Genomic DNA, 72089 nt, shown 5'->3' with positions numbered 1-72089 from the left:
GCCCATCACCTGTATCATCCATGCAATAGACAGGGAGATATACAGAAGCCGCTCCTCACTCCACCCCAACACCTAATTGTGTCTCTACTCATTCTTTTGCTTTTAAGATAGAAAGCCCAAGTTCAGAGGCAAAAGCATTAGAAGCTATTAATTTCTTAGCTCTAATAAATTGACCAGACCAGAACTTAATTGAGGAAGGCACTCAGGAAAAAGACATAGGACAGGCGATATAAAGGAGAAGAGGGAACGGGTTGAAACGTGGGCAGCTGGGAAGGCCAGGAGAGGGCCCAGGATAGGAAGAAGGTGGTTGAGGTCTCCAGAGGTCACCTTTGCTTACTTCCTGGTATGGTTCAGAAGAGTCCTACTGGCTGCCAACTTTAACTTTTGCTGTGGATTGACCCCTATACCACTCCAGAAAGCACATAGAATAGGGAGGTCAGTGGTATTTAACGTGTTGTGAAATATTTCTTTATGCTTCTGGCACCCCTGCCCACCCCAGCCTACTTTGAGGTTTCCCATTTCTCTCCTTGATGGGACTGGCTAGGTCAGGCCTGGTTTTGCTTTATGAATGACTCAGGTCTGAGCCACTGATCAAGAGGAGGTGACCCTAGTGACAGGTGCAGCCCTTTTGAGTCAGAAGAATGGAATTGCACTGTAAGGGACCATTAGCATTCAAATATGTTTTGCTAAGAGTTATTTCCCCATTATTTTGCTTGTAGAAAAACCACACTGTTCATCTTTTGCCCTCAGTGAGCTCTGCTCCACCAGTGATTTCAGTCTTTTAAGTTTCCTGAAAGGCCCTGCCAGATGTGACCAATAGTTCATCATCATCTGATATCTGGTATATGGCTTCAAACAATAGGAGATGATGATCAGTGTATGCACATGACATTCATATAAGTAATCTGTCTCCAGATTTTGGCAAGAAACATTAAACTTAAAAAAAGGACCATTGCTTTTGAATTGGAAACAAAGTACTCAGCAGCTAAAAACATGGGAATGCAGCCCACTTTCAATAGTAGAAGGCATTGTGTGTGGGCTCCCTTGGTGTCAAGCCTTGAAAGAAAGGAATTAACAGGAAGAAACAGATGTGGATCGTCATTATTAATATTTCCATATGCTGCTTTCCTTCTGAGGTGCTTAATGCCTCCTACAATGATTATCTCACTTATCCTTGGGGGCTTTTGATTACCTTAGGAAAGCCTGGGAGGGCAGAGTGAGCCAACATACAAGCACATGCTCTCTAAGAATTCACAAAATGCTTTTACATCTAGCATCTTGTATGAGCCTCACAGCAGATCTGTGAGGTTACAGAGTTTATCATGCCTAGTTTGTGAAAGAGTAGTGTTTGAAAGCCTGGACTTCTAGATCCAATGGCATCCAAGAGGTTTCGAGGGCAGTGCTGCTGTTGTTGTGGGTAGCACATCCTGTTCTTGAACTGCCAAGGATGTAGGGGGATAACTCTATGCTTCAGAAGTGGGGCATCAGGGGCTCCTTCTTTACCTGCCTCATTCATTCCTTATTGCTTACAGTTGGACTCCTTATTGAAAGTTTGCAACCCTAAATGCATTCTCTGTCTTCTTCCCTCCAACCTCAAGTAGTATTTTAGCCTCCAAGTTCCCATAAGTCTTTATACCTAGATTGACAAGTGTTTCTCAAGTTTTTAAACTTATGCCCCTTTTTGATAAACATCTTGCATTCTTCCTGCCATTCTTCCCCTCTTACCTGCTCATTGCAAAGACACTGGTATAGCCATTCACACCAAGTTGAGAGTCCAGATAACTCTTAGTCTGGAAAACCATCATCTTATCTCTACCAGCAGCCAAATTTTACTGATCTTTATTTTCTGTCCTAAGAAACCAATATGCTTACTTTTTTCTTTTGCTACATATAAGGTGATATAATATTGATATGATATTTCAAACTACAGTAGTCCCCCCTTATCCGTGGTTTTGCATTCCATGGTTAAAGTTACCCATGGTCAACCACAGTTTAAAAACAGATGAAACAGAGCCTCCTGAGAGGAGGCTAGGACACAGACACGCACAGAGGGGAGACCACGTGAGGCCACAGGGAGAAGACTGCAAGCCAAGGACAGAGGCCACAGAAGAAACTGAACCTACTGACACCTTGATCTTGGACTTCCAACCTCTAGAACTGTGAGGAAATAAATTTCTGTTGTTTAAGCCAAAAACAAAAAACAAAAAACAAAAAAACAGATGATCCTCCTTTTGATATATTGTATCATCATCAGGTCAATAGTAACTGAACAGTACATCAAAATGCCTATGTCATTCACCACACTTTCTCTCATCTCCTAGACATTTTATCGTCTCACATCACTGCAAGAAGAGTGAGTGTAGTACAATAAGATGTTTTGAGAGAGAGAGACTGCATTCATATAACTTTTATTACAACATATTGTTAAAATTGTTCTATTTGATTATTATTGTTAATCTCTTACTGTGCCTAATTTATTAATTAAATTCTATCATAGGTATGTATATATAGGAAAAACCATAGTGTATATAGGCTTTGGTACTATCCACAGTTTCAGGCATCCACTGGGGGTCTTCGAATGTATCCTCTGTGGATAAGGAGGGACTACTATACTTCTCTCCCACTCTGATTCTGAAACAGCCCCTTGAGAATCACTACTCTATTTTTACTTATCAAATTTTATTATATTTATGGTTGTTTTCATGGCTGTCTACTAGACTATGACCTCCTTGAGGATGGGGATGCAATCTGGTTGTTCTTTGTATCCATAAGTGCCAAGCAGAGTGACAGGTATGTAATAGGCGCACATTAAATATTTGTTGAACAAATGAATGAACACTGCCAGAAGACTTGTTTAATGCTACTGTGTCATTTTCCCCTATGTCTTATTCCATTTTTAGCAAAAGAACAAATTGAAAGCATTCAAGATTCTTTCACATCTGACTCTGAATAGTGTCAATGAAAACAAGGGTTCCCTTTCTATTTCCCTCATTCTATCTATTATGCCATTGAATTTTTACTTCTCAGGTTCTATATGCTTCTCCTTAATTATTATATGCCTTCTTCTTTCATCTTGAATGTTTAAACTGACAGTAATTGTCCAGAATTAAAAGCATGACCTCTAAAAATCTAAGCCTACTAAAAAAGGAGTGGTTTCACACTGTAATCTGTCATAATGATCCTCAAGAGGGATGATTCTGTAATTTAGTAGAGGCTGCCATGTCAAAATGAAGGTTCAGATTAGCTCCACTGGTCAGCTTACCATCCCACACCTGAACTTGAAAATACCTTCGTATTATTAGTTGCTTACATTTCTCTTATAGCCATGAGACCCATGTGTCACAAATTATCTGGAGTGAAGAACCACACTTTTGTTTTGATTTGTTCTACAAAATATGATAAAAATAAATTACTAGAAAAAGATAATAAAAAAAGTCATGCAAAATAAAAGCCCCATTTGGGGTGCCTGGGTGGCTCAGTCGGTTGAGTGTCTTCCTTCGGCTCAGGTCATGATCCTGGGGTCCTGGGATCAGCCCCACATTGGGCTCCCTGCTCAACAGGGAGCCTGCTTCTCCGTCTCCCTCTCCCTCCTCTTCTCTTCCTGGCTTGTGCTCGTTCTCTCTCTCAAATAAATAAATAAAATCTTAAAAAATAAAATAAAATAAAATAAAATCCCAATTTACTTTGCTAACATCAGCAGACATAAAAGTACTCTAATTGCTGTGACGTTCCCAAATGCTTCCTCTCAACAGCTACACTAACTCATCATAGACCATCATTAATTTACAAAGCAAGATGTGAGGAGTACTGCATGAGATTGTGTGCTTATCCAGGCCTTAGCCAAACATTTTTTTTAATTTGAGTATAGTTGACACACAATGTTACATTAGTTTCAGGTGAACAACATTGTGATTTGACAAGTTTATATATATTATGCTATTTTCGCCACAAGTGTAGCTACCCTCTGTTCCAATATATCAGTACATCACTATTACAACATCATTGACTATATTCCTTATGCTGTGTCTTTTATTTTCATGATTTATTCATTCCACAACTGGAAGCTTGGATCTCCCACTCCCCTTCACCCATTTTGCCCACTCCCCTCCACCCTCCCTTCTGGCAACCGTCAGTTTGTTCTCTGTATTTATAGGTCAGATTCTGCTTTTTGTTTGTTTATTCATTTTCTTTTTTTGGTTAAGCTTTATTATGGCCTGAATTGTCTTTGGACCGTAGGGCCAAGCCTCCATTACGCATCATGATTATCATGTCCAAAAGAACTAATTAACCCTTTTAAAAAAAAGATTTTATTTATTTATTTGATAGATGAGAGAGAGAAAAAACACAAGCAGGGAGGAGGGACAGAGGGAGAGGGAGCAGACCTCCCCGCTGAACAGGAAGCCCCATGCGGGGCTCGATCCCAGGACCATGGGATCATGACCCAAGCCGAAGGCAGATGCTTAACCAATTGAGCCACACAGGTGCCCCAAAGAACTGATGAACCTTTAATTAGAGAACTATCAACCCTTGTGGGCATAAATGATAATTGACATGAGTGGCCCAGCATGTAACTAAAGGTATAATCTCAAGAGATAGATTTGAGTTAGAATTCTGGTCCAGCCACTTACCAGCTATGTTACCATAAGCAAGTTACTTTATCTCTCTGTGCAATTTCTTTATCTCTAAAATGGGGATAATTATAGTATCTATCTCATAGAGATGCTGGGAGGATTAAATGATATGATGCATTTTAAATACTTCATGAAATGCCTAGCATATCGTACAAACTCAGTGAGGTTGGCTATTGCTATGTGACCAGTAAGTGGTATTAATATTCTCTTAATTTCCTGGGAGAGGGAAATTCCAAGTTTGCAGTCCCATAAACCCCTCATCCAGTACCTCTAGGATTATAAAACTCGTTTCATTCAATCTATCTCAGGTTTCGTAGGACTGTTCTCTTAGGTATGCTGTCCCTTCTCTTCTTTCTCCTGCTCAAGGAGATTTTTCATTGCTCCCAACAAGGCTCCGGCCCCCTAACAAAGTCAATCTACTTACTACTCTTTCCTTGCGCTCAACTGGCTGATTCTCACTTCTTGACATTTTCTCACAGCTGCCTTCAATCTGGAATGTCCACTCCTTTCTTCTCTGTCACAGTCAGTTGTTCAAAGTCAGTCTCTAAATTAGCATCTATAATCAATTCTCAGACTTTAGTGTTCATCAGAAACACCTGGAAAGCCTGTTAAATATGCCCTTTCCCGAGCTCCACCTGAAAATTCTGATTTTGTAGATCTGGGGTAGGGCCTAGGAATTTGATTTTTTTATAGGCTTCCCCCTCTCTGCTCGTCCAACCCCCAGGAGACTCTGAGACACTAACTTTTGGGGATCACAGACTGAGAGTGTTTTATATGAGAACACTAGTTAACAACAGTTGAATCAATTCGTTCTTGAGATTTCCTTAAATGCTAATACTTTTAATAAAGTAACGCCTTATTAACTCAGCTCCATTAATTGGAATTCTTGATCATTGGACAGAAGCTGGGCTGCTAAAAAAAAGGTAAGAGTAGAGCCAGCCATGCATATTTAGACAGGTGCCAAGTAATTCTTTGCTGATCTATTCATTAACTGAAAGTTCCTTGATTAGTCCATTCAAGACCTCATCTACTACTTTCTCTTACTTGGATTACTGCCCTAACCTCTCACCTGGTCTCCCCACTTCCACTCTTGTTGCCCATTAGCCTATTCTCCACATAGATATCTGTGTAATCTTTAAAAATAAAATCCTGGTTGTATCACCTGCCTAAATAAAACCTTTCACTGGTTTCCTGTTGATCTTAGGATAGAGACTAAACTTTTTTTTTTTTTTAGACTAAACTCTTTATCAGGGTCTACAAGGCTCTGCATAGTCTGGTCCTGCCTACCTCTCCAGTCTCATCTTGTTTCACTCTCCCCTATGCTCTCTCTGCTTTAGACATGCTAGCTTTCTTTAAGTTCTGTGACCAGACTCCCTTTCTTCCTGCTATAGAGCCTGGGCATATGCTCTTCTATGGATTTGGAATGTTCTTCCCAGCATCCCTTTTCCACCCCATACACCCACACAAACACACACTTAGTTAACCCTTACTCATCTTTTGGAGCTTGGCTTGAATGTGAATGTCTCTACCATAGAAAAACTTCCTGAGCTCCCTACTGTAGGTCAGTTTCCTTTGCTAGATGCTTTCAGAAAATCATGTTTCTTTTCCTCAGAATACTTGTCTCAGTTGTGATTATACAATCATTACCATTAATGTGATTATTTGATTAAAGCCCATCTCATCTTCTAGATGGTAAACTCCCTGAGAACCCAAAGCACATCACTATATCCTGGGCATCTAGCATAGTGACTAGCATATATAGTAAGCACTTAATACTTAAGTCAATTGACAGGATGAATCCCTTCTCTTCCTTCCCAGAGAAGACCACAATCATCCAAACCTCTCTATCTTTCCTCCCAAAGCTAACACTATCCTGATTCTCTATGTGAAAGCATGTGAGTGACATGAGTTCAAACTCCCCTAGAAGGAAGACACCAATCAAGGCAATAGGATTCAAAACCTACCCACTTGATCTTTAAACTTTAGGTCAGCTTCCTCAGCCAGGGCACCAAACAAGCATGACACTGAATACTCCTCCTGCCTATTGTTCTCTGCAGTAAATAGTTGGCTTTTTCCTAGAAGCTGCCCAGGCATTGGATGGTAATGATGAGATCCCTATTCAAGTTATTAAGCTGTTGCTCAGCATGCTCAAATCTTGTTAGCTATCATCCTAACCAGCAAATGCCCTTACACTAAACATTTAACAATTTTACATCAGTTATCCATCCCACTCTTTCTGTTATGCATGTATTATAGATCTTGAAGTGAAAGTAAAGAGGAACAGCAACAAGAAATTGCTGGTGATGGTGATGGGGATAGGTGACTAATGTAGTGTAATATGTGTTGTTTCTTAGCACCAGATACCATTCAGAACTTCACATAAGAGTGGAGCCAACATTGGATGGAAGAGCCACCCTAGCAACCTGGAAAGCTTTAGCTCAAATCACATCTGGGTCTGAGAGTTTAAATATATTAAATCCTTGTCTCTAAGCTTATGAATCAACTAGTAAAATCATAAACATAAAAAGGTTCAGGACATTTGGGCTAGGTGATAATTGAAGACCTAGATTTAAAAAAAAAAACAAAACAAAAACTCAGATTGAGTCAGTAAGCTCCTTAGCTCCCAGCATAGGTAAAATCCACATAAAATCCTATGACTCTGGATGGAGACATAATTCTAATGCTTCTCTCAGTAAAAATCTTAACTACAGAACAACTGGACAATTCAAATGATTTTCTAATTGCTCATAATTCTCCAAACATTCCAATATCACATGGGTCCCTGTAGTCCATCTGAGAAAAGGCATGCCACAGGAAGAGCATAAAAGTGGCCTCACAATTACTCTATCTACTGAAGTATTCTGCCTTTGGATTTTTTGGGGCAATTGTGTCTATTTTAAATATTCTTTCAACTCATGCAATAAGGGATATTCTTCAACAACTGAGATGCTGTGGCAGGGCCTATGGATCCTGGGCAATTTAGGTAGCTTTCTGCAGTGTTTGCAAAGCCATTTTAATACAATGATTTTTCAAATGAGTTGTGTGTGTGTGTGTGTGCGCGCGCACACACACACACATGCACGCATGCACTATGGCTTTTCCTTTTTAGTTACAACTGACAAATGGAATAAAAGCCCTAGTGGGGTTAATCTGAAAATGTAAAAAGGAAGTATCTTGTCAAAGTGCTATACTTTTCAGATACTCTTAACCAATCCTCTGTACATCTTTCCAGTAGTTTCTATGATCAGGATGCCTATTGGAAAATACCTTCCTTGGTATTTTTGTTCAATATATAATTTAAGTTCCTCATTAAAACCATCTATTGTACAAAATAATCTCCCTATTTGCTAAAATTAATTTGGAAAAATGTTTGGAAAGTAGCTACTTGATATCATTATTCCTTGCCTACTCTTTTCCCAATCTTCCATTGAAAGCATGTGTGATTTTCCAAAAATGAAGTGGTAAGTGAGATCAGATGATGAGTTACAACATGACCTAGCTACTTTGCTATAGATAACTGGGTTATGGATGAACAGTAGACTCAACGGCAGTATTTATAAGCTGACCGGCATAAGAACTCTAACCAGATCCTTACTCATAAGGAGTTTGAATTTGAGACTCAAAAAGAGTCAGTCCATTGGTCAGTATTGGGAGAAGCAGAGACAGAGACAGAATAACAGAACTAACTTCCCAGCCAAGTGGAAGATAGAGTACTAAAACACTTCTTGTGAGAAGACCGCTTATTTTTGTATGATCAACAATGGTCACATTCTTTGGAAGGCTTGTGTGGGTTGTTTATTTACAATAAACTTTCATTAACTGAGATATGCTGATCATGTCACTATTCTTTGTAACTTGGCTGTGCCTAACCCAAAGATCAACTTTTTAAATTATCTGAAGTCCAGTTGTCAATGTAGATCCAATAGAGGCTGAACTAAGATAAGAACTCAGGTCTCCTCATTCCCAGTCTCATGTATTTGAAAAATAAACTTTAATTCCTATCAGAAAATCTTTAGCCCTAAATTACTGGAAAAGTTAATTCATAGTTGAGGTACTATCCTTCTTCAGACTTGCTGCTATCAACTGCATCAACACTATGGTGCTGTCTTTTGGATAGGAAAGGCTGATAATGATGATTTGAGAAGATGACAGTTGAATTTCCAGGTTGATATATATAAAATATGTGATTGACAAAGTGGTATTCCTAGAAATTAGTTGAAGAATAGCTCCATGTGGTCATTTAAAACCCTCGTGAGGGAAACCCACACCCAAGACCACACTTAACTCTTCAAATGGGAAACACTTTTTCTCAAAAGTTTCAAAAGAAGCTTTTAAACATGCTTTGTATGTTTAGATTTTACCAAATATACCTCTTCTGGATGAATCTGTTTCTGGCAGATCTGTCCAAAGTTTTGGGACAGTGCTACCATTTCCCTTACTTTTTGGGATAGTACCCAAGACTCAACTTTCTAGCAGTTATTATTCCAAGACAAAGAAGCTTTACTTATATTAACCAAAGAAATCTAATGTCTGATGCTGATTTCTCAGACTCTACACCCTCTACTCCGGCAAAATTTTTATATACTATGAAGTGTCTAAGACTTTGCAAATACTGGTAGATTCAACTAATCTAAAGAATCAAGGCAGCTTAAAAGAGACTTTGAATCAACTTCTTTGAACCTCTGTGGCCACATTTGTTTTTGTTTGTTTGTTTGTTTTAAAGATTTTATTTATTTATTCATGAGAGACACACAGAGAGAGAGGCAGAGGCAGAGGGAGAAGCAGGCTCCCCAAGGAGCAGGGATCCTGATGCGGGACTCGATCCCAGGACCCCGGGATCATGACCTGAGCTGAAGGCAGATGCCCAAGCATCTGAGCCACCCAGGCGCCCTGTGGCCACATTTGTAAAACGAGAATAATAAAACCTGCCATGGCAATATAACCCTCCTGAATTCTAGAACATGAAAGTTGGAAATGCCTCCCTCAAATCATTTCATCTTGCCTCCTCCTTTACCTCATGAGTGAAGTATGAGCTTCAAATGGACAATGTAGGTGCATTTAGAAAGATGCTACAAGGTATTAGCATCATCACTCTTCATTTTTATTTGAATGATGCTGTTGCTAACTGTTCCAAAGGAGCCTTTTGGCTGCTAACTTACTGGTTACCTTGATTGGAAAGACTTCTATTTTTCAACACCCCCACCAACTTTCTATCCTGGGCCTTAGATCTATGCAGAATAATAACCAGTATGTTTTTTATGTGTCTGTATCCACTTTGATGGTTACATTTAAATTTATCCCTAGAAAAACTAACGTATATCCTTAACCAAGAAGGCATTTCTTGATTTGTCCTATTTCATCTTCCTTGTACAAAAACAGTATGTCTTATTTGAAAAAGCTTGAAAGAGATAATATTGTCTAAAGACCCAAATACCAGTTTTCAAACCACCTGCATCTGAATTACCTGGGAGACCTCTGACAAATGTAGAGTGTTTTGTTTTTAATTTTATTAAACTTTTTATTATGAAAAATTCAAACATAAAAAAATGAGAGAATATAAAAAAGAATTCCTAGATAATCATCACCAAACCTCCATAGTTAAATGCCCATAGTCAATCTTGTTTCATTCATATCTTATCCATCTACTCCCTGGATTATTTTGAAGCACATTTCATCCATAAATATTCCAAAATGTAAATATATTTTTTTTCACCTATTTTTTCAGAGGTTTACAAATTCCTGGAATTCTGATTCAGTGTGTTCGGAACTAGGCCCAGCAATCTGTATTTATTTATAAAATGAAACTAATATGCAAATTTGACAACAGCTGCATTGATTCTCCTTTTAATATAGAGAAATGGAATCTATAGCTGGAAGTCACCAGCTAAAGTTTACTTTGTTGCTCTGTCACAGGGGCAAACTGCTGTTTTAAATAAAGAGATATTCTGAAGTCCATTCAGAAAAGATACCATTTGAGGGGAAGTGCTTTGAAAATAATGGGCCAAATACCAGAAGGCAAGGAAGCAATTTTCTGAGATGTTAACTCAGCAATGAAGCCTTTTCTAGTCCATATTAAAGTCTCATACCTCTGAGCTCAGCCTTCATTCACTGGACTACTCATTTGGAAGTTAATCACAGACAACCTTGTGACAGCTCATGTATTACAGAATTGATTTTACTCTTAAATTGCCTTAACTCTTTGACTAAATTGTAAGCTTATGAAGGGTAAGGACCTTGCCTGATCCAGCTTTGTACCATTATCCTCCTCACCCCCTGACAGAACCCTGTATGGTGTCCTGTCACACGTGATAATTTACAACAGTGCATTGCTTCTTACCTTAGGGATTCATTCTATGCCACATTTCTATACTATTGTGCTAAATGTATGGAAAATGTGATTGTACCTCACGATGTCCCTAAGTACTAGGACACTCATGTGTTGTGATTCAAAAGGTCCTGTTGAAATGTCCTGGATCAGAAATATTTCTTCAGTGGCTTGCCATATCTCCTGGAATTGCCACTCCTACTTATCTCCTTCATTGACTGACTAGATTGAAACCCTAAGGTTCAAACAGAAATGTTAATCTAGGAGCTTCTTAGCATAAATAAGCTGACACAGATGATTGCATTCATGATGCAGATCCTTTTGCTAATCATAAAGGGAGCATGGACACTGCTTCACATGGATAGCCTTATTGAGATTCTCTAGTGGAGTTCATGGGGCTGTTGAGTACCCTATGGGTGGAAATAGGTTTACTGAAAAGAAACACAGGACAGCATAGTGGCTAAGAATGCAGGTTTTCAAGTGAAATGGATGTATCACAGTCCTGGCTGTATCATTTACTAGTGGCGTGACATTGGGGTAGTGAATTTCCCTGAGACTCATTTCCTTCATGTGTAAAACAGGAGGCTAATAATAAAACCTACTTTATTTATTCATTCAACAAATTTGAGGGCCTTCTCTGTTTTAGACTCTGTGCTTAAACTGGGGATACTATAGATAAGCCAGACAGGGTGTCTTCACCCCTAAACTTAAATTCTACATTTTAGGATTGTGCTGGGGCTTAAATGAGATAATGAACATGAAGAACTTAGCATGGTAGCTAGATCTAGGAGACATCACAGACATTAGTTATCTTTGTGGCTATTATTATCCAGGAAGGAGGGTGGATGGCACTACAGAAAGATATTTCACAATTTGCCCAAGACTCATGCCATATATGCAGTGGTAAAGAAAAATCATAGCTTGGGTTTCCCAAACCTATGGAAAGGCGAGAAGCAACCACAAAAGGATATTTGAAGAATGGAGAAAAATCTTCCTTAGCCAAGAAGATATTCTTATTTGTGCTTAAAACCACAACAGACCAAAAGAAGCCCCTTACTACGGCAGCAAATGCCATGTCAAGGTCTGTGTAAGTCAGAATGTTTCTATTATATGGATTTGTACAATAGCTAGAGCAACAGATGTATGATGAGTGAGCTTTGTATAGGTGAGGCAAAAATCTCATGTACTTTAAGTACTGACATTTACAAAATTGGGGGAAGAAAGGGTGAAAACTCTCTGTGATACACATCAATAGACCTGATATTGGGAAATGATCATCTGGGAAGAACTATAATAGAATTTAATATAAAGAAAATGGAGAATAATCACAAGATGATAAAGAAATAAATGATAAGAGAAGAGGGGGGTATAGGACTAACTTCTGAAGACAATAATTGAAAATCCAGTGCAAACTATCCAGGGAGGCATGGTGACCTTGGACTTGGTTCAGCAGGAATTGATAGCGGAGAAGTCCAATCTGAAAGATGGAGCAGGGAAGAAACACCCAGATGTCCAAAGGTCATGCCCAATACAAGAGATAACTAACTTTATTCCCCACTGATTAGTATAGTTGAAACTTTCTAATATTTTCTAATGTTCTATATTTTCTGTCCTGGTCAAGACTAACTTAACAACTTGGGTGGGCTAAGCCTGCAGATACCTTGTATTAGTAACTCCAGGTGAGCAGATCTGACATCAGGTGTCTTTGTTTTATTTGTACTGTAATAGATGAGGAGAGAGAAACAACTATAGCTGTTTGGTCAAGCATAGCAGGTATGTATAGAAACTGAACACACACAACCGTATTCTGACTAAAAAATCCAGGCATGGAAGAGAAGAGTTAGGATGGCAGAGTAGTAGGGGTCCCTGAACTTGCCTCATCCTTTAAACACAGGTAGATCAACATTCAACTATTTTGAACAACTAGGAAGAGGATCGGAGGATTAAGGAAGCAATCTGCACAGTTGGAGGGAGAGAACATGGCAGATGCAAGGTTCAGAGCCCTGAATTGGAGGAGGGGAAAGCCACATGGCTTGGAAGGGGAGGGAACCTGTTTCGCTGACCAATGTCAGGAAGAGGGAGAAAATGAGAAAGAGCGCAGCAGGTTGGGACTGCACAATAAGCTGTAGTGAGATCCCCTGGGTCATTCAGTGAGAGATTGCTCCCCTTCTTAGAGGGCATTTGGAAGAGCATATTTTGCCTCTCCAAGGACAAAAGTCCAGCCGGGGAGCCATTGAGGGGAACTCAGCAGCAGGGTCAGAGGTGCGTGCAGAGAGCAGAAAAGCTCTTAACAACTTTTCACTGTGAGCCACAATAGGTTTAAACCTCTGTGTGTGTGCTGAGCAGCTGCCTTCCTGGGGCTGAACTGAGCAGAGTGCAGACACTGGAGCAGTTTGCGGATAACCTGGCCACTGCTTTTCGCTGTCTGCCACAATAGATTCAAGCCTCTGCGATGGCTTTTCTGGGACAGAAGGGAGTAGGAGTAGGAGACTGAGTTGAGTGCAGAGGGCTGATAACCCGGTTCCAGCTTTTTGTTGAGCATTACAATAAACTAGCTTCTGTGCATGCACTCTGTGGCAGCTTTTTGGGGACAGGACGGTGCTGGGCATACCTGGAGCCTCTCCACTGGGGACAGGAGTGGGCATACACCTTACCAGGCTCTTTAAAACAAGGAGTTTTGAATCCCAGCCACTGGCCAATAAAATACAGGAGATCGGTGGCTCTGGGCATGCTGATGGCTTAGGCACAGACAAGTTAGGGCAGGGAACTGAGAAAAGCCAGGAACACAGGAGATTGTTAACTTTTCTAAGAGGGCCTCCTGAACATCGGCTCCCTCCGTGGCTTCCAGAGAGTGAGGTGAGCTCATATTCTACCTCCTCCACCCCCACTTCTCCCACCCACCAGCACAGTCAGAAATCAGAGAAACACAGCACCTCCACTGGAGGCTGGAGTCCCCTACACTAAACCCTGCCCCCCTGCACCTGGCAGGAGCATCTTTACAAGGGCAAGTCATCTTGTGAGCCAGCCCAGAGGCCTCTCGTCAGAAGACCAATACAGGTCACTGCATCTATCAAGTCTACTGATTAAAGAAAGCTCCAAAACATCAGCTTCCAGTGAAAATAAGACCAGGCTTGCTTCTTTTTTTTTCTCTTTCCTTAATATTTTTTCTTTTTTTTTTATTATTATGTTATGTTAATCACCATACATTACATCATTAGTTTTTGATGTAGTGTTCCATGATTCATTGTTTGCATATAACACCCAGTGCTCCATTCAATACATGCCCTCTTTAATACCCATCACCAGGCTAACCCATACCCCCACCCCCTGCCCCTCCAGAACCCTCAGTTTGTTTCTCAGAGTCCATAGTCTCTCATGGTTCGTCTCCCCCTCCGATTTCTCCCCCTTCATTCTTCCCATCCTGCTATCTTCTTTTTCTTTTCTTTTTTTTTTTTAACATATAATGTATTATTTGTTTCAGAGGTACAGGTCTATGATTCAACAGTCTTACACAATTCACAGCGCTCACCATAGCACATACCCTCCCCAATGTCTATCACCCAGCCACCCCATCCCTCCCACCCCCCACCACTCCAGCAACCCTCAGTTTGTTTCCTGAGATTAAGAATTCCTCATATCTTGGGGCGCCTGGGTGGCTCAGTCGGTTAAGTGGCTGCCCTCGGCTCAGGTCATGATCCTGGGGTCCTGGGATCAAGCCCCACGTCTAGCTCCCTGCTCAGCGGAGAGCCTGCTTCTCCCTCTCCCTCTGCCTGCCACTCTGCCTACTTGTGTTCTCTCTCTATCTCTCTGTCAAATAAATAAATAAAATTAAAAAAAAAAAAAAGAATTCCTCATATCAGTGAGGTCATATGATACATGTTTTTCTCTGATTGACTTATTTCACTCAGCATAATACCCTCCAGTTCCATGCACGTCATTGCAAATGGCAAGATGTCATTCCTTCTGATGGCTGCATAATATTCCATTGTATATATATACCACTTCTTCTTTATCCATTCATCTGTTGATGGACATCCTCGTTCTTTCCACAGCTTAGCTATTGTGGACATTGCTGCTATAAACATCGGGGTGCACGTACCCCTTCGGATCCCTACATTTGTATCTTTGGGATAAATACCCAGTAGTGCAATTGCTGGATCATAGGGTAGCTCTATTTTCAACTTTTTGAGGAACCTCCATACTGTTTTCCAGAGTGGCTGTACCAGCTTGCATTCCCACCAACAGTGTAGGAGGGTTCCCCTTTCTCTGCATCCCCGCCAACATCTGTCATTTTCTGACTTGTTAATTTTAGCCATTCTGACTGGTGTGAGGTGGTATCTCATTGAGGTTTTGATTTGGATTTCCCTGATGCCAAGCGATGTTGAGCACTTTTTCATGTGTCTGTTGGCCATTTGGATGACTCCTTTGGAAAAATGTCTGTTCATGTCTTCTGCCCATTTCTTGATTGGATCATTTGTTCTTTCGGTGTTGAGTTTAATAAGTTCTTTATAGATTTTGGATACTAGCCCTTTATCTGATAGGTCGTTTGCAAATATCTTCTCCCATTCTGTCGGTTGTCTTTTGGTTTTGTTGACTGTTTCTTTTGCTGTGCAAAAGCTTTTTATCTTGATGAAGTCCCAATAGTTCATTTTTGCCCTTGCTTCCCTTGCCTTTGGCGATGTGTCTAGGAATAAGTTGCTGCGGCTGAGGTTGAAGAGGTTGCTGCCTGTGGTTGGGGGATGGTGTACTTGGGTGATGGGCATTAAGAAGGGCACTTGATGGAATGAGCACTGGGTGTTATATGCAACTGATGAATCACTAAATTCTACCTCTGAAGCTAATAATACACAATATAATAATTAAATTGAATTTAAATAAAAATTAAAACAATTAAAAAAAGAAAAAAATCCAAGCATGGATATATAGACTCATATTCAGATCCACATTCAAGAGGTAGCTTGCAATAATTTTTCAAGTGACTGTTTATTTCTACCTTCCCTTAATTTATTTAGAAAGCTAATACTTATGCATAACACATATTCATGGCTTAAAGGGTCACTGAATAAATCTAAAGATGAGCCTTGAACAGGTCTTTTGCCTATGTTCTTTCTCTTCTTGAAACTGACTAATGCTAGATTCCAAAGGTCACTTGTCTTTAGCAATTACTCTGAAGCACTACATCCTACCTACAGCCTTTAAAGCATCTAGCCTAAAGAGGATTCATTCTCTTTTCCTAGAAATAAATGTGAACTGTCAATGGAACACCACTAATAAACGTTTCTAATTGATGTTTGAGGAGAGGGAAATTTTTCCCTCAGACATGCTGCTTTTTATCTTGGTTAGTGGCTTTGTTGTTTATAAAAAAATTATTTGTGCATTCATCAAGCATACAATGAAAGTTAAAGGACAATACTTCACTTTTCCTTTTGTCAAACTAGATTAAGGCATCATTAGTACTGAAGGCTTTTTTTCTCATGATTTAAGGCTAGTATATTTTAAATAACCAAATCAAACACAGATTCAGCTGTCAGTTTCACTTTATGGGATGAAAATATATACCCCAGTCAAATGCTTGAGGCCAACTCATGTGTTGGGAAGTTTGAATTTTGCTCCTTCCATTGCCTACTTATATTCCCCATCATTTTTAAACTGTACAATGGGGATTAAAACACCAACTTCAAAGAGGTACTGTGAAGATTAAAGTAAATAGCATAACCATTGTGGTTGTTGGGGAGGGAAAAATTAATATTTTATTTCAAAGCCAACTGAGAAATAAGACATCGGCTTATGGTAAATGAAGATAAAAATATCAGCTTTATTACTGATAATGATGAAATCAAGGATATAACTTTTATATGCAGCCAAATGGTCTTAGTAGTTCTCTCCTGTCCACCTCTAGCCTTTGAGATCGCTCACTTGAAGGAGAGTTGGGTCTGCAGAGCAGACAAACTTATGCAGAATATCCTCTTAGTTCTCCCCAATTGCAAAACATGGACCAATGGATCTACTCATATAATTCACAACTTTATCCATGGGTAAGATTATCAGATTTAGCATATTAAAATACAGAATACACAGGTAAATTTGTATTTCAGATAAACAATGAATAACTTTTAGTATAATTATGTCCCATGTAGCATTTAAGGCATACTGGTACCACCACCATTATTGATCATTTATCTGAAATTCAAATTTAATGTGGCATCCTGTATTTTATCTGGCAACCCTATCCATAGGATGAAAGTGAGTAAGGGTTGGAAGAGAATTCAAGAATGTTACTCTAGTTGAGGGAGCATTACCCATAAGGCCATGGGGATGGAGGGTTCTCCTAACAGAATACTGTATGAATCACAGTGCCTAGGACACAATGTGTGCTAAACACATGTTATTGTTTTCTTCCATGCCTATAAGAACTTTATAGTAAACTTACTTATACCAAGGCATTACTTTCTTGCTGTGATGCTCTTCTAGAAGTATTTATACTTTAAATGAGGTCCAGGAGGAGATCAATTAACCTACAGAAATTCTTCTCTACTGATTGATTTTTGACTTTGAATAAGCATGTTAAAAAAATACCTGAATGAGTACTTAGGAAGAGGGAAAATGGTGGTGGAGTATGAGGACCCTAGGCTTGTTTCATCACATGAACACAACTAGATAATTATCAAATTATCCTAAATAATCCAGAAATTGACCTGAAGACTTATAGAACAAACTCCACAAATAAAGGGATAGGAGAAGCCACATTGAAGAAGGTAGGAAGTGCAGAGACATGGTTTAAGGGAGAAACCTATTGCAGGTGCTGCAGAGGGGAGGAAGCTGTGGGTCTGAAGGGAGAGAGAAAGGGGGGGGAGCATACAGGGTAATGCACAAGGAGAATGTTTCCCCAAAGTTATTGGCTTGAAAGATGAAAGGGGCTGAATTTCATGAGTTCTTGCCACCAGAGGTGCTTAAAGCTTGGAATTTTTAAGGTCAGTGGGCTTGGCTGGGATAGAACCCCAAGGGCACTGCCCTGCTCCTATAGAGAAGGCAGGCAAGCAACCCCGGGGGCAGACAGCATGGAAACAGGATCTGAAGAATGCCTAAGGTACAGGGAAGGGAGATTATTAGCTCTTTTTGGAGCACATCCCTGAGAGGCAGCTGTCACTGAGATGCCTCTCCAGGAAAAAGGAAGCTGATTGGTGCCATTTCTTTTTCCTGCCCCTCAGCATAAACACAAAGCCACCTGCAGGAATAAGCACAGCACCAATACTGGCTGCCTAATTTGCTTACACCAAGCTCCATCCCCCTGCATTCTGTTGGGACTGCCCCTCTCAGTCAAGCTTACCTCAGTCCCAGCATGGTGGGCCCCCTCCCCAAGAAGACCAGCAGAAACCCCTGCCCATACCATGTCTCCTGACCATAGAGTTCTGCAGGGCCTCAGTTCTCATGGAAGTAGTATCAGGTCTCATTTAGCAAGCAGACCAGAGTACACCTAGTTAAAACTCACAACATTCAGGACAAGGACCAAACACTACATACAGCAGATAAGGAGAGACTGCAGAGCACTAGTCTGAAGGTAGAGCAGCCAAAATACAACAGCAGAGCACACACAGCACACACCAGAGACACTCCATGAAGCACCAGGCCCTGGACACAATCAGACCTCTTTGTCATAAAGCCATTACTTTCAGAAGCAAGAGACATAAGTGGATTTTCTAACACAGAGAAGAAGGCAGAGACTTAGACAAAATGCCAAGACAGAGGAATTCATCCCAAATGAAAGAACAAGAAAAGGCCATGGTCAAAGATTTAAGTGAAACAGATATAAGTAATATGCCTAATGGAGAATTCAAAGCAATAATCATAAAGATACTCACTGGCCTTGACAAAAGAACAAAAGACATCAATAAGACACCACAGAGATAAAAGAGTTAACAAAGAATAATTCAGAGATGAAGAATGAAACAAACAAGATTGGAAACTGGCTTCATGCAGTGAACACAAGACTGGAAGAAGCAGAGGAATGAATTAGTGACCTAGAAGGCAAAATAATGAAAAATAATGAAGCTGAACAAAAGAGAAAAAGGAGAATTATACAACATAAGAATAACCTCAAGGAACTCAGTGGTCCTATCAAACATAATAACATTCATATTATAAGAGTGCCAGAAGAAGGAAAGAGAGAAAAGAGGGCAGAACATTTATTTGAGGAAATAATAGCTGAAAATTTCCCTCATCTGAGGAAGGAAACAGACATCTAGATTCAGGAGGCATAGAGAACTCCCATCAAAATCAACAAAAGCAGGCTAACACCAAGACATATTGTAAGTAAATTTGCAAAATACAGTGATAAAGAAAAGAATCTTAAAATCAGCAAGAAAAAAGAAATCCTTACCTTACAAGGGAAGACCCATAATGCTACCTGGAGATTTCTCAACAGAAAGTTGGCAGGACAGAAGGGAGTAGTGTGATATATTCAAAGTGTTCAGTGGGAAAAATCTGCAGCCAATAATACTCTATCCAGCAAGGCTACCATTAAGAATAGAAGGAGAGATAAAGAGTCTCCCAGGCAAACAAAAACTAAAGGAGTTCATGAGCACTAAACCAGCCCTGCAAGAAATAATAAAGGAGACTCTGAGTGGAAAGGAAAGACCAAAAGTGACAAAGACAAGAAAAGAACAAAGAAAATCTCCAGAAACAATGACAAATCAAGTAATAAAATGGCACTAAATACATATCTGCCAACAATTACTTTGAATGTATATGGACTAAAAGCTCCAACCAAAAGACATAGGGTGTCAGAATGGATAAAAAAAATAAGACCCATCTATATACTACCCACAAGAGACTCATTTTAGACCTAAAAACACCTGCAGATTGAAAGTGAGGAGATGGAGAAATATTTATCATTCAAATGGATGTCAAAAGAAAGACAGAGCAGCATTACTTCTATTGGACAAACTAGACTTTAAACCAAAGACTGTAACAAGAGATAAAGAAGGGTACTACATCATAATAAAAGGGACAATCCAACAAGAAGATCTAACAATTATAAATATTTATGCACCCAACATGGGACAACATAAATATATAAAACAATTAATAATAAACATAAAGGAACTTGTCGATAATAATTGTAATAGTAGGGGATGTTAACACCCCACTTACATCAATAAACAGATCATCTAAGCAGAAAATCAACAAGGAAACAATGGCTTTGAATGACACATTGAGATATATTCAGAACATTTCATCCTAAAGCAGCAGAATACACATTCTTTTTAACTGCACATGGGACATTCTCCAGAATAGATCACATATTAGGTCACAAATCAGGCCTCAGCAAATGCAAAAAGATTGAAATCATACCATGCACCTTTTGTGAGCACAATCGTATGAAATTAGAAGTCAAGGAAAAAGTTGGGAAGACTACAAATACGTGGAGGTTAAACAACATGCTAGTAAACAATGAATGGGTCAACCAGGAAATCAAAGAGGAAATAAAAAAATACATGGAGACCAATGAAAATGAAAACACAACAGTTCGAAACCTTTGGGATACAGCAAAAGTGGTCCTAAGAGGGAAGTATAAAATAATACAGGTCTAACTTAAGAAGCAAGAAAAATCTCAAATTAATAACCTAATCTTATACCTAAAGGAGCTAAAAAAAGAAAAACAAATGAAGCCTAAAGCCAGCAGACAAAAGGAAATAATAAAGATTAGAGCAGAAATGAATGATATAGAAACTAAAGACACAATAGAACAGATCAACGGACCAGGAGGTGGTTCTTTGAAAAAAAATTATTAATATTGGTAAGCCTCTAGCCAGACTTATCAAAACTAAAAGAGAAATGACCCAAATAAATAAAATCACAAATGAGAGAGGAGAAATAACAACCAACAACACAGAAATACAAACAGTGATACTAGAATATTGAAAAAACTATATGCCAACAACTTGAACAACCTAAAAGAAATGGATAAATTTGTGGAAACATATAAACTACCAAAACTGAAACAGGAAGAAATAGAAAACTTGAACAGATGGACAACCAGCAAAGAATATGAATCAGTAATCAAAAAACTCCCAAGAAACTAAAGTCCAGGGCCAGATGGAATCACAGGCAAATTCTACCAACATTTAAAGAAGAGTTAATACCTATTCTTCTCAAACCATTCCAAAAAATAGAAATAGAAGGAAAACTTCCAAATTCATTCTATGAGGCCAGCATTACTCTGGTACCAAAACCAGATAAAGACTCCACTAAAAAAGAGAACTATAGGCCTATATCCCAGATGCAAAAATTCTCAATAAAATACTAGCAAACCAAATCCAACAATACATCAAAAAATCATTCACCACGATTAAGTGAGATTTATTCCTGGGATGCAAGTGTAGTTCAGTATTCTCAAATCAATCAACATGATACACCCCATTAACAAAAGAAAGGACAAGAACCATGTGATCATTTCAATAGATTTAGAAAAAGCTTTGGACAAAGTACAGCATCCATTCATGATAAAAACCCACAACAAAGTAAGTTTAGAGGGAACATACCTCAACATAATAAAGGCTATATATGAAAAACCCCAGCTAATATCATCCTCAGTGGGGAAAAACTGAGAGCTTTTCCTCTATGGTCAGGAATAAGACAGGAACGTCCACTCTCACTACTGCTATTTAACATAGTACTGGAAGTCCTAGCCACAGAAATCAGACAGCAACAACAAAAAAAATAAAAGCATCCAAATAGGCAAGGAAGAAGGCAAACTTTCTCTATTTGCAGATGATGTGATATAGAAAACCCAAAAGATTCCATCAAGAAATTGCTAGAGCTGATATACAAATTCAGTAAAGTCCTAGGATATAAAATTAACATACAGAAACCTGTTACATTTCTATATACCAATAATGAAGCAGCAGAAAGAGAAATCAAGCAACCAATCCCATTTAAAATTGCACTAAAAACCATAAGACACCTAGGAATAAACCTAACAAACGAGACAAAAGATCTGTACATTGAAAATTATAGAACACTGAAGAGAGAAATTGAAGATGACAAAAATAAATGGAAAACCCTGCCTGCTCATGGATTGGAAGAACAAACATTGTTAAAATGTCTATACTACCCAAAGCAATCTACATATTTAATGCAATCCCTATCAAAATACCACCAGCATTTTTCACAGAACTGGAACAAACAATCCTAAAATTTGTATGGAGCCACAAAAGACCCCAAATAGCTTAAGCAATCTTGGAAAAGAAAAGCAAAGCTGGAGGCATCACAATTCCAGACTTCAAGTTATATTACAAAGCTGTAATGATCAAAACAATATGGTATACACATAGATCAAGGAAACAGAATAGAAAATCCAGAAATGATCCCACAACTATATGGTCAATTAATCTTCATCAGTGCAGGACAGATTATCCAATGGGAAAATGACAGTCACTTCAACAAATGATGTTGGAAACATTGGACAGCAACATGCAAAAGAACGACACTGGACTACTTTCTTACACCATATACAAAAATAAATTCAAAATGGATGAAAGACCTAAATGTGAGAAAGGAAACCATTAAAATCTTAAAGGAGAACACAGGCAGTAATCTCTTTGACATTCACCAGAGCAACTTCTTTTGAGGTATGTCTCCTGAGGTAAGGAAAATAAAAAAATAAACTACTAGGACTTCATCAAACATTGTTTCAAACAAATAAAACAAATCATCAAACAAATAAAGAGCTTCTGCACAATGAAGGAAACAACAAAACTAAAAGGCCACTTAATGAAAGGGAGAAGATATTTGCAAATGAGGTATCTGATAAAGGGTTAGTATCCAAAAATATATGAAGAACTTATACAACTCAACACCCCAAACCTGAATAATCCAGTTAAGAAATGGGCAAAAGACATGAATAGACATTTTTCCAAAGAAGACACACAGATGTCCAACAGACACATGAAAAGATGTTCAACATCATTAATCATCAAGGAAATACAAATCAAAACTACAATGAGATATCACCTCACATGTGTCAGAATGGCTAAAATAAAAAATGCAAGAAACAACAGGTGTTGGTGAGGATGTGGAGAAAGATTAACCGTCTTGCACTATTAGTGGGAATGAAAACTGGTGCATCCACTCTGGAAAATAGTATGGAGGGTCCTCAGAAAGTTAAAAATAGAGGTACCCTAAGATCTAGCAATTGCATTATTAGGTATTTACCCAAAGAATACAAAAACATTAGTTTGAAGGGATACATGCATCCCAATGTTTATAACAGCATTATCTACAGTAGCCAAACTATGGAATCAGCTCATGTGTCCATTGACTGATGAATGGATAAGTAAGATGTGATATATATATATATATATACATATATATACTTAAACTTCAAAAAAATACAAATACCCAACATTCCTCTCCCTAAGGTTGAATGCCTATGACCTAGGCATTTGTATTTTTTCCAGCTTCTCTTTTATTTTTAAGTTTTTATTTAAATTCCAGTTAGTTAACATACAGTGTAATATTAGTTTCCAGTGTACAATATAGTGATTCAACACTTCCATACAATACCCAGTGCTCATCACAACAAGTGCACTCCTTAATCCCCATCACCTATTTAAACCATCCCCCTTTCCACCCCTCTACTGGTAACCATCAGTTTGTTCTCTACAGTTAAGGCTCTGTTTCATGGTTTGCCCCCCCCCCTTTTTGTCCTTTGCCCCTTTGTTTTGTTCCTTAAATTCAATATATAAGTGAAATTGTATGGTATTTGTCTTTCTCTGACTGACTTATTTCCCTTAGCATATTTCTAGCTCATTCATCACATTCCAAATGACAAGATTTCATTCTTTTTTATGGATGAGTAATATTCCATTATATATTCATCTTCTTTATCAATTCATCAGTTGATGGACACTTGGGCTGTTTCTATTATTTGGCTATTGTAGATAATAGGCATTTGTATTTTATACAAGCTTCCCCAGGAAGTTCTGATGCACAATAAAGTTTAAGGCACATCATTCTAACATGTAAGTGTAGTGTTGGAGAGCTGGGGATGTGTACTCAGAGAAAGTCATATGCCTTTACTCAACAAGTTACCTTAGAATCTATTATGCCACCACATGGGCCATTGGTTTAGAACCATCATTCAAGACTATGAACAGAGAGAAGCACATCTTCCTTCTCCTTTTAGTAACAAAATGTGTTAGGCTCCATCAGTAAATTTATGAGTATTGAAGTACTGGAGTAGCGATCATTTATATCAGGGGTTCCTTCCAGTATTCTTCAATCACATTAAATATTATGTGTGACTGGCTCTGAGAGCAGACCTGGTCAATCATACTGCCCCTTCTCATTGCAGATTCCACTCTAGATGTGAAAGGGCTGTAAGAGAGGAAAGTAAAGGAAATAGGGGGTTGGAAAGGGGTAGTGATGAAGTGTCATGAAAAGGTTTACAGAGAAGGTCAGTTATCCCTTAGTCCATGAAAGGCGAATAGAAATTCACCAAGAAAGACAGAAAAAAGTTAGATGTATAGAGGCTTGCAGACAAGGGACTAATAGAGCCAATGAAAGACTGAGATAGATACATATTCTAAGGAAATGTTTCAGAATAAGAAAAATACAACTATAAGGGGAAGAAGGAAAAGAAAGGAAAAAAGAGATAGACACACACAGATACACCCACAATTATATTGATAAGGAGAGATCCTGAGAAGACTGCGAAAGCAGAAAAGGCACAGAAAGGGAGATGAAAATCCAGGTTATAAAAATAATTACAATCACCATAGTGTAGGATTTTTTGCTGTTTCAACATGGCATCATGGTGAAACAAAACACTCAATATACATATATTTTCTCAGAACACTAGCTCATGGCTGTGGGGAATCTGAATGTGTAGGAAATGAACACCACATTTGCTCATTCTTGATGACATTTGCTATTTACAAATGGCTGTTTTCAGGGGAAATACTGATTATAATTTTAAAAGTAGGCAGATACATCATTAATATATTTAATAATTAAGGCTAGAAACATAATACAGTATTGAGAAATAAGACAATCTTTTTTTCCTGAACTTGATCTAAAAGTAGAATCTCAAATGGCTGCTGTTGCAATTTCCAGGACTACAATGTTTTTTGTTATTATTTGAATTCATTTTCTTGCTTTTATGAAACTTCTGGGAAGCTTTTTGTAGCTGATGAGCCCAACTGTTAAGTGTAGGTGATTTGGCTTCTGCTCTGGGTAATGTTGTTGAGCATACTAGCTTCCTGGAAGGAACGTGGGAGATGGAGATCAATTTTGCTTCATGGTGCTTAATATCACCTCAAGGTCTTTTCCCTTCTGTTTCTTTTTCCTCTTCCTTTTGAATCATATGTTCAAATAACCACATGTGTGAACATTCAAAGGAAAGCAGCTCAGCATGCCTTTGTAGAGGTACAGAAGATAATATGGCATTACACATGCTCAATATGGTGTTTGGAATTCTCTAGAACTTTGTTGCTCCAAAATCAAATATCTTCAGATAAAGGGAAAGTATGTTGCTCAGTCAGAAATGTGTAGGTGCCAAGTTTGATTTCTCTTCCATATCCTTACCATTTTCAGCAACTATTTTGCAATGTGAAGTGTTTTTTTTTTTTCCTGTTTTCTTTTCCATTTGGAGTTTAGAAAGTAAGCAGCAGGTAAGAAATCACTATATCTAGGGAAAGGTATTGGGTGATTCCTCTTTGAAAAGCTTGTATTAGCTACAGACATAAACTGAGTAAGGGAAGGGAGTAGCTGATAGCTAGCATATCCATGATAGCTCAATGGATGAAAGAGAATAAGCAATCAAGGAAGGTTTGCCCATCTTCTCTTGACTCAGAAAAAATGGTTACTCTATTTGTGTATGGAGAATGGAACAAAGAATGCCCTATATATGGAGAATGGAACTAAGAGTGCCCTAAGCAGAATTCAAGCTACAAAAACTCTCCTACAATTTCTCTTTCACAAAACAATTTTTTTTCTTTATTGCAGAGGTATGCCAGTAGCTCCAAAAATCAGCATCCCTTTATCAAAGGCTCCTAGTGGCTTTAGTTTCCACTGCAATGACATTAACATTTGCAGTTCTTGCTTTGGATGATTATTGAGCTCATTATTGATTTCTCTGCCACCACTGGAGCTGGTGTCCTTACCCTGTTACAGGGGCACTCACCCATGCCTTCAATCCCCCGCCCATGAGCTACTTCTACTGCCTGTACTCTTGCTCTGCTGCCCTTGATTCTGGAAGAGCCAGTCTACTACATGGTCATAGCATTTTCAAATGTCCTTAGGTAGTCCACATGATTGATTATTACAATTATTTTGTATCTCCAATCCAAAGTAGACTTATTCTTTTGGGTTTATAGTTTTCCAAGTATTAGAACAATTTCCTCTAGAAATGACCATGAAGTATTTGAGTAACTCTTGGCATTTCTCATTAACTATTAACCACTCTTCAAAGATAAAGAATATGAAAGTCCTGGGGTGCCTGGGTGGCTCAGTCAGTTAAGCATCTGGCTCTTGATCTCAGCTCAGGTCTTGATCTCAGGGTCATGAGTTCAAGTCCCATGTTGGGTTCTACACAGGGTGTGGAGCCTACTTAAAAAAAAAAAAGAATATGTAAGCACTTTTTTCCTACCTCCTTTTCCATAACTGCCTTATTCAGTCAACCAATCATTCACCAAATGTTTGTTATGCATTTGTGCTAGGTACTGGTGATAAAGTGGTGAATGAGACATAAAAGTTTTCTACCCTCAGGGAGGTTACAGTTTAGCAGAAGAACAAGTACATAATTACATAAAAGTTTAATAATTGTTATGCAAGGGAAAGAAGATTTTACAGTCTGAGGAAATAGCAGCTCAGATGAATCACGAAAGCTAAGAGGAAAAGAGGTAGAGTAGGGCAGGAGATTATTTCCAGAAGATGGCAGGTATGAAAGTTTAGGGGAAAGAAAGAACCTGACAACTTTGAAAAACTGAAAAATACCCAAGCATAGCTGGAATATAGAACATAAAGGGAAGTGTAGTGAGAGATAGGACTGAGTAGGTAAAAAAAAAAAAAAAGTATAGATAATGGGGAACCTTGTAATGCATTCTAAAAACTTTGACTTTATCATGTGGTAACAGGAAGCCATGTATTGAATATAAATAGAGGAGTGACATGATCAGTATTGCACTTGGAAAAAACCACTTTGCAGTGTGGCAGAACTAATTGGAAAAGGGCAAGGAGTGGTGAGGGGAAAAGAGTTAAGGTCCTGTTGTTGTAGCGGGCAGGCTACAGGTGGTGGTGACCTGTGCTAGGGTAATGGTATGGTGATAGAGCAGACTGGGCAGATTTGAGAGTAGAATATATTCAACTTAGATATGGAAAAACAGAGAAGAAAAAATCAAGGATAGCACCTTGTTTCTGGTTTGCATAACTTACTGGGGGGGGGCAGTGGTGATGTCATTTATTAGGATAGGAAATGCAAGACAAGTAGATGGTTTGGGGAGGAAGATGATTTCAATATTAGAGTTTGGAGTTTAAGCTATCTTTAAGATGTCCAAGTGGAGATGCCAATTAGTCAGATATACAAACTGAAGCAAAGCATAAAATAGAGGTCAAGCATGAAGCTAAATTTGTGAAGGCATGTGAGTATATGAGCTAAACCAGGAGGAGCACATAGAGTAAAAAAGCATAAGACCTAGAAGATAGCTTTTTAGGAACACCTGCATTTAAAGACTGGGCAGAGAAAGAGAAGCTTGCAAAACATCTGAAAAGGAGTAGTCAGATAAGTAGAAATGAAATAAGTAAGATATGGAAACAACTTAAGTGTCCATTGATAGATGAATGGATAAAAAGGTGTGTGTGTGTGTGTGTATACACACACACAGTGGAATATTACTCAGCCATAAGAATGAGATCATATCACTTGCTACAACATGGATGGACCAAGAGGGTATTATACTAAGAGAAGTAAGTCAGACTGAGAAAGACAAATACCATATGATTTCACTTATATGTGGAATATTAAAAAAACAAATGAATAAACAAACAAAAAAGCAGAAACAGACCCATAAATACAGAGAACAAACTGATGGTTGCCAGAAGAGAGAGGGGTGGAGTGATGGGTAAAATGGATGAAGAGGAGTGAGAGATACAGGGTTTCAGTTATGGAATAAATAAGTCCTAGGAATAAAAGGTATGGCATAGGGAATATAGTCAATGGTATTGTAATAACATTGTATGATGACAAGATGGTAGCTATAATTGTGGTGAGCATAGACTAAAGTATAGACTTGTGGAGTCACTATGTTGTACACCTGAAATTAATGTAACATTGTGTGTCAACTATACTTCATTAAAAAAATTAAAAACTAGAAGTAAAGGGCAGTGTAACAGAAACCAACAGAAGAGAGAACTTGAAGGAGGAAGATCAAATATCAAATGCTGATGATAGGTCACACAATATAGAACAAGACTAAAAAGAGCACTTAGATTTTATTATATGCAGGCCACCAGCTACCATGTTTAGCATGTCCTCAAGGAAGTTGTGGTAGTTGGGTAGGTAGGTGGGTGGTTCTAGGGGTTGGAAGGAAAACCAGAATACACTGGCTTGAGAAGTGACTGAGAAACAGGCAAATGGAGTCAGTGAATCTCAACTAAACCACTCTTTTGAGGAATTTGGTTGAGAAAGGAGGAGAAAAATACAATGGGTAAATAGACTCCAGAGAAATGTTTTGTTGTTGCTGCTTAGTGCCTCTGTGGTTGAAGTAAATATTTTGATTTTTTTAAGAGGGGGAGGGGCAGAAGAAGAGGGAGAGAGAGAATCCCAAGCAGACTTCATGACCAGTGTGGAGCCCAGTGCAATGCTCAGTCTCACGACCCTGAGATCATGACCTGTTCAAAATCAAGAGTCAGATGCTCAACTGACTGAGCCATCAGGAGCCCCTAAATATTTTGATTTCTATTCATTGCTGTAGGGAATATATGGAATTTATATTGACTACAAATTTCTTCTCTTGGGGAATGAATCGTAGGGCAACACAGGAAGGAAAGAGACTTGAACATGTATTTTAAAATTCAAGAGTCTTTGTCCCTATTTTCCCAGAAGCCACTCAGTACTGAAATGCCTTCCTCATCTCTCCCATGAGACCAAGGGATGTAATTTTGGTGATATTTCTTGTCTTCTCAGAGTTCCTGTGGTGAGCAAATAGATAAGACCCCCAACAGGACTCTTGCTGCACTATTCTTTTAGAGATATTCTTTGAATCTCTTTTTTCCTTCTGGGAAGATAAACCATTCAGAAGCATTTTTCCTGTTGCTAGTATTCCTGTTTTCCAGGAAGATGAAAACATGGTTTTACTTTTATTCCTGTATTATCTGTATTCTTATACCGTTGCTCCAAAAGCAAGAATTCAGTCAATATACATCCCAGGTCATAGCCGATGATTAGAAATCAAAGCATCTACTTCCTTTTCAGAGTCCCACAGAGGTTAACTTTCCTTATCAAAACCCCAATTAGAAAACTATTTTTGAGTTAAGAAAATGCAAACTTGTTTCTCATCAGCATATTATCTCTCCTCTGATCTCTCTGTCAATTTTAAGACATTTTTCTTCATCTATATCCTACCTAGGTGTAGCAATTAGCCCTGAATAAAGATTTGAAATGTGCCAAATTTCAGACTTTCCAAGCTTTAGAGTTTAATTCTGATAATCAAATGAAATAAAAAGTACTTGCTTAGTGTTAACCTTTTCTATATACTCAAATTGCTGACCCACTTTGTCTTAGGAACTTTACTATTAAAAAAAAGAAAGAAAAATCCTTTCCCGTCTCACTCCAAGCATGGATAGTTTACCCCTTAAAGAATTCTTCATCTGACCTGCCCTTCCCTATTTGTTAGGAAGTGGGATATTATGTCTCTTGTTTGACTTTTTCAAAGACTCTAAGCCCTTCTAGGTAGAGGGGGGTGGGGAGAAAAGCGAGGGGGAGATTGATATCACTCAAAGACAGCAATTGTTTTGTTTGGTAGTCTCAAAACAAATTTTCCAACATTTTCCAAGTGTTTCCTACCTGCCAAATTGACCATGCATACTCCAACTCCACTCCCCAAACTCACAGGGCTGGGCTGGAGCATAGGACAGAGATAAGCAGCAGCTACCCAGGCTGCTGAATAGGCAGTCTATTGAATAGAGTCATGATTAGCTGGAAAGGCCTCCTGCCTGCCTGCCTGCCTGGTTCCCTTTCAGCAATTGTATTACTACACCCCACACAATTGACAGGGCCTGCAGGCTTGTGCTTGGGCACTGGCCCTCTTCTTTGGAATATCCTTGCTTCTCAAAAAAAAAAAAAAAAAAAAAAGGTCCCTTTGGGCTACCTTTTCCATCATGTAATCAACATGATGCTACTATATAATCCATCATAGAAGCTGACATCCTCATGTACAAGTATGAATTGGGTGTCCTGTAGTACAGAATGTGGAAGTGTGGCAAAGAGACCCCATCTGCAGCTCACAAGGCATGGTTGATGTTGGCTCTGGCAGTAAAAACCACTTCCCTGGATAGATAGGAAATTGCCACCACAGGAGATGATAATATTTGTGAGCCTTGCTAACAAGCTTGAATTCTAACATAAGGCAGTTCATTGTTATGCTGCAGAATGTGAAATCTTAATGCTTTCACTATTCAAACTCATTTTATTTCACAACATGATTTAGTGCAGCTCTAAGGAGCCAACAGAAGGGGAAAAAATAAGGGAGGTGGGAGGAAAAAGACAGTTGGGAGTAGAAACACTGATGAGCCCAGCTTTGTAAGCAAATTTCATTGCTGCTGATAATGTAATATTTTGCTTTGATTAAAGCTTTATCTTGTCGAATGTGTGCAGTGTCCTAAATACTGCTTCTTCAGCCCATTCACTGATTTTTTTTTTGTGGATTCCACTTTCAAAACCAGCATTGTGCTGTGTGCAAAACTGGGAAGAAAAGGAAGAGGAAACCACCACACAAAAGTTATCCTTTTGTCCAAAGATAAGCTTGAAATATTTCCCTTGCCAGATCCATTTTCTCCTGTCACAAATTTCCAAACAGATGGTGGAGGAATTGGTGTTTGACCTCTTGGGCAATCAACAATACAAACTATTTGTCATAGAGTTTTGCTAATGGAACCTATTCTGATACTCAACAGAACATAAATTTGGGGAGACTAGTATCTGATATTCACTTTGGTAAGAATGAGCTAAAAGAGCTACTTAGGCAAATACTTCTAGGAAATACTGACTCATTTCAGGAGAACTCTGTTTTACATACAGTCCAAAGTATGTGTAGACAGTTCAGCCTGTACCAGGGGACTGACCTGTCTTTTGATAACATCTATTTAGGATAAAAAATGGCCTGAAAAAGTTATTCTGTGGTCATTACACTGAGATAATTTCTATCTCTAAAGTTCTGGGTTCCTGGGATGACTCTGATTTTTAAAAAAGCCTAGGAGTCACAATATGAATTTTTCAAGTTGAATAATATGCTGAGAATTCTTGTCTTCCTAAATAGAGGTTGTCAGAATTTTGGATTTAGCCATTAGTCAAGTTTAGTGGATGGGTCCCTCTGCCTAAATCCCAAGTGCCTATTTGCTTGTGGTTATACAATTGAGCTCAGGGAAGACACTTCTGGTAGGTTAGGTAGCATTTCCAGAAGCTTTCCCAATATGGTCATGAGATGAATTGTGGTTAATTCGAAGACAAAGAGAAAAACTGAGACAATTGTTTTTTAGTTATGGGACAAAATAAAAGGCAAGGTTGCTGGTTGTTGCCCTTACAAGACTTTTTAAAAAAGCCTCCTTGCTCAGCAGGGAGTCTGCTGGAGATTCTCTTTCCCTCTCTCTCTACCCCTCCATACCCCCACAGTCTTTCTAAAATAAATAAATGAAAAAAAAACTTAAAGCATGTGGTTCAAACATTATATATGAGTTAAATTTAAAATAAGGTTTAAAAATAAGAACATTAGCAAATATTTCCTTTTAATTATGAGGAATCTTAGAACAATTAATAGTGTACTACATTCCAATAGGATTTTCATAATGGGCAGCCTTTGTAACTACATCATTTTGTAGCTTCCTTTTAAAGATTTATTTATTAATTTTAGAAAAAAAGCTACAGCACGGCGTGGTGGGGGGGGAGGCAGAGGGAGAGGGAGAGACAGAGTCTCAAGCAGACTCCCGGCTGAATGCATAGTCCACAGTGATGGGAGATCACAACCTGAGATCACGATCCTGAGATCATAACCTGAGCAGAAATCAAGAGTTGGATGCTTAACCGACTGAGCCACCTAGGCACCCCTGTAGCTTCCTTTTAAATAGCAGGATCAAAGCTGGTGGTTATTTGTCCCTAGTGAATGTAGCAGAAATAGAACCTGTGATACAAATGTTAATAACTCAACAGGAATCCCATATTTTACAAAATCCTTTTGTTTCTTGTTCAATGCTTAGAACTCAGCCACACATATATCAACTTTTTGTGACTAGCAGAGTACTTTGCCTTGATTATGATAGTTTAACAGTGTTTTTGTGTTTATTCCACTTCTTCTGTGTCTTAACAAAAGCAGCTGGCTGTGCTAGTCAACAGAAAGTACTGCTTACCAATGGGGAGGAGACTGTGGGAGTTATACTGTTCAGGAAGACAGTGACATCAGGGGACTTCTGCTGCTACTAGCAGATTCATCTGCAATATTGGCAATCTCAGGTTGGCTGGGGGTTTCCCAGTGAGTAATGGCATCACAACAAAATAGAGAAGTGGCTAAGATTTTAACTGGAATTGTATGGCTGAAATAACCTAAAAACATCCAGGATACACAAAATACTTATGATTTCGCCTAAGGTTTGTTATCACAACCATTTTCATGAAGACTCACTAGTGAGATCAATCCTTCTTTATGGGCAGCTACTACAGGTCTTCTCTGCCCTAACTCCTCCCACAACCATATGGGGGATTCTGGTCCACACTATGGAGTACCTTATAGTGAGCTCCAGAGAACCCAGAAGAGGAGAAAGACCTTCATTTGGTTCTTAGTTCTGCCATGTGTTTATTATGAGATGATGGTTACGTGGCTAAGATCACGAATATTGCCAGCAGGCAGTCCTGGGTTCAGATCCTAAATTGGCCACTTCTTCTCCAGCAAGTTGCTTAACTCCTCTGAGTGTCATTTTCCTCATCCAGTTAATGTAAATCCACATGGGATTTTAAAGAAAAGGTTAAATTTAAAAATTGTGAAAAACACTTAGCACAGTGACTAACACATACTAAGAATTTAATAAATAGTAGTTGTTATCATCAATGGAAAATTATGTATCTTCTATATCAACTGGGGTTAGTACTATTATTCCAATTCAATACTATACTCAAGAAAATGGTAAATTGTTTCTTCAGAGGAACATAAAGGGCAATATGCTGACCTGTCTTCTCTGGGACTCTGAAATCTCTAAGTGGAACACCAGTCAAAGAGTTTGCAGGGATTCTGAAACAGTGGTCCACTGCTTCCAAAACACCTGGGAAACTTTGTAAAAATGCATATTCTGGGGAATCACCCTCCAGAGAGTCTAACCCAAAATCAAACCAAAGACTCTCAACTTCTAAGTTCTGCTAAGTGATTCTGACACACAGCCAGAATTGAGAACCACTGCTTCAGAATGTTCTTCCACTAACAGGATTCAGGGAAGGTAGGAGATAGAGAAGAAGGTGGTGATCTGAGATGTAAACAAGAAGAATGTTAGCTAGCCCATCCAAGGTGCCAGGAATTCTGGACAGTTGGCAAAGCAGGATCAGCCAGACCAATCAGAGGGCTACTGTAATCATGAAATAAATTCTGCATATATCTCATCCAGAAATTAAAGGTCTTCAAAGATGACATTTTTGGATTTTCTTATTCAGCTAACCTAGTCTTAAAGGGTAACTACCCCTTTATTAATGACAGTCTTAAAGAAGTCTTAAAAGAGGGAAAAAAAACACCATTGCCGAAGATGAATCATGAGAAAAACCAACAGACTTGCCTTTTTTTTTTGGTTTAGGAGAAATAATCATTAAGCTTCCTTTACTTACACCTAAGACAACTGACATTTCCCTTATTCCCATCCCAATAGTTAAAAATCACTCTAACAGACTCCTCGGCATATCCATACTGTGAATTGCCCTTGGCAATTTTACAGAGCCGAGTACTAGGTTCACTAGTATCTGTTCAATATTTAGAATTTATTCATTGAGTGGATTGTACATATTGAGGTGGTGTTTATTTCTTTGTACACTAGAGGCTATTTTTGTGATACTTTTGTTCTGCTCAGTACACCATCAATATCTTAAGTTGATTGACTGAGGCTAAGACTACATAGAGCTACTTGATCAACTATTTTTACAGAAATAATCAGTGGTTATTATTCTGCATCCCCAACCTGAGCATGTGCCACTTATGATGCGGCTTATGGCATGTCCCGGAGCTTTAACCCTCATTGAACAGCTGAACAGCAAGGAAACTCTATTTCACTTAACATATATGAGTAGTGAGGCTCAAACTTTCCATTGCAATGGGTTGTGTCAAAATTGCTTAGTGGGCTAAAGTACTCCATAGCATCCAATCTGCCCCATCTTCATCACCACTATCACCACTACCCTAACATAAGCCATCATTTCTCACCTGAACTTCGGCAATAGCCATTAAACTCTTCATCACCATGCACTTGTGCCCCCGCCTTGAAATCTGATATTCACATGCTGGGCAGAATCATCTTTCTCAAAATGCAGATCTGATCATACCAACTTACTTTCCCTCATTCCAGAACCTGTGCTAAAATCTTTAAGAGCTTCCAATAGTTTTCAAAGACAAAACTCCTTACTATGGCTTTCAATGCCCCACAGGGTTTGTCCTTTGCCTACCTAGCCCTCAAATTTTCTGATGCATTCTGATTTTCCTCACAATCTGAGCATCAGCTATATTTATGATTTTAGTTCTTGCTAATTGTGGCCATAATTTAGGGTGCAGATACAGTGTTATGCTCATTCCTAACACTGGTTTTTTGCCCATGCTATTTCTGTGTCTTTCATTTTTTGCAGTTACCACATTTTATTGAAATATGCTTATTTTTATGATAATTTGTGTGACATCTGTGTTCCAACTAGAATGAAAGTTTCACAAAAGTAGAGACTGTTTTTGTACCTCTGGGGCCTAGCATAGTGCCTGGTACTTAATAAATAGTCTATAAATACTTGCTAAATGAATAAATGAAAACTCTGTATATAATCAACAACCATATCCTTGGTAAGCTTCCTTTCCAAACTTCCCTCAACTTTAATACATAGCTAAGCAACCAGTGCTTGCAAGTAGGTCCACAGACAATGCTTGCAGTTGGCCCATCTAGATATATCCTTTGTGGACATAATTCCACATTCCAGACCAACCTGGCCCCAAATAAGAATGTATTTATTTTGTGTCCTAACTTTTAATACTCTAGTTTTTTAAGGTTTTTATTTATGTATATTTAAAATTTTTTCCCTAAAGATTTGTTTGTTTGTTTGTTTGTTTATAGAGCGCATGAGCATGGGAAGGGGCAGAGGGAGAGAAAGAGAGAATCTCAAGCAGACTCGCACTGAGCACAGAACCTGATGCAGGGCTCATCTCATGACTCTGAGATTATGACCTGAGTCTAAATTGAGCCGCATGCTTAACTGACTGAGCCACCCAGAAGACCTTTTTAAGTTTTTATTTTAAGTTAGTTAACATACAGTGTTATACTAATTTCAAGTGTACAATACTCTTGTCTTAAAGAACAGAATAACTCATCAAGAATAATGCTTAACTTACATCCAACCTTCCAGAGATCATGTCTTAAATATATTCTTTGTATAGGAGCAAGGCTTCCTTTGAGGTAGGGGTGGAGGGGAGGCATGGGATGGAGCCATGTCATAGAATCTAACAGAAGCTATGGATCCTTTCTCTGTGTGGATCTACAAATGAATATAAACATACATAATTTTATATACATTTTTAAGGGGATCATAGTAGACATCCTATCCATGGAGAATTGGATTTTTGGAGAATTTAATCTTAGGCTATGTTGTAACTGAACCAGAAACCAGGCATTTGATATTGATAATTGAAGTTGGGTGATGGGTATAAAAGTATTATTAGTATTATCTCTACTTTTGTATATGTTTGAAATTATCCATTATAAAGAATTAAAAAGCTAAAGTGTTGATTCAGTTTTTTTTAATTTTTAAATTTATTTTTTAAAGATTTTATTTATTTATTTGACAGAGAGATAGATAGCGAGAGCAGGAACACAAGCAGGGGGAGTGGGAGAGGGAGAAGCAGGCTTCCTGCTGAGCAGGGAGCCTGATGTGGGGCTCAATTCCAGGACCCTGGGATCATGACCTGAGCCGAAGGCAGAGGCTTAATGACTGAGCCACCCAGGCGCCCCTCAGTTTTTTTTTTTAAAGAAGAAAACAGAGGCATGGTCTTTGTAAAGAAATGTTTGACACTTCAAGATTTCTTTAAGTAGAAAATTGATCCTTCCATTCATCCAGGCTTAAAAGTTTAGCATCATCTTCAAATCCCTCATCTCTCTTGGCCCCTCAGTCAATCAATTGCCAAATCTTGCCAATTATATCTCTGCAGCTCTTGCACTACTCCTGTCCTCTCCATCCCCCTGTTACTTCTATGGTTCTAGACTTGATTACTTCTTACCAAATCCATTGCAGAAAACCTCCTAACCTTGGATGCCAAACTTCCTTCCCAAACCACGCACTGATCCCTCCTATGAAAGTGACCTCTTTCCTCCTCTGGACATCATGACACTAATCACAATCTCCCTCCAAGTATACTTATTCATGTTCAAAGTCTGTGTTCACATCTTTATTTTACTTAAGCTATTTTGAGTTACAAACCTTTGGAGAATCTGATGAACCTTGTAGACTCTCTTTCCATGTCACCTGCCCTCCAAAAAATGCATATGATATCCCCCATTCAAACACACAAATACTTTTTTTATAATTCCAAGGGCTTTGTGCATTCCCCCAGACAAAGATCCTCCAGTTTTCAGAGGCAGAGCACCTCACACCTCACCGCAGGTAATAAGTAGAGATATTAGAGATATTAGAGATATTTCAGCATCACACAGTACCTTATTCACAGGCCCAGATTTTGAGTGGCTTCACAACAATGTCCTCTTTCTGTCATCCCTCTTATTTTTACGTTTCTCCCACTCAAAGCACAAATGAAGTATTTATCTAATCTGGATTGGCAGGCAAAGAATTTTCATGTTGACCACAAAGGGAATGAACAAATGAATCATAAAAAGGCAGTCATTTCCCTCTTTTCTCCTCTTTCTCTTCTTACCCACTTACAACCCTATCTGGAAGTGATCTCTCTTTTCTTCTAGACTAAATTGGACTGAACATTTTATGGGCCGCATTAAATTGATCCATATGAAATTGCCAATAATCTACTATTTTTGACCTATAAAAATGGCAACATGATATGGTCCAAACTAATACTCAGGAATAAAATATTACTAGAGTGTGAGCCTTTTGAGGGCAGGCGTGGCAGCTCTTCTTCCCACCTCAGTCCCTGCACATAGTTGGTACTCAGTAAATTTTTATGAATGATGTCTACTTATTGAGATTTCTCAAATTAAAACCAGAACTTTCATTTAAAGAGATATTGGTAATGGGATTTGAGGAAAGGGTGTTTGAGAATACTTGACCCTTTGGGGATCCCCTTTATTAAAAAGACATTTAAAATATTTTATAAAAAAACATTGACAAAATATGCATTTACCACTTTAAGGTAATATAATGAAGATCCTCCTGGAAAAAGCAAAATGATGTTACCTTCTGAGCAACTTGCATGTTTTATCACACAAAGAATCCAACTCTGTATAAATTAGAGACAAGAAAGCAAATGTACCAGCCAAAACTTCTACCCTGACCCTTGAGCAGAATTTCACACTGTGAGAAAATTCTGAAATGAATTCTTAGTAGTTACTGAAGAAGAGATATTCTGACTGGTACCTCTACCTTCAAAGAAACCATCTACTAAATAATGGTACTTCTATTAAAACATGAACCCTTAGTAAACCTAGCAGAGACCTGGTTGAACATGCCCACATAAGTATTACCTAGAAATTTTACAAAACACAGAATATATGGTTTGGTTTGGTTTTGGATGGTGGAGATAATGGACCTTGCAAGGAGACTGTATATATTTACAAAGAAATTTATACACATGGCAAATTTTGCTTTTTGGCATAATGGGGGAAGTAGTCTTTGCAAGAAGAGACAGTATTTGTTCCTAGAATTAAATGATCTAACCCATTCCTTTAATCAAAGATTAAACTATTTTTTATTTGTTTCTTCACTGATAAAATGATGAAGAGTATTCTCCTTAGTAATACTTTACAGATTTTGGTGATATATTTAGAGAAAGTTGAATAAAAATGCTGATTTAATAAACCACAAGATATACCATACTTTTTATTTTAATTGGAACAAAATTTACATGCAGTGAAATGCACAGATCTTAAGTACACTTAAGTCAATGATGCTTCATAAGTTTATATACTCATGTAACTACCACATAATCAAGAGAAAAAACACTTTGGTCACCTCAGAAAGTGCTCTTGTACCTCTTTCCAGTCATATTTCTATCCCACATAGAAAACGGCTCTTTTGATTTCTATAACCATAGATTAATTTTGTCAGTTCTAGAATTTCATAGAAAGTGAATTATATAGTATGTATTCTTTTGTGTCTGGCTTTTTTTAGTCAATGCAATGTTTTTGAGATTCATCCAAATTGTTGTATGCATTATTTTTTTAAATTATTCCTGAGCAGTATTCCATTATATGAATACACTGTAATTTGTTAATCTGTTCATCATCTGATGAACATTTGGGTTGGTTCTACATTTGGCTGTTATGAATATCACTTTCTTAGTGGTTTCTCTAAGAATTACAATTAACAATTTACAGCAATCTAGTTAAGATTATTACCAACTTAATTTCAAGAGTATGCAAAACTTCCCTCCTATACAGCTGTGTTCTCCCCTTTATGCTGTTATTGTAACAAATTACATCTGTTTGCCTTCTGTGCCCATCAACATAGATTTATAATTACTGTTTTACATAAATGTCTTTTAAGTGAAAGAAGAAAAAGGAATAAAAAATAAAAAAACATTATCAATACTGACTTTTATATTAACCTATGTAGTTACCTTTACCATGTTCTTTATTTCCTCACAGGAATTTAAGTTCTCTCTAGTGTCCTTTTATTTTATACTGGAGAACTCTCATTAGCATTTCTTTGAGGGCATGGTTACTAGCAACAAACTCAGGGGTTTTTTGTTTGTTTTTGTTTTATCTTTAGAATGCTTTATCGTCAATTTTTTTCCTTTGAGCACTTTTAATATGTCATCCCACTGTTTCTGGCTTCCATAGTTTCTGATGAGAATTCAGCTGTTAATCTTATTCAGGAACCCTTGTACATGATGATTTTTCTCTTGCTGCTTTCAAAAATTTCTCTTAGGCTTTGGTTTTTGACAGTTTCATTATGATGTGTTGTACTGTGGATATCTTTGAGTTTATCCAACTTGGAATTCATTGATCTTTTTTATGTATAGATTAATGTTTTTCATCAAATTTGGGAAGATTTCAGCTATTATATCTTCAAATATTCTTTCTGCCTCTCTCTTTCTCTCCTTCTGGGCCTCCCATATGCGTACGTTCATATCTTGGTATGCTTGGGGTTGTCCTACAGGTCTCTTAGGCTTTTTTCATTTCATTTTACTTCACTTTTTTTCTTTTTGGTTCCTCAGACTGGGTGATCTCAATTAATTTCATGTGCCATGTCACATCTGCTAGTGAGTGCCTCTAGTGAATTTTTCATTTCAATTATTGTACTTTTTCACTCCAAAATTTCTATTTGTTTCTCTTTATAATTTCTATCTCTTGACTGATATTCTCTATTTCATTAGATATTGTTCTCAAGATTTCCTTTAGATTTTTGTACATGGTTTCCTTTAGCTCTATAAACATATTTTAAATAGTTGATTAAAAACTGTCTAGTAAGTCCAATGTCTGGGATTTCTCAAGGACAGTTTCTATTGATTGCTTTCCCCCCATGTATTAACTATGCTTTCTTGTTTCTTTGCATGTCTCATAATTTTTTGTTGTTGTTGAAAACTGGACATTTTGAAAATTATAATGTGGTAACTCTGGAAATTAAATTCCTCCTTTCTCAGGGATTGTCGTTGCTGCTTGTTGTAATTATAGTTGTTTGTTTGAGACTTTTTTGAACTAATTTGGTAAACTATGTGTTCTTTGTTGTATATGGTCACTGAAGACTCTGTTTCTTCAGCTTAGTGGTCAGTCAGTGATTATACAGAGATTTCTTTAAAACCTAGAACTAAAAATTCCCCCCTAGTCTTTGCAGATGGGCACTGTGTGTGTGTGTGTATGTGTGTGTGTGCGGATGCCCTCAATATTCAGCTAGGTTATTTGCAACTCTGCCTTATCCTTTACTTCCTCTTTGTGAAGAGCCTGAAAGTGAGCCAGAGGTGAGAAACTGAGGGCTTTCCCAGGTCTTTTATAAACCCATACATAGCCCTTGGCATGTGCAGGTCTTTCCTGATTCCCAAGAATTTGTCAGATCTTTTCAAAGTCCCACTTTCCCCAAAACATCTCATTTCTCAGTCTTTCTTCCCAAGCTTTTTAAAAAGTCTATTGTTTCCTCTAGCTTTATCCATTGCTCTAGGCAACAGGGTTTAATACAGCTGCCTAAAAATGTTTTCCTCTAATGCCTACTGGAGCATTACCTCTGTTGAGATAGTCTACTTTTCTTCTATCAGTTTTATCAAGTTGTGTTTTTCAACAAACTTATCTACTGCATCTAAGTTGTTAATAATATGCCTTTATTATCCTTTTAATATCAGTGGGATCTGAGCAATATTCCCTCTTACATTCTTAAAATTGCTAATTTTTTATGTTGATCAATTTTGATTGGGCTTTATCAATTGTATTAATCTCTTATTTATTTAATCTCAAATTATTTATTTTCTAATCTACCAATTTCCCTTTTAGTTTTATTATTTTCTTATCCCATTTATTTTGGATTAATTTGGCCCTTTTTTTCTAGCTTCTTAAGATTGGATTATTGACTTTAAACGTCTCTTCCTTTCTAATATATATCTTTAAAACTATAAAGCTTCTTTTAGGGGCACCTAAGTGGCTCAGTCGTTAAGTGTCTGCCTTCAGCTCAGGTCATGATCCCAGGGTCCTGGGATCGAGTCCCGCATCGGGCTCCCTGCTCAGTGGGGAGCCTGCTTCTCCCTCTCCCCCTGCTGCTCCCCCTGCTTGTGCTTTCTCTCACTCTCTCTCCCGTTCTGTATCAAATAAATAAATAAAATCTTAAAAAAAAAAGTTCCTTTTTGGTACTGCTTTAGCTTCATCCCATAAATGTTTATATGCTGTATTTTCATTGTAACCCACTTTGAAATATTTTCTAACTTTTCTTATGATTTCTTTTTTGAAAAATGGGTAAATGCCCTAGACTCAAGTATGTCTCTAAATTTCCAAATATTTGGGCATTTTTCCTACATATTTTATCACTACTGATTTCTAATTTAATTCCACTATGTTTAAAAATATATTACATAAAGTTTAAATTTTTGAAATTTATAAACTTATTTTATGACCCAGTATATAGTCTATCTTGGTGAACATATTCTATGTACACATAAAAATGTGTGTTCTTCATGTGCTGTTCTAAAAATATCAGTTAAGTTGAATTGGTTGATAATGCTGAAACCTTATATAGCCTTAAGATTTTTTTCTCTAGTGTTTCTATCAGTTACTGAGAGGAATTATTAAAATATTCAAATATGATTGTGAATTTGTCTATTTCTCTCTTTAGTATTGTCAATTTTTTCTTTTTTTCAATTGAAATATAATTTACATATAGTGTTTATAAGTTTCAGGTATAAAATATAATAATCTAATAATTCCATACTTAACGCAGTGCTCATTAAGATAAGTGTACTCTTGATCCCCTTTATTTCAACCACCCACCCACTCTGGCAAACACCAGTGTGTTCTCTGAATTTAAGAGTCTATTTTTCTGTCTCTTTCTTTGTGTGCTCATTTGTTTTATTTTTTTAAATTCTATATATGATTGAAATCATATGGTATTTGTCTTTCCCTGACTGACTTATTTCACTTAGTATTATTCCTTCTAGACCCATCCATGTTGGTGCAGATGGCAAGATCTCATTGCTTTTTATGGCTGAGTAATATTGCATTGTATATACATACCACTTCTTTTTTTAAAGTTTTTATTCAAATTCCAGTTAGTTCACATACAGTGTAGTATTACTTTCAGGTATACAATATAGTGATTTAACACTTGCATAAAACATCCAGTGCTCATCACAAGTGCATTCCTTAATCCCCATCACCTATTTAACCTATACCACTTCTTCTTTATCCATTCATCTATGGATGGACACTTGGACGGCTTCCATATCCTGACTATCATAAATGATGCTGCAATAAACATAAGGGTGTGTATATCTTTTCAAATTAGTGGGTTTTTCTCCTTTGGGTAAATACCCAGTAGTGAAATTACTGGATCATATGGTAATTTTATTTTTAATTTTTTTGAGGACTCTTCATACTGTTTTCCAGAGTGACTGCACCAATTTGCATTCCTATGAACAGTGCAAGATGACTCCTTTTCTCCACATCCTCATCAAGACTTGTTATTTCTTGTCTTTTTGTTATTTCTAGTCATTCTGACAGGTGTGAGGTGACATCTCATTGTGGTTTTAATTTGCAATTCCCTGATGATTAGTGATGTTGAACATCATTGGTAATGTTGAACATCATGTGTCTGTTGGTGATGTGTATGTCTTCTTTGCAAAAATGTCTATTCAAGGCCTCTGCCCATTTTTTAATTGGATTATCTGTTTTTTGGGGTATTGAGTTTTGTAAGTTCTTAATATATTTTGGATATTAACCCTGTATTGAATTTAACATTTCTAAATATCCACTCCCATTCAGTATGCCTATTTGTTGTTGTTGATGGTTCCCTTCACTGTGCAAAGGCTTTTTGCTTTGGTGTAGTTTCAGTGGTTGCATTTTGCTTTTGTTTCCCTTGCCTCAGGAAACACATCTAGAAAAATGTTGCTGTGGCTGATGTCAAAGAAATTACTGCCTAAGTTTTCCTCTAGGATTTTTACAGTTTTAGGTCTCACATTTAGGTCTTTAATCTATTTTGATTTATTTTTGTGTATAATGTAAGAAATTTGTCCAGTTTCATTCTTTTGCATGTAGCTGTCCAGTTTCCAGCATCATTTTTTTGAAGAGACTATCTTTTCTCCATTATATATTCTTGCCTCTTTTGTCATAGATTAATTGGCCATATAATCATGGGTTTATTTCTGGGCTCTGTAATCTGTTACATTGTGTCTATTTTTGTGCCAGTACCAGACTATTTTGATTACTACAACTTTGTAGTGCATCTTGAAATCTGGGATTGTGATACCGCCAGCTTTGTTCTTCTTTTTCAAGATTGCTTTGGCTATTTGGGGTCTTTTGTGGGTCCATACAAATTTTAGGACTTTTTGTTCTAGTTCTGTGAAAAATGTTGTTGGTATTTTGATAAGCATTGCTTTAATATGTAGATTGTTTCGACAGCATGGATGTTTTAACAACATGTGGTTCTTACAATCCACAAGCATGGAATATCTTTTCATTTGTTTGTGTCATCTTCAATACCTTTCATCCATGCTTTATAGTTTTCAGAGTACTTAACTTGGTTAAGTTTATTCCTAGGTATTTTATTATTTTTGGTGCAGTTGGAACTCTTGTCTTAAGTTCTCTTTCTGATACATTATTAGTGTATAAAAATGCAACAGATTTCTGTATATTAATTTTGTATTTTGTGACTTTGCTTAGTTAATTTATCAGTTCTGATATTTTTTTGTGGAGTCTTAGGGTTTTCTTTGTATAGTATAATGTCATCTGCAAATAGTGAAGGTTTTGCTTTTCCTTACCAATGATATGCCTTTTATTTCTTTTTCTTGTCTGATTGCTGTGTCTAGGAATTCCAGTACTGTGTTGAATAAAAGTGGCTAGAGTGGGCATATTTGTCTTTTTTCTGATCTTAGAGGAAAATCTCTGTTTTTCACCATTGAGGATGATGTTCATTGTGGGTTTTTCATATATGGCCTTTATTATGTTGAGTTATGTTCCTGCTCTTAACCTGCCTTATTGGGAGTTTTTATCATCAATGGATGTTGTACTTTGTCAAATGTTTCTTCTGCTTCTATTGAGATGATCATGTGATTTTTATCCTTTCTCTTTTTAGTATGATGTATCACATTGATTGTTTTGTGAATACTGAACCACACTTGCATCCCAGGAATAAATCCCACTTGATCATGGTGAATGATTTTTTTAAAATTTATTGTTGGATATGGTTTGCTAATATATATATTTTTAAGACAAGGAATACTTTATTCAAACCCATCAGAGAAATGGACAGCTTGGGTCTGTAACAAAGCATTGTGTTTTTAAGCATAGGTCAGTAAATGTATATTAGAGTATACACTGCTACATACAAATTAACTGATCAAAGCACAACTTTTCAATGTTCAAAACAGAATAAGCTTCCCTGTAAAAGCAGCACCTTTGTGACATTTTTAACTTGAGTATTCCTCTCCTTCTTCTTCACTTTCTCCCTCAACAAAATCCACACCAACTTCCTCATAATCCTTCTCAAGAGCAGCCATGTCCTCACGAGCCTCAGAAAACTCTTCGTCCTCCATGCCTTCACTTGCATACCAGTGACCAAAGGCACACTTGGCATACATCAAGTTAAATTTGTGGTCCAGGTGAGCCTAGGCCTCAGCGATGTTTGTGGTGTTGCTCAGCATTAACATGGCTCTCTGTACTTTGGCTAGGTCTCCCTCTCCACAGTGGGAGGCTGGTAATTAATGGCAACATTGAAGTCAGTGGGGCACCAGTCCATAAACTGGATGGTACACTTGGTACCGATCAGATCAATGGCAGCATTGACATCTTTGGGAACCACATCACCATGGTACAACAGGCAGCAAGCCATGCATTTACCATGGTGAGGGTCATATTTCACCCTCTGGTTGGCTGGTTCAAAGCATGCATTGGTGATCTCTGCTACAGAAAGCTATTCATGGTAGGCTTTCTCAACAGAGATGACAGAGCCATATATGGCCAGAGGGAAGTGGATTTGGGGATAGGGCACCAGGTTGGCCTGGAATTCTGTCAGATCAACATTCAGGGCTCCATCAAATCTGAGGGAAGCAGTGATGGAGAACACAATTTGACATGTCAACCTATTTAGGTTAGTGTGGGTTGGGCATTCAATGTCAAGGTTTCCACAACAAATGTCATATATGGCCATGTTTTCTACCATGAAGGCACAGTCAGAGTGCTCTAAGGTGGTGTGAGTAGTGAGGATGGAGTTGTAGGGCTTAACTACAGCTGTAGAAACCTGGAGGGTTGGGTAAATGGAGAATTCCAGCTTGGACTTCTTGCTGTAATTGACAGAGATGTTCCATCAGCAGGGAAGTAAACCAAGAACCAGTTCCCCCTCCGAAGTTGTGGAAAACCAAGAAGCCATGAAGACCTCTGCACTGATTGGCCAGTTACTAAATTCAGTCTAAGACAAGGTCAATGATCTCCTTGCCAATAGTGCAGTGCCATCGGGCATAATTATTGGCAGCATCTCCCTTGCCTGTGATGAGCTGCTCAGAGTGGAAAAGCTGGCAGTAGTTGCCAGTGTGAACTTCATCAGTGACTGTTGTTCCAGGTCTACAAACACTGCCCTGGGCATGTGCTTGCCAGCAACCGTGTCACTGAAGAAGGCATTGAAGGAGTCATCTCCTCCCCCAATGGTCTTGTCACTTGACATCTGGCCATTGGGCTGGATGCTATGTTCCAGGCAATGGAGCTCCCAGAAGGCATTGCCAATCTGGAGAACAGCCTAGCCAACATGGGTGGTAAGGCATTCACACATGGTTGCTGTTTTGCAACTGCCAAGGTGATGGTAGGGAGGAAGGGGAGAGGTTGTTATTTCTTACAGCTTGACTCTTAGGTGGTCAATGTAAGAGAACCTGCCTTGATTTACTGATATATTGTTGAGGATTTCTGCATCTATTTTCATCAGAGATATCAACTGGTAGTTTTTTTGTAGTGTCTTTATCTGATTTTCATATTAGGGTAATGCTGGTTTCATAGATTGAATTTGGGTTTTCCTTCTATTTTTTGGAATAGTTTGAGAAGAATAAGTATCAACTCTTCTTTAAATGTTTGGTAGAATTCACTTCTGAAGTCACCTGGTCCTAGACTTTTGTTTATTGGGAGCTTTTTTATTACAGATACAATTTCATTGCTAGGGTGAGGAAAAAATGGTGGAGGAGTAGGTGACCCTATTCCAACTGGTCCCCTGAATTGAGCTGGATATCTACCAGACCATTCTGAACACCCATGAAATCAGCCTGAGATGTAAGAAGATATATCTGGATTTCTACAAACAGAATATCGCAGGCAGTTGGTTTCAAGGTATGAAGCGGGGAGCCATAATTCTGCAGGCAGATATCAGAAGATAAAAGGAAGGGAGAGGGAACCTTTGGGATCCTGCACTGCCAGTGCGCAAAAGCCTCCCACACTGGGGACGGGGCACAGACTAGCAGACCGGTAGCGGTGGGGAAAGGACTTTAGGGCAGATCCCTGGACTGAAACTTGGAGAGGCGGGGCCACCCATGTGAACTGGGGGCAGCTGGTGGTTTTAGAAGCACAAAGGGAAGAGACATGCCCCAACCTAGAGGTGAGGACTGGGAGTGCTGCCAAGGGGCGCACAACCCAGGATGCTACCGTTTTTAGCAGCACGAACAGAAATGGAGATAGTGTGGCCTGGAGAGCTCCCTGAAGAACAGACTGTGATCTCTCTCTTCTGAGACAGAAGGTTGGAAACAGTCTCTTCTGCTCTGATGCTCAGGAGAGACATGGAAAGCCACCGGGGAAAGCTGCCAGAGAACAAAAGCCACAAAAAACTGGTTTTCACTGAGCCCATTCCCCCCCGACAAGGGGCAGGGCAACTCTGCCCAAACAGGGTTGCCTGAGTAATGGCGTGGCAGGCCATTCCCCCAGAAGACAGGCTGGGAGAACAAAAGGCCAACAACCCTAAGGTCCCTATAAAACAGGTGCATCTTGCTTGGGTTCTGGTCAATAATTTGAACTCTGTACATTCCCTCAACAGAATGACTAGGAGGAAGAACCCCCCCCAAATAGGAAAAACTCAGAGACTGTGACTTATGCCACAGATTTACAATTGATACAGATATAACCAAGATGTCTGAGATGGAATTCAAGGTAGCAATTGTGAAGATGATAGCTAGAATGGAGAAATCGATTAATGGCAACATAGTGTCTCTAAGGGCAGAAATGAAAGCTGAATTGACAGAACATAAAAATGCTATCAATGAGATCCAATCTAATCTAGATCTAACAGCTAGGGTAAACGAAGCAGAAGAATGAATTAGTGATCTAGAAGACAAATTGATAGAAAAGAAGGAGAAAGAGGAGGCCTGGGAGAAACAGCTTAAAATCCATGAAAATAGAATTAGAGAAAGAAGTGACGCCATGAAACGTTCCAATGTCAGAATTATTGGGATCCCTGAGGGGGTAGAGAGAGAGAGAGGACTAGAAGATATATTTGAGCAAATCATAGCTGAGAACTTCCCTAATCTGGGGAATGAAACAAACATTCATGTCCTAGAAGCAGAGAGGACCCCTCCCAAGATCAAGGAGAATAGACCAATGCCCTGGCATGTAATAGTAAAACTCGCAAATCTTAGAAACAAGGAAACCATCTTAAGGGCAGTTAAGGGGAAGAGATTCCTTACATACAGAGGGAGGAACATCAGAATAACATCAGACTTATCCACAGAGACCTGGCAAGCCAGAAAGGACTGGCAAGACATATTCAGGATACTAAATGAGAAGAACATGCAGCCAAGAATACGTTATCTGGCAAGGCTTTCATTTAGAATGGATGGAGAGATGCAGAGCTTCCAAGACTGGCAGAAACTGAAAGAATATGTGACCACTAAACCGGCCCTGCAAGAAATATTAAGGGGGGTTCTATAAAAGGAGAAAGACCCCAAGAGTGATCTACAACAGACATTTACAGGGACAATCTATAAAAACAAGGTCTTTACAGACAACATGATGATAATAAATTCATATCTTTCAATAATCACTCTCAACGTGAATGGCCTAAATGCTCCTATAAAACGGCAAAGGGTTGCAGATTGGATAAAAAGACAGGACCCATCGATATGTTATCTACAAGAGACTCATTTTGAACCTAAAGATACATCCAGACTGAAAGTGAAGGGATGGAGATCCATCTTCCATGCCAACGGACCTCAAAAGAAAGCTGGGGTAGGAATTCTTATATCAGACAAATTACATTTTAAACTAAAGTCTGTAGTTAGAGACACAGAAGGACACTATATCATTCTTAAAGGGTCTATCCAACAAGAAGATCTAACAGTTGTAAATATCTACGCCCCCAACATGGGAGCAGCCATCTCCATAAGCCAACTGTTAACCAAAATAAAGAGTCATATTGATAACAATACGTTAATTGTAGGAGACCTAAATACTCCATTCTCAGCAATGGACAGATCATCTAAGCAGAAAATCAACAAAGAAACAAGAGCTTTGAATGACACACTGGACCACATGGACCTCATAGATATATACAGAACATTCCACCCTAAAACAACAGAATACTCATTCTTCTTGAGCGCACATGGAACTTTCTCCAGAATAGACCACATACTGGGTCACAAATCAGGTCTCAACCGATACCAAAAGATTGAGATTATTCCCTCCATATTCTCAGAACATAATGCTTTAAAACTGGAAGTAAATCACAAGAAAAAATTTGGCAGAAATTCAAACACTTGGAAGCTACAGACCACTCTGCTCAAGAATGTTTGGGTCATCCAGGAAATCAAAGAACTTAAACAATTCATGGAAACCAATGAGGATGAAAACACATCAGTCCAAAACCTATGGGATACTGCAAAGGCAGTCCTAAGGGGGAAATACATAGCCATCCAAGCCTCACTCAAAAAAATAGAAAAATCCCGAATTCACCAACTAACTTTACACCTTAAAGAACTAGAGAAAAAGCAACAAACGATGCCTAAGCCATGCATTAGAAGAGAAATAATTAAGATTAAAGCAGAGATCAATGAATTAGAAACCAGAAACACAGTAGATCAGATAAACGAAACTAGAAACTGGTTCTTTGAAGGAATTAATAAGATCGATAAACCACTGGCCAGACTTACCCAAAAGAAAAGAGAAGACCCAAATTAATAAAATTATGAATGAAAGGGGAGAGAGCATGACTAAAACCAAGGAAATAGAAAGAATTATTAGAAATTATTATCAACAACTATATGCCAATAAATTAAGGAACCTGGAAGAAATGGATGCCTTCCTGGAAACCTAAAAACTGCCAAGACTGAAACAGGAAGAAATTGACAACCTGAATAGGCCGATAATCAGTAACAAGATTGAAGTAGTGACCAAAAACCTCCCAAAAAACAAGAGTCCAGGGCCTGATGGATTCCCAGGGGAATTCTACCAAACATTCAAAGAAGAAATAATACCTAGTTTCCTGAAGCTATTTCAAAAAATAGAAACAGTAGGAAAGCTTCCAGACTCATTCTATGAGGCCAGCATTAACTTGATCCCCAAACCAGGCAAAGACCCCATCAAAAAGGAGAATTTCAGACCGATATCCCTGATGAATATGGATGCCAAAATTCTTAGCAAGATCCCAGCTAATAGGATCCAACAGTACATTAAAAGGATTATCCACCATGACAAAGTAGGATTTATTTCCAGGATACAAGCGTGGTTCAACATTCACAAATCAATCAATGTGATAGAACACATTAATAAGAGGAGAGAGAACCATATGGTCCTCTCAGTTGATGCAGAAAAAGCATTTGACAAAATACAGCATCCTTTCCTGGTTAAAACTCTTCAGAGTATAGGGATAGAGGGACTATTCCTCAATTTCATAAAATCCATCTATCAAAAACCCACAGGGAATATCATCCTTAATGGGGAAAAGCTGAGAACCTTCCCTTAAGATCAGGAACACATCAAGGATGCCCACTCTCGCCACTATTGTTCAACATAGTACTAGAAGTCCTAGCAACAGCAATCAGACAACAAAAAGAAATAAAAGGTATTCAAATTGACAAAGGAGAAATCAAACTCTCTCTTTTCACAGATGACATGATACTTTATGTGGAAAACCCAAAAGACTCCACCCCCAAATTACTGGAACTCATAAAGCAGTTCAGTAATGTGGCAGGATACAAAATCAGTGCACAGAAATCAGTTGCTTTCTTATACACTAACAGTGCAACTGTAGAAAGAGAAATTAGAGAAACGATTCCATTTACAGTAGCACCAAAAACCACAAGCTACCTCGGAAAAAACCTAAGCAAAGAGGTACAATATCTATACTCTAGGAACCACAGAACACTCATGAAAGAAATTGAAGAAGACACAAAAAGTTGGAAAAACATTCCATGCTCTTGGATCAGAAGAATAAACATTATTAAAACTTACGTTTATGCTACCCAGAGCAATCTATACCTTCAATGTCATCCCAATCAAAATTCCAATGACATTTTTCAAAGTGCTGGATCAATCAATCCTAAAATTTTTATGGAATCAGAAAAGACCCCAAATCACCAAGGAAATGTTGAAAAAGAAAAACAACGTTGGGGGCATCATGTTGCCCGATTTCAAGCTATATTACAAAGCAGTGATCACCAAGACAGCCTGGTACTGGCACAAAAACAGACATATAGACCAATGGAACAGAATAGAGAGCCCAGATATGGACCCTCAACTCTATGGTCAAATAGTCTTCGACAAAGCAGGAAAAAATATGCAATGGAAAAAAGACAGTCTCTTCAATAAATGGTGTTTTTTGACTACTGATTCAATTTCTTTACAGGTTAATGGTCTGTTCGAGTTTTCTATTTCTTCCTGTTTCAGTTTTGGTACTTTATATGTTTCTAGGAAATTATCCATTTCTTCTAGGTTGTCCAATTTTTTAGCATATACTTTTTCATCATATTCTCATATACTTCTTTATATTTCTGCGCTTTTGGTCGTTATTTCTCCTCCCTCTTTTGTTATTTTATTTATTTGGGTCCTTTCTTTTTTCTTTGTGATAAGTCTGTCTAGAGGATCAGTTTTATTAACTTTTTTTTAAACAATTTTATTTATTTATTTGAGAGAGAGAGCATGAGCAAGGGGGAAGGGCAGAGGGAGAAAGAGAAGCAGACTCCCCACTGAGCAGGGAGCCTGATGCGGGGCTGGATCCCAGGACCCCAAGATTACAACCTGAGCTGAAGGCAGACACTTAACCAACTGAGCCATCCAGGTGCCCCTTATTAACTTTTTCAAAGAACTACCTCCCATTGTCTCCGATCTTGTGTTTTTTTTTTCAGTATCTATATCATTCATTTCTGCTCTAATAGTTATTATTTCCTTCTTTCTGCTGGCTGTAGGTTTTGTTTGTTGTTCTTTTTGTAGGACCTTTAGGTATAAGGTTAGGTTGTTTATTTGAGATTTTTCTTGCTTCTTAAGGTAGGCCTATGTTGCTAGATACTCCCCTTTTAGGACCACTTTTGCTGCATCTCAAAGGTTTTGGACTGTTCTATTTTCATTTTCATTTCTTTCAATGTACTTTTTAATTTCTTCTTTGATTTCCTGTTGACCCCTTCATTATTTAGTAGCATGTTGTTTAACTTCCATCTATTTGTGGTCTTCTTATGGTTGATATCTTCTTGTGGTTGACTTCTAGTTTCATACCATTGTGCTCAGAAAACGTGCATGGTATGATTGCAATCTTTTTGTATTTGTTGATGCCTATTTCATGACCTAATATATGATACCTTCTGGAGAATGTCCTATGTGCACTTAAAAAAGCATGTGTATTCTGCTGATTTAGGATGGAATCTTCTGAATATATCTGTTAAGTCTATCTGGTCCAGTGTGTCATTCAAAGCCATTGTTTCCTTGTTGATTTTCTGCTTAGATGATCTGTCCATTGATGTAAATGGGGTGTTAAAGTCCCCTACTATTATATTATTATCAAGGAGTTCCTTTATGTTGTTATTAATTGTTTTATATATTTAGGTACTCCCAAGTTGGAGGCATAAATATTTACAATTGTTAGAACTTCTTGTTGGATTGTCCCCTTTATTATGATATAGTGCCCTTCTTCATCTCTTGTTGCACTCTTTGGTTTAAAGTCTAGTTTGTCTGATAAAAGTATTGCACTTTGCCTTTCTTTTGACATCCATTTGTGTGATAAATGTTTCACCATCCCCTTATTTTCAATCTGCAGGTGTCTTAGGTTTAAAATGAGTCTCTTGTAGACCCATAAAGATGGGTCTTATTTTTTCATCCATTCTGACACCCTCTGGAGCATTTAGTCCATTTACATCCAGAGTAATTATTGATAGATATACATTTAGTGCCATTTTTTACTTGCTTTGTCATTGTGTCTGGAGATTTTCTTTGTTCTTTTCTTGTCTTTGTCACTTTTGGTCTTTCCTTCCCACTCAGAGTCCCCCTTAATATTTCTTGCAGGGCTGGTTTAGTTGTCATGGATTCCTTAAGTTTTTGTTTGTCTGAGAAACTCTATTTCTCCTATTCTGAATGACAGCCTTGCTGGACAGAGTATTACTGGCTGCATATTTTTCCCATTCAGCACTCTCTTCTGGCTTGCCAAGGTTCTGTTGAGAGATCTGCAGCTAGCCTTTTGGCTTTTCCCTTGTAAGTTAGAGACTTCTTTTATCTTGCTGCTTTTAAGATTATTTTTCTTTATAACTATATTTTGCAAATTTACTTACAATATGTCTTGGTGTTGGCTTGCTTTTGTTGATTTTGATGGAAGTTCTCTATGCCTCTTGGGTTTGGATGTCTGTTTCCTTCCCCAGATTAGGGAAGATTTCAGCTATTATTTCCTCAAATAAATTTTCTGTCCCCCTTTTCTATTTCTCCTTCTGGGACTCCTCTACTATGAATGTTACTACATTTGTTGGAGTCACTGAGTTCCCCAAGTCTATTCTTGTGTTGCATAATTCTTCTTTCTCTCTTTTGTTCAGCTTCGTTATATTCCATTTTTTTGTCTTCTCTATCACTTAGTCATTCCTCTGCTTCTTCCATCTTTGTGTTCATTGCATGAAGCCTGTTTCCAATCTCAGTTGTTGCATTTTTCTTTAATGACATTCTTTTTTAACTCTTTTATCTCTCTGGTAAAGGTCTCCCTGAAGTCTTCCATTCTTTTCTCAAGCCCAGCTAGTATCCTTATGATTATTGCTTTAAATTCTCCATCAGCCATGTTACTTATATCTGTTTCACAGAGGGTCATGACCTTATCTTGTTGTTTCATTTAAGATGAATTCCTCTGTCTTGGCCTTTTGTCTAAGTCTCTGCCTTCTTTATGTTAGAAAAACCCATTATATTTCTTGCTCCTGAGAGTAATGGCTTTATGAAGAAGAGGTCATATAGTGTCCAGGACCTGGCACTTTAAGGAGTGTCTCTGGTGTGTGTTGGGTGTGCTTTGCTGTTGTGTTTTGGTTGCTCCATCCTTCAGGCCAGTCATCTGCAGAGGTTCTTCTTGCCTACAGTGGACAATTTTTGGTCCTTGACCAGAATGTGGTGAGTTTTAACTAGTTGTGCTCTGGTCTGCTTGTTAAATGAGACCTGATACTACTTCCACTAGAACCGAAGCCCTGTGAAACTCTCTGATCAGGAGACATATTTGTAGGTGAGGGTTTCTCCTGGTCTTCTGGAGATGTCCACCACACTGGGATTGAGGTAAGCTTGACTGAGAAGTGTAGTCTCGTCAGAGCACAGGATTGTGGGACTTGATGTAAGCAGGTTAGGCAGCCAGTGCTGGCACTGCGTTGCTTCCTGCAGGTTGCTCTTTGTTTATGTTGAGGTGTGGGGGAGCGAAATGGTGCCAGACAGCTCCTTTGTCCTTGGAGAGGTGTCTGTAATTCTGAATCTCAGGGATGTGCTCCAAGAAGAGTGAATATTCTCCCCACTGTGTGGCCCAGGTGTTCTTCAGATTGCTATTTCCATTCCATTTGCCCCTGGGTTGTTTGCCTGCTTTCTCTCCAGGAGTAGGGCAGTGCTCTCAGGGCTCTATCCCAGACAAACTTGCTGACTTTTAAAACGCCAATATATAATCCCTGGTGGTTGCAAGAACTCATGAAAATCAGCCACCTTCCTTTCCCAGACAATGACTTTGGGGAAATGTTCTCATTTTGCCTTCCTCTGTGTGATCTCCCCCTTCTCTCCCCTCTCTGCATCCATGGCTCCCTCCCCTTCACAGCACCTGCAATCTATTTCTCCCCTAACCATGTCTCCACACTTGCTACCTTTTTTGATATGGCTTCTTCTCTCCTTTTGGTTGTGGAATTTTTTCTTTTAGTCTTCATGTTGATTTCTGGGGTATTTAGAATGATTTGATAGTTATCTAGTTGTGTTCATGGGATGGGCTGAGCCTAGGGTCCTCCTACTCTGCCACCATCTTCTCTCCCTCTCATCATAGTTTTGATTTTCATCTCCCTGTTCAATGATGTTGAGCATCTGGTCATATACTTGTTGGCCATTTGTATATCTCCTTTGGATAAACGTCCATTTTAGTCCTTCACCTTCATTTTTCTTTTCGTGGTTTTCTGTTTATTTTTCTGCAAAGAATGCTTATTAACTTTTATATTGAAAAAATTATTGTGAATAATAATAATAATAATAAACAACATATCAAGCAAGTTGTTGCAATAAGTAGATGGGCCAATCTTGAGTGGCTGGTTGGGGTAGCTTGTGGGTAAGGCTACTGATTTTACTTAGGATTAAACACTTAAAGTGAAAATTTTATTCCAAACCAAGGCCCCTCTCTTTTGTGGATGAGGTAGCTTGGGTGACATAAAGCAGGGCAGGCAGAGGATTAAGTAAGTGAAGCTGAGCTGGCAATGCAGCCATGAAGCAATAACAAAATCCATGTGGGAGACTTGGCAATCTTGCACATGAAATCTTGGTCTGGATGCTACAAATTATTGTTCTCGCAGGGATTTTGATATTTAGAAGAAAACTTTATTATGTAAGGTTTATGGCTTTTATCTAGCCAATTCAGAAGAGGTAACTAGGTAAATCACTAAAAATTTTGTAATCTGTGTTTCAAGAAATGCTCTGTAAGCATTTAGGGTCCAAGTTTATGTAAAATAAAGAAAAACAAGGAAAAGCTCATAACATGACTTTAAAATTCCAGTAAAAAAGGGTGCCTGGGTGGCTCAGTCAGTTAAGCATCTGCCTTTGACCCAGGTCATGATCCCAGGGTCTTGGGATTGATCCCTTCATTGGGCTCCATGCTTAATGGGGAGTCTGCTTCTCCTTCACCCTCTGTCCCCCAACCCCCACTCATGCTCTCTCTCATGCACTCTCTCTTTCAAATAAATAAATAAATAATCCTTAAAAAATAAAATTCTGGTAAAAAGTTTAATCCTTGAATTAAGTGATTGATATCAACAAAGTGAGTTTCCCAAGTGTCTGGACTAGTGACAGTACTAGCAAACTTGCTGGATGGAATTACTGCTTTGAAAGGAAATAATGGGGAATGATGGCATTCAAACCTCTTAATTGGGAATGCAAACTATTATCATTATTTTCTTGAAGGAGAGGCTAATATGATAGCAGAGTGATCTGAGCAGGAGTACACATTCATTCTGCAAGAGCTAATGTAAACTGGACATCTAAGGTAATTATGGGAAAGAGTTATTAGGTTCAATAAACCAACCATATATACGAATAGTTCTATTCTTGCTTCTGAAGTCTTTTTTTAATTGAAATCCTAGATAGCATGCATGTTTAAGAACCACTCACTTTTACTATACTACAGATTTCTTCCTGTAATGTCCTGCCATTCACCCTGAGTATTATTTAATTTTCAGTGCCTCTTGCTTTCTGTTACGGTTCTGCTTATCTCTTCTTTCATATTCCAATACCTGACTGAAACTGCATGTGGATATTATGTTGTCTTGTCATCTACCTCCTCAACATTTTACTGTTTTATTTTTCAACTTGATAAACAGCACTTTATGACTTGCTTATTATCTTACAGCTGTAAATTTTCTATCCCATTTTCAATCATTCCTGAAGTTTTGACTACATCATGTCTCTGCTCCTACGTATGGATCAGCAATCTTGGCTTGGTATTATAAAGTCTATTTATCTGCAACATTAATACTACCCACCTTCTCTTCCTCCTGACTTATTTCCTCTGGGATAAGTCCACCTCATTATTCAGTCTCGTCTCTTGCTTTCTATACCACAGTGTTCTCTGCCTCCTAAGATCAGTATCTTATTTCCTTTCTTGAAAGATTAGCTTTCTTTTTTTTCTAACCACAGGGCCTTGCTCTACATTATTATATGGTTCACCCTTGGTCTCACTCAGCCTCCCACCTCTAGTCACTGGTTATGGATCACAGTATTCTATTACCTTCTTATGATGTTTTTAACCTTCTTCTCCCCCTCTTTCAGTGTGTATAAGGGAATATACCCCTTAAGGACATTTTCTTTTTATTGTCCCAAAGTCCCCCACCCCAAATCAGGTCTCTATTTTCCCCTGGTGAGTCTAATCTGTCATATGTTTATTTAGCACATTTTCACATTTAAAGAAGTTAATTAACATGCACCCAGTCTATAGAGGTAGTTGACATAAGGCTGGGAGCAAAGCCCAAGAATTTGTTTTTCAAATAGCTCTTAAGACTATGTTTTCTTTCATTCTCTTGCTCCAGAATTTGAATAGATACAATCATGAATAAAGTACTTGGGTTTAGTTCACAAGGAAATTGCCAGAAACTGTGTGACCTTCTCCATACCCTAGATTTCTCTAATCAAACCCATGTTAGTCCCCTATGAACTGCTTAGGAGCAGCTGGGAGTCAAACCACAGAACAAGACCAATGCATATTTTATGTTTTTCTTTCTCTTTCATCCAGAAAAGCAAAATTATTCATCCTGATCTATCATTACAAGTGACTTCCAAGAATACAATAAGGAGATCATGTATGGAGGTGATCCAAGTCTGGAAAGTGGGAAGAAGACAAAAGGAAGAGGACTAAATTGTTGTACAGATTTGTGTTGCTCTGGTTGACCACATTATTACAAAGATAAAATGGGACAGGAGAAAGTGAAAGAGCTCCCTTATCTTCAACTTGTACCAAGGTCCATTTTATTTGTTCTTAAACAAATATTGAAAATACACTCTGTTCAACCCTATGGCTTATATGCCATATGAGGCCATTTGGGATTTGTAGTTTGGCTTTTAAGGAACAAAATGAGTTACAAGGTGCTGAATTTGAGTGAACAAAAATCACTGTTTTACCTAACCATTATTATTATGTTACCCAGTAGTAAAGAAGGGCTTTTATATAATGAGGAAAATTACTGGCAATTAAATGGCTATCTTTCTTCTCTTTTCCAGTTCAAATGCAAGGGGTGATTGTTTAACCATTACATCTAAATTATAGAGGTCATTCGTGATCATTAATAAATAAAATGGTTAAGTGCAATTACACACTAAAGAAGCCAGCCTAGTCAACACTTTCCTGATCATGTAAAAAATATATCAAACAATCTTAAACGTATCAGACTCTTCTTAATTCCTATTGCCTTGCCCTGATGTGATGGACATTGTTTTTCAATCTTAGCTGAAATACAGTAATGGTTGAAATAAAGTCTAGTTTAATTGAAAGTTTTTCTGTTCACAAATATTCATAAAAGACTAGATTATTTCCTTTTGTGAGGTGAAAGACTTATTAGGATCCTTATTGAAAGATATAGGAAATTTGCCATAGCTATTTTGGTGCAATTGTCTTAAACTAACTTAGGTCAAATAGTCACCTTCCTATGTAACAACTATTGATTTTCTTCCTACTATCAAGTAGTACATATAACAAATGCCTCTGATTTAATACTGGGGCTCATTTCATATTAATAATTATTATAGGAGCTAACTAAGATAACTAAGATTTATGTGTTTAAGTGCCAGGCAAATAAGTGTCAAGACTAAGCTTATACTTGACATTCATTTATCTACATTTACAGATGAGGTAGCTCATGTTGAGGGATTAAGTGACTTGGCAAAAAATTATCTATCTAGGAAATGGCAGAGCTGGAAAATAAAATCAGAAAGTTTGTTCTTGGCTACTTCCTTAGTCAGTTTGGCCTTCTATAACAAAACATCAGAGCCTGGGTAGTTTATAAACATCAGGAATTTTTTTCTCATAGATCTAAAAGCTGGGAAGTACAAGATCAAGGCACTGGCAGATTTAGTTCCTAGTGAAGGCCTGATTTCTGGTTAATAGATTGTGGCTTCTCATTGTGCACTCACACAGTGGAAGGGGAAAAGGAGTTCTCTGGGGCCTCTTTCATAATGGCATTGATCACCTTCTAAAGGCCCCACCTTTCATATCACCAACTTGGGAGTTATGAATTTTGAAGGACACAAACATTCAGACCATAGCAAATGCTATACTTTATTATCTTATCCTAGATTCGGGCAGGTGAGAAGACCCAGAGTTACTTGCTAACAAAACTGTCTTTGAAGCATACAATTTAATGGTTTTCTTTTTAGGACACATGAAAATGTTCCCAAGTAAAACAAACAGAAAAACAACAACAACAAAATATAATACAAAACACCACCATTTCAAATTTTCATAGATTCTCATCTATTCATCTATTTCTCAAGGTTCAAATGTCCACATCTTTTTCAAGGTTCAAATCTCCACATCTACCTGGTAATGATGATTGGAAAACAAATGCAACTTAAGAAATGCTACTCATTTAAAGTATTACATTGTTGGGAGAATACTATCTGTAAATTCAACAAGATAGTAGGGATCCACTTATGGTTCACTATCTATGTAGATGAGGTGAATGCGTTCTATCTCTTGTCTCCCTGGGGTAAGCTATAGAAATCTCACTTTCTTTAACAATAACAATGCAAACACAAAACAAAACAAATTGGCATATTGCAGCAATTAAAGAAGCAATGACAACTGCCACTGAATTCTACATTCCTGGAGCAGAGTTTCCACAGTTATTCTCTCATTTCCTCCACCCCTTTTGATTTCCATAACACTAATTAATTTCTGATTTTGCTTAACCATGCTGTGTGTGTTTGTGTGTGTGTGTGTGTGTGTTTAATGCATATGTGAGTTGTTGAAAAAGTAAGGAATATGCAGAAGAAGTAAAAAACAAAAACAAGAACTCAGAGAAATAAGCTCACTTATGCCTGGAGTGCTTTAACAAAAGATTGAACTTGAGCTTTCAGTTTTTTATGACATTATGGGTGTAAGGGACCAGAGAAAGACAAGGGCTGACCAGATGGGAAATCTACTGTAATGCTCTTATTCCTGTATAAAACTAGGATTTCAAAAAGCTATGTCCCTAGTACAAAGGTAGACTGGAAATAAAGGTACTCATCATACACTAAGGAATTCTTAATGAAAATTGCCTATCTCAAAACTTGGTGTTGGATGGTGGAATAAATACCTCCCCCGAAAATTAACTTTAAAATGGTCTTTTGTTAGTAGTCACCTCAAGCAGGTTTTAGTGGATGAATCGATTACTGTAAAAAAAAAAAATACATTTGGATCCTATGGCCAATTAAAAATGGTCTTAAATACTTTAGAACTCCCCTCATGGAGAGGTGGCATCTATTTCTCCTTCCATTGAAATTGGGTGGACTGTGTTGCTTTACTGAACACTAGAATATGCCAAGACAATAAAATATGTGCCAGTTCCTGGGCTTTAAAAACTGACAGTCTCCACTTCCTGTCTCTTGGAACACTTGTCATGGGGGAAGCTAGTCAACATGTAAGAAGTTTGACTACCCTGAGATTGTCATTCTGTGAAGAAGCCAAAGCCAACCACCTGAAGAGGTCCTGTAGAGAAAGGATGTGAGACCAGTCTAGGCTTCAGATATGAGTGAAGAAGACTTCAGTTGACTCCAGACTCAACTGCCATCTGACAGTAACTGTATGAGGGATCTTAAGTGAGAACAACCCAGATGAACCTGTTGATCCCCCAGAGGAATGGAAGATAATAATAAGTTGTTCTAATTTATTAAGTTTTAGGATGGCTTGTTACATAGCAATAGATAACAAAAATAGATTCCTTTCTTACACTGTACACACAAAATCCTTTTCAGGAGGACTAAAGACTTAAATGTAAATGGCAAAAATCCCCCACTATTTTCAAAGGCACTTATAAGAGAATATTTTTATTCTTCCAATGTAGGAAAGGAATGCTTAAAGAAGATATAGAAAGTATAGGCCATAGAGAAAGAGATTGTTGAAATTCAACTCTATTAAAACCAAATAAGGACCTCCATCTTCAAATGTCATCCTAAAGAAAGTAAAATGACAAACTATAATATGGGAGAAGGTATTTGCAAAACATATGAAGAACAGGGGCACCTGGCTGGCTCAGTCATTAAGCATCTGCCTTTGGCTCAGGTCATGGTCCCAGGGTCTTGGGATCGAGCCCCACATCAGGCTCCCTGCTTGGTGGGAAGCCTGCTTCTCCCTCTCCCACTCCCCCTGCTTGTGTTCCCTCTCTCGCTGTGTCTCTCTCTGTCAAATAAGTAAATAAAATCTTAAAAAAAAAAAACCATATGAGGAACAGAGGATTAGTATCTAGATTACACACACACACACACACACACACGTGTATGGATCCTATGAATCAATAAGACAAACAGAAATGACATTTTAATGAAGGGGGTAAAATCTGGAGACATGAACAGTAATGTTGATAGTATTGTTGTCCCTAATAGCCCCAAATTGGAAGAAACCAAAAACCCATCAATGGTAAAATAAATCATGAAGTTGTGCTATATATTTGAAAATCAGTGAAGCATAGCTTCAAATCACCACACAAATGATTTTCAGAATACTGCATGAATAAAGCAAATTGTGAAAAAAAATAAATTTAAAAAATTAAGCTCAAGGGAGCTTCTCAGGAAGATGGTGGAGTAGGAGGACTTTAAACTCACTTCTTCCCATGAATACAACTAGATAACACCTGCCTCAGAGAAGACAGCCCAGAAAAACACCCAAAGGCTAGCCAAAAAGCCCCATGGATCTGACCCCCAGAGGGAGTGAGCCACAGGTGCAGAGAGGGGTGAGAAACAGACTAGCACCCTGGGGGGCCCTACAAAGGGAAGAGAAATCCATATAGCATTTGGCTTTGAAAATCAGAGGAGCTCAATTTCCTGAGTGCTTACAACCAGCTTAAAGCCTAGAACTTTAAAAATCAGCTAATTTAGCTCTAAGGGGAGGTGGGTGGGCAATAAGAAGCTAAGCCACTGTCTTAAAGAGACAGCACATCAAACAGCCTGCAGAGAGACAACTTGGAAGCAGCAGTATGAAAAGTACCTGGAGCTTATGAAAGGGAACATTAGTTACTAAGCTCAGAGTTCACTGAGGGACTTCTCCAGGAACAAAGGAGCTTCCAGCACCATTCCTCTACCCTGCCTCTTAATATAAACACACAGCCACCTGTGGGAACCAGCAGAACACTGCACTCACACCTAACTTGCTTACATTGCACCCCCTGCTCTGCCAGCCAGACCTGCCTCAGTCCCAGTTCTTTTGATCCCCTTTCCTAGAAGACCCATGCAAACTTTGCCAAAACTGCATCTTCTGACCTCCTGTGGAGGATGCTCATACTTTGTTAAAACTGCACCTCCAGCCCATGCCCTCCATGTAGAGCAGCCCTGGCCATCCTGTCTACACAACAGCTGTGCATCCCTGGTGAAGGAATACTGGTGCCCACAGCTTGTGGCACTGTGCCCCCACCTGTGAGCTCTTTCTAGAGTGCCCTGGCTGGCCCTGGTCTCCATGGCAGCTGCACATTCCCTGTGGAAGTCTAGCACAACCTAGTTAAAAGTGCACATCCTATCCACTACTTTCAAGGGCAAGAGACACAGCTGACTTTCCTAACACAGAAACAGACACAGAGAGGTAGATAAAATGAGGAGATGGAAGAATATGTCACAAATGAAAGAACAGGACAAAACCACAGCAAGAGACCTAAGCAAAACAGATATAAGTAATATGCCTGATAGATAATTTTAAATAATGATCATAAAGATATTCAATGGAATTGAGAAAAGAGTGAAGGACATTAGTAAGACCCTTAACACAGAAAGAAACAGATATCCAAATACAGAAGGCACAGAGATCCCCCAACAAAATCAACCAAAGGAGGTCCACACCAAGACACACAGTAATCAAAATGGCAAAAAATTAGTAAAAAAGAAAAAAAAAAACATCAATAGAAAAGAAGACAATTATATACAAAGTAAACTCCATAAGACTATCTGTGGATTTTTCATCAGAAAAATGAAAAGGAAGGAAAGAAGTGGCATGATATATTCAAAGTGCTCAAGGGGAAAAATCTACAGCCAAGAATACTATATTCATCAAGGCTGTCATTCAGAATATAAGGAGAGATAAAGAGTTTCTCAGACAAAAACGAAAGAAGTTCATGACCACCAATCCAGCCCTACAAGATATATTAAAGGAGACTCTTTGTATAGAAAGGAAAAACCATAAGTAAGAGTATGAAAAGAAGGAAACACAAAAACAGTACAAATAAGTATTTATGTAAAAAAATCAGTCAAGGGATTCACAAAATAAAAGGATGTAAAATATGACAACATGCACCTAAAATTTCGGGGTGGAGAGAGAGGAGTAAAGAATAGGTTGGAACGTAAATGAACATCAACTTAATATAGACTGCTATTGGCAGAAGATGTTATATACAAACCTAATGGTAACCACGAATCAAAAACCAGTAATAGATATGAAAAGAATAAAAAGAAAGGAATCCAAGAATATCATTAAAGAAAAATAACAAACCATGAAAGAGAGCAAGAGAAAGATCAGAGAAAAACTACAAAAACAACTACAAACCAAGTAACAAAATGGCAATAAATATATGTCAATCAATAATTACTTTGAATGTAAAAGGACTAAATACTCCAATAAAAAGACACAGGGTAACACAGTGAATAAAAAAAGAAGACTCATCGTGGGGTGCCTGGGTGGCTTAGTCAATTAAGCATCTAACTTTTGATTTTGGTTCAGGTCATGATCTCAGCGTCATGGGATCAAACCCTGTGTTGGGATCCATGCTCAGCATTGAGTCTGCTTGGGATTCTCTCTCTCCCTCTGCCCCTCCCCCTGCTCATGCTCTCTCTGTCTCTCTAAAAATAAATAAATAAAATAAAAAAACCCCAAGACCCATCTATATGCTGCCTACAAGAGACTTATTTCAGACCTAAAGGTACCTACAGATTGGAAGCAAGGGCAGAGAGGAACATTTATCACGCAAATGGATGTGAAAAGAAAGCTGGAATAGCAATACTTATGTAGGATAAAATAGACTCTAAAACAAAGTTTATAAAAAGAGGCAAAGAAGGACACTGTATAATAATAAAGGAGATGATCCAACAGGAAGATATGACAATTGTAAATATTTATGCATTTAACATGGAAACACCCAAATACATTAAACATTTAATAATGAACATAAAGGAATTAATTGATAATAATACAATAATAGCAGGGGACTTTAACATCCCAATTACATCAGTGGGCAGATCATCTAAACAAAAAGTCAAGGAAACAATGGCCTTGAATGACACACTGGAACAGATGGATTTCAAAGATATATTCAGGACATTCCATCCTAATACAGCAGAATACATATTCTTTTCAAGTATACAAAGAATAGTCTCCAGAATAGGTCACATATTAGCCCACAAAACAAGTTGCAAATTCAAAAAATTGAAGTCATACCCTGCATCTTTTCTGACTACAGGTATGAAATTAGAAATCAACTACAAGAAAAAATCTGGAAAGACCAGAAATACATGGAGGTTAAATAACATGCTACTAAACAATGAATGGGTCAACCAGGAAATCAAAGAAGAAATGAAAAAGTACAAACAAAAATGAAAACAAAATTGTCCAAAACCTTTGAGATGCAGCAAAAGATATTCTAAGAGGGAAGTTTATAGCAATACAGGCCTCCCTCAAGAAACAAGAAAAACCCCAAATATGCAACCTAACCTACCTAAAGGAGCTAGAAAAAGACTACCAAACAAAGCCAAAACCAGCAGATGGAAAGAAATAATAAAGATCAGAGCAGAAATAAACGATATAGAAACTAAAAAAAAAAAAACTAAACAGATCAATGAAACCATAAGCTAGTTCTTTGAAAAGATCAACAAAATTGTTAAACCTTTAGCCAGACTCATCAAAAAAAAAAGAAAAAACCTAGAGAAATAACTCAAAATCACAAATGAAAGAGGAGAAATAACAACCAACATCACAGAAATACAAACAACTGTAAGAGAATATTATAAAAAAATATATACCAACAAATTAGACAACCTAGAAGAAATGGATAATTTCCTAGAAACATATAACCTACCAAAAGTGAAACAGGAAAAAATAGGATATTTTAACAGACTGATTACCACCAAGGAGATTGAATCAGTAATAAAAAAAACCCCAACACATAAAAGTCTAGGACCAGATGGCTTCATAAGTGAATTCTACCAGGCATTTAAAAAAGAGTTAGTACCTATTCTTTTCAAACCATTTCAAAAAATAGAAAAGGAAGGAAAACTCCCAAATTCATTCTATGAGGCACGCATTACCCTGATACCAAAACCAGATAAAGTCATCACTAAATAAGAACTGTAGTCCAATATCCCTGATGAACACAGATGCAAAAATTCTCAATAAAATACTAGCAAAACGAATCCAACAATACATTAAAAGAATCATTCACCACGATTAAGTGGGATTTATTCTTGGGTTGCAAGGGTGGTTCAATATTCAGAAATCAATCAACATGATGCACCACATTAATAAAAGAAAGGAAAAGAACCATATTATCATTTCAATAGATGCAGAAAAAGCATTTGACAAAATACAGTATCCATTCATGATAAAAACCCTCAGCAAACTAGGTTGAGGGAGAACAGACCTCAACATAATAAAGGCCATATATGAAAAACTCACAGCTAATATCATCCTTAATGGGGAAAAACTGAAAGCTTTTTCACTACGGTCAGGAACAAGATAGGGATGTCCACTCTCACCACTGTTATTTAACATAGTACTGGAAGTCCTAGCCACAGAAATCAGACAACAAAAAGAAATAATAGGCATCCAATTCAGCAAGGAAGAAGTCAAAATTTCCCTATTAGCAGATGACATGATACTCTATATACAGAACCCAAAAGATTCCATCAAGACATTAGCCATAGCAACATTTGTCTAGATATGTCTCCCGAGACAAGGGAAACAAAAGCAATAATAAACTGATTCACGAATTCAGTAAAGTCCCAGAAGATAAAATCAATGTACAGAAATCATTTGCATTTCTATATACCAATAATGAAACAGCAGAAGAAGAAATTAAAGATCAATCCCATTTACAATTGCACTAAAACCAGTGAGGTACCTGGGAATAAATCTAAGCAAAGAAGTGAAAGATCTGTACTCTGAAAACTATAAAACACTGAGGAAAGAAATGAAAGATAACACAAAGAAATGGAAAGACATTCCATGCTCCTGGGTTAGAAGAATCAATATTGTTGAAATGTTCATACTACCAAAGCAATCTACATATTTAATGCAATCCCTATCAAAATACCAACAGCATTTTTCACAGAGCTAGAAAAATCCTAAAATTTGTATGGAACCACAAAGATCCCAAATAGCCAAAGCAATTTTGAAAAAAAAATGAAAGCTGGAGGCATCACAATTACAGACTTCAAGTTTTAATGTAAAACTGTGGTTATCAAAACACTATGGCATTGGCACAAAAATAAACATATTGGTCAATGAAAAGCATATAAAATCCAGAAATAAGCCCACAACTGTATGATCAGTTAATCTCAACAAAGCAGGAAGAAATATCCAATGGAAAAAAGTGAGTCTCTTCAACAGATGGTATTGGAAAAACTGGTCAGCTATATGCAAAAAATGAAAATTGACCACTTTCTCACACCATACACAAAAATAACCTCAAAATGTATTAAGGACGTAAATGTGAGACATGAAGCCACAAAATCTTAGGCACAGGCAGTAATGTCTCTGACACTGGCCATAGCAATATTTGTCTAGATAAGTCTCCTGAGACAAGGGAAACAAAAGCAAAAATAAACTATTGGGACTACATCAAATTAAAAATTTCTGCACAGTGAAGGAAATGGTCAATAAAACTAAATGGCAATCTACTGAATGGGAGAAGATATTTGACATATCCAATAAAGGGTTAGTATCCAAAATATATAAAGAACTCATACCACTCACACCCCAAAAACAAATAATCCAATTAAAAATGGGCAGAAAACATGAACAGACTTTTCTCCAAAGAAGACATCCAGATGGCCAACAGATACATGAAAAGATGCTCACCATCACTCATCATCAGGGAAATGCAAATCAAACCAACAATGAAATATCACTTCACACCTTTTTGGAATGGCAAAATCAAAAACAAAAGAAACAAGTGTTGGCGAGTATGTGGAGAAAAAGGAATCTTCAGCACTTTGGTGGTAATGCAAACTGGTGCAGCTATTGTGGAAAACAGTATGGATATTCCTCAAAAAATGAAAAATAGACTATGCTATAATCTGTTAATAGCACTTCTGGGTATTTACCCCCCAAAATACAAAAACACTAATTCAAAGGGATGCCTACAACCCTATGCTTATAGCAGCATTACACACACACACACACACACACACAATGGAATATCATTCAGCCATAAATAAGAATGAAATCTTAACATTTGCAGTAACATGGATGGATCTAGAGAGTATAATGGTAAGAGAAATAAGCCAGTCAGAGAAAGACAAATACCATATGATTTCACTCATATGTGAAGTTTTAGAAACAAAACAAATGAGCAAAGGGAAAAAAGAGAGAGAGAGGCAAACCAAAAAACAGACTTTTAAGTATAGAGAACAAACTTATGGTTACCAGAGGGGAGGTGGATGAGGTGATGGGTTAAATATGTGATAAGTGTTAAGGAATGCACTTGCGATGAGCACCGGGTATTGTATGGAATTGTTGTATCATTATATTCTATACCTGAAACTAATATAACACTGTGTGTTAACTTTATTGGAATTAAAAAGAATAAAATCAATTAAAAGATTAAGTTCAAAATCACACAAAACTAAACAATATATTATGTAGAAATATAAATATATGTGAAAAAAATTATGAAAACATGCAATGGATTGATAAACATATGATTTAGGGTAGTGATTATGTACCTCAGAGGGGGATGAAAGGAAATAGGATCAGAGAACGACATTCAGGAGACTGAAATTGATGTTAATATTTTATATTTTAAATTGAGTGGGTAGTAGAAACACAAGTCTATTATACCCCATTCCTTATAACTTATTAATATTTTATAAATATTATTTTATACATCAATATTGAGTATATGTTTTTTTTTGCAAGATGTTCTCTTTTTTTTATTATGTTATGTTAATCACCATACATTACATCATTAGTTTTTGATGTAGTGTTCCATGATTCATTGCGTATAACACCCAGTGCTCCATTGGGGGGACGGGTTAGCCTGGTGATGGGTATTAAAGAGTATATGGTTTTTATGATGTGGGAGTGACAATGATAATATGGGCAGATCCAACTCAAAATGTGTGGATCAAAACATTTTGAAAAGGAATTTGTGATGGTCATCTATTCCTTCATTTAAAAGTGCTTTCTTATCCTGCTATGCCACCATCCAGCCATAACATTCAAGCATGAGGGATACAGCATCCCCTTTGATTAGATGTTCTACCCAATGTGAAAATCAGACGGGTAAGTTTGTGATTAGTGCATGAGTACCAGAGCCTTAGACAGGCATATATGGATGGAAGATTAAAGTGTATATTCTGAAAAATGAACAAAGGAACAAATATTAAATTGGCATTTATTTAGAACTAGAAGTTCCCACAATAGGCCTACTAATTGCATTTCCAGACTGAAATCACAGCATACATTCCTTTACCTCTTCCACTCTAACCTCCCTTCTCAACCTCATGTCCATACTGCTTCATCAGTGTACACTTTTATTTACCCTTAGTTACCAACAGATTGATGGGAAACAGACACAAAACCAACAATCAGGCACCAGTCTCAACAGTCAATGATAGATTGAGCAGGAGGCATGAAGAACCCAAAGAATGATTTCTGAATTACAAATTTGCTGTGAAAGATGAAAAAATGCCTGCTTCCTCTAATAAATTTGCATTGCCAGAAATGATAAATGAAGCACAGATTTCATTATTCATTTTTAAGTGAAATTTGTTTATAATACTGCTTAGCATTTATTTAACTCCCTTTAAAAAGCACAATTTAATAGCTCTCAGAATCTATCAATAAAAAGGGAGGTCACTATTATCTAACCCATCTCATAAGTAGAGAAACTTAGACTCTTATAGGTAGAATTCCCATTATTCCACAGTGATAATACGACTTTGGGGGATAGGAAGCAATATCATTCTACATGTCTGTTCTTGGGTTTCACCATTTACTTAAGATAAACTTTTATATTTTTTTGTCCAAAACTTTCCTGACCTCAACATGTATAAGTTGTTGGGTAAATATGAATTTATCTACACTTCTCATTGTGGATCTATAGCACTCCAAAAACACATGGCTCTACACAGGGAAGAAGCATAAAAATAGGATTGTATTTTTTTAATGCTCTGGTTGGTAATAAACAAACCCTAAGGACTTTTCCAGATGTCAGGTATCTAGACCTGAGGGAGTTGGGGGTGGCAATGGGAGGGAGGGTGAGAAAACACAAGGAAATCAGGAGCCCTTACCAAGACAAAGCCTGATGGAAGCAGGTGCCTTAAACTGCACTCTGAGCCAGTGGTTAACCACCTTTCTTTTCCCAGTTGCAACATACAAGATACAGAATGTTGATGTCTAGTTACCTACCTTTGAATATGCCTAGAGTCATGTGCAGTACCCTGTTTTCTCTGTGTAATCTTGCCCCTTTAGCTGCCACTCAAGAAAGCATTAATGGAATGTAAGTAAATGGAAGTCACATAATTAGAAGGATCACTTTGATTTCATTCTATTTTTTAAAAAATTAAATTATACTCAACTATCAGTACTTTCTTATATTCATTAAATCATTTGTAACATGTCTAAGAACTCATATATATACACACCTGTCAGTGAAGCTTCCACTTCCACTCTTTCTTTATCTGACAAATTCTACTTCTTAATTTGTATGGCTAGAGTCTGAGGAAGAACTAATCCTATTCTTTTAATTTTTCATATGCACCTGGGTCTGGTCTGTAGGTAATATAATAATAAACATTTCTGAAGGGATAGAGATTGGCAAATAATTTATACAATGTTCTTAGATTAAAATGCTGAGGAGGAATAAACACTGATTTTTGATACGTTTGACATTTAATAAGAGACCACAAAGAATGTGTTTTGCTGACTAACTCTAGATAGACTTTCACTCATTTTGCCATTTTGTTCTATTCATCTGATGCTATATGTAACTTTTCTGCTGGGCAATTGTAGTCTGTGAGTGTGTCTTCAAAATCATTAAAGTACTGTGAGCCTGGGAATTTCTTACATGTATACAATATGTCATGGCATGTGGGGAGTCTAGACGGCAGGCAATTTGGATAGTGGCCACACTCACTAATCAGAGGACAGACTTTACATGTGCTTAGTTTGGAAGGTACTATTGATCCCAGAGTGACCTTTTCAGTTACACTCACACACAGTTCATAATGGGTTTTCAAGTAGTGTTGATGCACTAAAACATTAACTGAGGTTTAATCACTGTGTAATGGCTAAAGACCAAAGACAAGAACCTCATTGGCTAAGCTTGTTGCAACTAACAACCAATGTGACTTTCCATGCCCTTTAAAGTTGTTTAGTTCTGTTACCTTGTTACATAAATTCAGCAAATATTGTCACCAATAGTAATGATAGCTATAATGATATTTTCCAGGCACTGAACTAAGCCCTTACTCTCTGAGGTAGAGAATATATTCCCCATTTCACAAGTGAGGAGACTGACTTACAGAATGCTTAAGGTAAAAGTGGACAAACTGGAATCTGAACTATGTTGTTTTGTACTCTTAACTAAAATGAAATACTGCTTCTCTAGTAAGCCTATTTGCTAAGCCAAGGGACTAAGTCCTGGGACTTTAATAAAAAAGCAACTAGCTGGATTACATGATCTACTTTACCGAAAGTCATTAATATTAAATGTACTGTAAGACATATTTTGTTGTTTTTAGTTGTTTTAAATATATCTGATTACTCCAATTTGTGACTGGGCTGATCAGATCTGCAAAACAAAGAAAAACTTTCAGTGGCATTCTAATAATTTAAGATCATTGGCTGTGACTTGATGTAATTTGATTAGAATCAAAGTCTGAATGTCTGACCAGTACCTTCACTGAGCTGGTTCAGAGCTTATAAATATTTCAGGTAGTTTTACATTATCTTGAGTTTTTTGGGTTTTGTTTTTGTTTTTGTTTTTGTTTTTTGCATGTGGGCAGGGCTAGTTGGTTCATTTGCAGAAATAATCACTAGTCTATAAATAGGCTAGTTTCAGCCTGTGGATAGCTAAATATATCTCCATGCATATAGGGAAAGCTCAGTGATACAGGCCAAAAAAGGGGAAGGTTAATCTCAATTTGGGAAGGGTCTCAGTTATATATTTAAAAAGAGTAGGTGTAGTTATATTATTTCCAATAATACATAGTAACTAACTAACCAATAATACATTTGTAATAATACAAAGTAACAAAATGCTTCCAAATGAAGTTCTATGAGTTTAATGACTAGATATGACTTATTTATAAGAAACAGTACTCATTTGCATGCAAATAATTAATGTGTCAAAGCCCTTAAAGAGAGATTGATCTCTCCTAGGTTAAACATGCCCCGTTGCAATCTTGTTTGCACCATTACTTTGCCTACCTAACCATTCATTTGGAGATAGTGCAATTGTAATTTGAACAGGAACAGGAACTAAGCAGAAATTTAATCACAAATTCTGAATTACTGGGACCCAAAATAATGAGGCTTTACTGTGGAGTCATATCTTGATTAACCACATCAGTGAATGTGACACTGATAATTTTTAACTCATTTCTATTTTACCTTGTATATTATTTTGGGGAAAGTTACCTTCTTAATTATATTTTCTTAGGCTCCTGTTAAACTTAAATTTGCATTCCCTTAGCGCTCATAAATGGGCAAAGAGACAGTCAAGAAGCATGTAACAGAGAGTTGTGTGAAGCCTGCCTGGGATAAATCATTAAGCATGGCTAATCCACAGGTTCAAGGTCATCCTTATTAGCAAATTCTTCATTTCTGAAGATGTGTCCAACAAACTTCCCTGAACAAATGAGAACTCTCAGTTCCTAATAAGGGATTCCTAAGGAAAGAACTATGTTCAATCCCAGGGGAACCCAGTGACAACCTCCCCCTGGCCCTCCACAAGAACTGGGTCTTGGACCCTGGGCACATGCTATAGGGACACCTTGAAGCTTCAAGTTTCCACAGGACTTCTCATGGACCACCAAGACATCTGGAATGGTAGGTATGATAGGTATAGGTCAGTATGATAGATATAGGTAGGTAGGTGCTTTCTGGAGTATCCACAATGATGGAAAAGTTATCTTTATTTAAAAACATCAATGACTAAACTGGTGTGTTTTAATTAGAGTTGCAAATGCATTGCAAAAAAATCACATTTTTAGCTTACTAGAGTAAAAATGAGACAGCTGCACCATATAAAATGAACAAGTGAAAAATAAATGCTTTGAAACCATTTGGGAGA

At 37.7% G+C, this 72089-nt stretch overlaps 1 pseudogene; it reads right to left on the bottom strand.

Moving 5' to 3' along the window:
* Nucleotides 1-44475: 44475 nt before the first annotated feature.
* On the bottom strand, nt 44476-46030 carry LOC118552931 (tubulin alpha-1A chain-like; annotated as a pseudogene).
* Between the last annotated feature and the right edge of the window lie 26059 nt (nt 46031-72089).

The sequence above is a fragment of the Halichoerus grypus genome, chromosome X (genome assembly GCF_964656455.1).
Source record: "Halichoerus grypus chromosome X, mHalGry1.hap1.1, whole genome shotgun sequence".
Taxonomy (NCBI): domain Eukaryota; kingdom Metazoa; phylum Chordata; class Mammalia; order Carnivora; family Phocidae; genus Halichoerus; species Halichoerus grypus.
Note: the sequence above shows the minus strand (reverse complement) of the source record. Positions and strands in the feature narration are given on the sequence as shown.